Below are 72,089 nucleotides of genomic sequence, written 5' to 3'. Positions count from 1 at the left end.
TTTGCAGCAATTATTACAGGACGGTGCCTGTAAAGAATCACAATTTTTGCGGTCCAGCAAAGGACACCTATATCCATGTTAAAAGAGCAGAACTTGCAGATCTGGCACACTGGTACTTTCCGGGCAATGGTTTGGAAAGCAGCAGTGTATTTACCTTTATTGCATGTCTGTATGTCTATCCATAATAGCTATGACATAACCTATTCATGTACATGTGCTATATCTACAAGGACATATGTTTATATGTTTGTTATGTATATATCAATTAATGTTATATATGTGTGTGTGTGTGTGTGTGTGTGTATGTGTGTGTGTGTGTGTGTGTGTGTGTGTGTGTGTGTGTATATATATATGTCTGTACATTCTTTATTTCATATATTTATTTAGTTTAAGTCTGTGGATATATATCTATACATGAATATATATCCATATATAGATATATAACTAACGTGTAGAAAACAGCACTCATTTGCTATGCTGTGAGTGGATTACGCACGCGCAGGCACACTTGCATATCCTTATTGTGGGTTACATATGTTTACTAAGTCTTTGTGCTTAAGTGGGCTTTATTGATTGTGACAGTACCAGTAAAATATCTGTAATCCGGTTAACGGACATATGCGAAACACACATTCACCTTTACATATTTAAATGTCTTTACAGCACAGACGCATTCATTACACTTTAAAATTATATGTGCTGTAGTCGTAGTTGAACCAGGACAGCATTCACATTGGCCGGATGCTGTAACCACTATACTATTGGTGTTCTGACTCATTTATATGCATACCCATAGCACATAGCTACATTAACATATGCCTCACCGCTTCACTTACAACACAGGTATCCATTCTCCTGCTGGGAAAAAACGCGGTACTACATATTACACATTCCCTATTCCCTACTGCTCTGGACCCAAGCTGCATATTTAATCAATCCAAGGATATTCAGAACTCCAAGGCTTATAGTCCTGGCACATACAAGTCTTTGATTGTCAGGGTGTTCATGTGTTGATCTGGGTTTAGGCTTGTCCGCCTGGTGAACGGAACTGCCCTGACTGTGTTCAAATGTCAGACAAAGCACATGGACAGAGTTTGTCCATTTTATACATTTTTACCTGTGTTTACAGACACAGGTGTTTGGGCACCTGTCAGCAGCTTATTATGTTGGCAATACATAATATGGGTGGGGGTGGTTACAATACATAATCCACGGTGAGTGGTGTTCCCATTCACATTTCACTACTTCCTGTATTCATTCATACAAGGATTATTATTTTGGACATGAATTAACTACAGGTATGCAGTAGTACAGTAAACAAATGTGAAGGTTTGTTACTGTAAATATGTACGGACCTCTAATACTTAGGGACTACCCCACATCCTTCACAAAATTCATGCTAATGTACGTACTATTATTCTGTCAACTTTTGAAGTTTGTGAGAGCAATATTTACATCTGTCCCTATTTGTCCACCCATCATTTTAGGCTTTGTCCAGATTTTGTTGCTGTAATAGGTTGAGAGGTGTGGTGTCAGTATGTGATTGAGTAGAATATATTCTGTCGATAATTCATGTGGGGAGACCTGCATGATGGACAGGTGTTCCATCCTGCGTAGTATGTTATTCATGTCCGTCTAGAAACTGAACAGTACTGTGATTACACATACAACTTTTGTCCAGATGTGTACAGTACTAGACATTGTGGCATGTAAACAACTCTGATGTTTAAACAGGTTACTTATCCCACGCGGGATGTACACAAATTTTGCCAAAACATGAACGCGTGGGCTTTTGGATTTACGAAAATGTGATGGGATGTTTACAAACGTGGGATACATAGTTTGCTATCCTGACACTGCCTAGGGTGATACTTCCTACTACATATGGGTAATACTCGCTATGTGTAGGTGTATGGCTGCGCAAGGCTGGTAGCCTAAGTATGGCTGGATTAGGTGGATATTCGGACATGGGTGCATGTTGTGTGCTATACAGGGGATGTTGGGTATTGCATTATACATGCATGGGTTCTGCATTTGGATGTCCCAGTTCTGCATATACCATCCTATGTGTATGTGCCGGTTACGTTCCTGTTCATGTGTATAGCACATTTTAATATTCATATGTTTGTGTGATTTTGGTATACAATATGGACTGTCAGGTTACTTTACGATTGTTATATGTTTGTTCTTTGTGTTTCTTTCTGATTCACATTGGATTGGAACATTTTCCATTGGGCAATGTTGGGTAGTTGTAGTATTACTATGTGACTTTGCAGTATAGCATATACCATGGACAGTGCATGGGACAGAACTTTACTTCTTTGACAATAGTACAGGTTATTTGTTTAGTATTTAAGCTGCTTACACCATTTCATTTAGGATGTAGGTGTTTAAAATATGACATCACTGACTTATGCATGTATCACTAATAAGTAAGGCAATATATTTTGTCATGATATCTCAGGCCAATTATCATTTGTTTTGTTATTGTCAGCAGGACAACACTGGCCACAGATGGACTGTCTGTCGCACAGAGGTGTGGGTGGTAACCCTCAATTCGCACACTGCTCCGTCATACACCTCCAGTTTGGTCTATTGTGCATCCGACACAGTCTCGCCTTTAGGGATTATTACAGTTTGCATGCACCCACACACATATTACAGACACTTCCATCCATCCCTTGTTTGGTTGCTGTCTCATGGCACGGTCAAGGGAACACATTGCATAAAGTACATATGTCAGGTAACTGTATGGTTGTGGGGACTACTGTGGCATTTTCAAATTTAAACATGGCTGCACAACATGCACATAGGTGCACACACAAGACTTATCTTTCATGACATGTAATGTCCACCCGGGTAATTCCCGTTATACCTTCACACATGTAGACAAGAACGGCTTGGACCGCATATGTCCGGAGTTTGCTGACATGCTATGGACATTGTTAGTGTTGCCACCTTTTCATGCGGCCGGGATGGCATATCTTCCAGACAGTACTCAGATTGTATGACAGAACACATATCCACAGACTGTACTATGGATGCTGCTGTCATATTATGCATACATGTTGGCTTACATTTGCACAGTTTATATGCTCTGTCTATTTCATTTCCTTGTTTATATTTGTTGTTATATGTCATGTCCAGTACGGACATTTGTTGTATGTGATTATTATGCGATGTAGGACAAATTATATTATACGGTCGCAGGGCACTTTACACTTGTGATGTTTTGCTATGGTCACAATTGCCCAGCTGTGTACTATCACCACCAATGTGGGACTGCTGGTGACCCTGCCCACGGGGCTGGTAGTGTGTATTGGCGGCACGCTGACATGATGCGCTTCACTTCCACTGGGTATAACTACTTACAGTGCAGTACATTACGGACACACGATTTTAAATATCATTTGTTCCAAGGATGGAAACTCCATATTGTGTTGCGCGCATTTCTGTTTGATTCTCAATTTTGTGTGGCCAGGAACTGTCTTGCATGCTTTGCATATGTTTCATTATCCACGGACACTGATAGGTGCGATTACTATTGCAGGCAGACTATAATATTCAGCAGTTTAGGTTGCTCATCGACAGCCGACATTGACACGCCTCCGGGCGCAACTTAGAAATGCCCCATGCACTCGCGCATGTTTCCTATGCACGTGTATGCGGCGGCAGCGCACCTTCATTAATATGCATATGGCGCTACTACACCATATATACGCCGCACGGCCGGCACAAGCCTTACGCCGTCCTTGCGCCGAGCTTCATGAATCCCGGGGTATGTTTTTTTGTGAAACAGAGCTTAAATAAAGTACTAAGACCATTCTTTTTTATTATTTTCCTTACAATCAGTGTCATAAAATGTGTTGTATTTATTAAAATCAATGTAAATGAACCATTGCAATGTGTTATACTTCTATGTGCGTGTGCGTGTGCGCGTGTGTGTGTGTGTGTGTGTGTGTGTGTGTGTGTGTGTGTGTGTGTGTGTGTGTGTGTGTACATAAGAAAGATTTAATTTAACCTATTCAGAGGCAGTTGCATTACAGATCGCATACTGCTTTCTACTTTAGACAAGGAGAACAATTTAATTCTCAGTACACTTTTTCACTAGCAGCACCAGTGTAGCTTGTACCTGTCATGGAAAATTTCACTAAAAATTATTTAACTGTATTGTGTTAAGTTGTTAAAATATCTGGACTTGTTGCATTCCTGAAAATGTGCATGATACATGATGAAACATACAAAAGATCTACATTGCTAGTACTTTTTCTTTACTGTTACTCTAAGTATTTTATATACTTCTTAAGTTGTTGGTCTGACACCAGATTTTGCTACTTGGTGCAATTGCCTCTTTCCATGGAGAAGTGAAAATGGAAAGTTGCATGTTTGTCATGATTATACGTGGTGCATTTATTTCTCCACAAACTAACAATTTAGTTTTCTTTGCGTGAGGATCATTTATTCTTCCTTGTTGTTGTTATTCTTCACGACTGTCATTATTACTTAGTATTATGTATTATTTTTTTTTTCTCAAGTGCCAATCTAATGCCATTCTGTAGATGAAGTGAAGTAAAGAGACTGGTGCCGCTTTTAGAAAAAAGAGAAAAGCAAGGGAAGAAGTATTTTAAAAAGAATGAATGTGCACTATTGAAAAACCTCAATCATGAATAAACTGCTATTACTGCTGCACCTGAAGCTGTTTCTGAATTAAAACTAACTTTAAGTTCAAGTAATTCATCAACTTCAAGAGATGAAGCATGTAGCAAACAAAAAATTCCAGCCGTTAACTTAAAAGATATTGGTCTTTGGTCAAGCAAGACTAATGATGACACACAGATCTTATCTTACTGGTACATCAAGGTGCGCCTGTGGTTCAACTCCTAGATTCTTATTTCATTGAAGTGATTCATCAAGATGTGTCAATCAAAGGATGAAACAGAAAACTTACACTCCACTGTTTTTTTCGAACCCTACCAAATGGTGAAAAAAAATGTTGATCTTGGTTGATTTACTCTCCTTCCAAAGAAACTTTTTACTGCTTTGTTGCAGATTGTTTTCGGACTGAAGTTATTCAAATTTTGATTATGTGAATGGATTCAATATGTGGTGGAAACTGCATCCTAAAATATTCAAGCATGAATCCAGTGTGGCCCACGTTTGGAAATTTACACAGTGGAAGGAGTTGGAAATTAGGATTAATTGTGGAGCAACTCTTGATAAAAAAAAAAAAATCACAATGTCATTGAAAACAAAATGAAGAAGTGGAGGCAAATCCTTTCAAGATTGTTGGACATAATTAGATTCCTAGTGAAACAGAATTTGGCGTTACAGGGTCACCAAGAAGGAATTAGCATTGAAACTGATGTTGATTCTGAAAGGATTTGAAATAGAGGAAATTTTTTAGAATTAGTACATTTGATGTCAAAATATCATCCAGTGCTTCAAGAGCATATTCTCAGGATCAATCTAGGAAATACATTTGCTAAATCTTATATGTCACCTATGATTCAAAATGAATTTATAGATATTTTGTGAAATAAAGTAAGAAGCAAAATCATAGAACAAGTTAAACAAGCCAAGTACTATTATAAAATATTTGACAGCACTCCTGACATTTCTCATAAGGATCAAACCAGCCAACTTTTGCTCTACATTATAATTGATGGAGATAAAGTAAAGGGAGTAGAGTCATTTGTTAATTTTATTGAGACAAAAGGTAAAACCGCAGAGAATATTTCAAGTATGATACTGGATAAACTAGAAAATGACGGAATTGATATTACAAATTGTAGAGGACAAGCTTATGAGAATGCTGCGGTGATGGCTAGACAATATACTGATATTCAGAGATGCATAAAAGAAATTAATAGAAAAGCAGAGTTTGTTGCATGTACTAATCATATGCCGAATTTGGCCAGTCTACATGCAGCTTCTGTTGCTATAAATTATGTCACTTTTTTCAAACTTTAGAGCGTTTATTCACATTTTTTCATCCTCAACTCATCGTTGGGATATTCTGACTTTGGTCACTTGTCAAAGTCTCAAGCACATAATAGAAGTGTCAGAAAAAAAATTCTCAGACATTTTAAAAGATTTAGAAGACTTAACTAGTGAAGCAGAAAATACAGTTACCATGTTAGATGCTGGTGTACTACTTGCTGCATTGCAATCATTGTCCTTTCTGTGCTTCCTTGGCTTGTGGGAATCTGTTCTAGAAAATAATGACAAACAGGCTTACCTACAAACTAAAGGATTAAATATACAGCATTGTGATATAAAACTTGAAGCTTTAAAACTGTTTTAATTCAAAATAGGTATGAGCTAATGAACAGAGCAATAAAATATGCCAAAGACGTTTGTAATGATCTAGGAATAGTCATGGAGGAATGTCAAGGTTGATTTAGAAAGAACAAATGGTTGGTGATGATGCTGAATTACCATATGAAATTGAATTACAAAGGGAAATGTTTTCTTCGCGGGATAGAGGGATTCAAGAAATGACTATATGATTTCAATAGCTGCACATTCTTGCTGAGAAATATGCATTCCTTTCTCCATTGAATCTTCTGAATAATGACTATGAGTGTCAGCTACATCATAATCATCACAGAAAGATTATTAAGGAAGAGTTCCTCATTGAGAGAAAAAGACTTCAAAGTTTCATTGCTGTTGCTGCTAAACAAGACAAAATAGAGACGTGAAGTAAAGACCCCCTTGAACTTTTACAGTTTATACAGAAATACAATCTTGGGAATTCCGTTCCAAATATTGCAATACTGCTGTGAATTTTCCTCACAATTGCTTTTAGTGTTACTAGCTGTGAGAGAAGTTTCTGTAAACTAAAACTGATAAAAAATTACTAGAGATCTACTAGGAATACCTTGCATTTAAGAAACCTTTCCATTCTCTCTACAGAACACAAACTGACAGATGAAACAGACTTTGATAATGTCATTGATGATTTGCTAACAGAAAAGCATGAAAAAATATCATTGTAGATTGTTGTAATTAATAATTATTTAAAAGTATAGTTAAACAATTTCAATTTTATTTGTTTGTCTAGACATCCTTTTTGTTTTCATTTTTGTATGACTATAATGTATATTATGTTTAATTTTGTGAGGGGGGTGGCAAACTAAAAGTCCACCCTGGGCGGCACAAACTCTAGCTATGCCACTGGTTTATATTCACTTCAGCTATATGGGTAGTTTACCATAGATTAGACTGACCTGGAGGAAGAAGGATCAGGGCTGAGGAGTCCCTGCAGAATGGTTCTAGCAAATCTTGTCCTAAACCTGGAGAAATAATTTAGTTTATAGTGACTTGTAAATGTGTACACAAAGGACCAAGTTGCTGCTTCTAGAATACTTCTAGAATCCAACTCCTTTCAAAACGACAAAGATGAAGCCAAATCCCTGGAACTATTTTTTTGATGTTGTGGTGGGTGTAACAAAACATAATAGCATGAAACAACCATTTGAAAACAGTCTGCTTTGACACAAGTTGTTTTTTTTTTCTTACCTGCACAGGAAATGAACTACTTGTCAGAGTTCCTGAGAGATTTTGTTCTGTCAAGATAGTACAAGTTGTCTGTGGACATCCAAGTTATGGAGTATCCTCACTTCCTCATGTTTAGATATTAGAAAGAAGACAGGGGATAGATAGCTTGGCTCAAGGTAAACTCAGATACCACTTTAGGCATAAGTAAGAGATTAGTTCTTAAAGAAATATATTTGTTGGAAATGAGATAAGCATGACCAACCATAAGAGCTTGCAACTCAGCTACTCTTCTTGAGGAGGTCATAGCAATTAGTAGCACTGTTTTCCATGTCAAGAACCTCAAAAAAGCCTGATAAGCTGGTTCAAATGAAGCTAGTGTTACATTCTCTGACAAAAAATAAGATCCCAAAAAGAAGCCACATGTTTTTAGGAGGCATCATACACAACACCTCTTTCAAAAACATTTTCAAATAAGACTGCATTAAAAGAGGGGGTTCCACTGGCATATTGAAATGGACAACAAATGAACCTTGACTGAGAAATAAGACAGGCCAGAGATAGCAACTCACACAAATAATTTAGGACTAGAGAAACACTAGTCCAGAACTGATGCTGTTTTTTCTTTTTCTTTTTTTTTTTTTTTGACATCAGCAAGAAAACCTTTTTTATTTACTAATATATAATATTATTGTAGCAGGTTTTCTTGCCTCCTTTAATAGTTGCTGCACGTCTGCATAAGAAAATGTGTCTAAAAGGTATTAGGATTCTATCATCCAGACAGTCAGTTGTAGCTGTTTGGAGTTAGGATGTATCAAACACACTTGGTCTTGTGTCACTAGATTCACTCTGTAAGGAAACGTGTGGTAATTGCCCCTGGCCATTTCCAGAAGTAGGGAGAACCACTTTTGCCTAGGTCAAAAGGAAGTCTCCACACTGAGGTTTGTACAGTCCTTCTGAATCTTCAGAATGATCCTGGATTTTGGTGGAAAGGATAAAAAAGCATGCAGGAATATTCTTGCATGGGGTCGTGGAGCAGAATTTTGTCAACTGACTGTTGTAAGCAAAGGAAAAATAATCTAGCTAAGGTGTTCCCTACAGATGGATCAATTATTGGAAGACCCCATTTAATCAACTTCCATTTGGGGAGGCCTATCCTTGTCATGCTCATCTTGTCTGCCATGCAGTTTTGCTCTGACTTTATGTAAGATGCCTGTAGAGTGAGACTGGACTGGAAAGCTATATCCCAGGCTACCATGGCTAGTCTGCACAGTGGGTAAGATCTGGCTCCCCCATGCTTGCTTAAGTACCACATCACTGGGGTGTTGTGTGTAAACACTTATAGATATCTGAGGAATCACAGGTGATTGAGGGAGTTAAGAGCATTTATAAGTGCCAACATATTTTTTTTATGATCATGTGTTTTTTTTAAGAGCATTTATAAGTGCCAACATATTTTTTTATTATCATGTGTTTTTTTACGAGCATTTATAAGTGCTTACATATTTTTTATGTTCATGTGTTTTTTTTAAAACTGGTAACTTTACTGTAACTAATAAAAATAAACGTTTCCATTCACAGTCAGACTCCAGGATCACAGTTTCCATTCACGGTCAGACTCCAGGATCACAGTTTACATTCACAGTCAGACTCCAGGATCACAATTTGCATACATTCTTATTCATTAGTGGCTGCCCAGTTTCTTTCCATTTCCATTTACAATCTAGTTTCCTCTATTTACAGCAAGATCAGCCCATCACTCCTGAATAAGTGTCAACCTTGCAAAATTATCTTCCCCTTCAACAGTTTGATCTCATAATGCACAATAATGATACCACTTTTGCTATATTCAAGAGGATTTTAATAGACAATCTTTTACATTCATGTACCATCATAAGTCCCTCCCTCCACTGAGAAAATTATTATTGCATTATTTCTGTCACTAACCCTTGCTTCCCCTTATCAGTATGGAGTATTACAGCTCCTCAAAGACAATACTTCTGTCACTCAATTTATTCTTCGTGCAAAGTTTTTTTTTCCTATGTGATTAATATACTTCTTCTAATTATGTTTTGGTCTATATTTCCAGTTCCAAAGACCCTGCACTTTTAACCCATAGACATTGTTCTTCAAGCAAAGTCTGGGGTATCTTTTTGATCAACTCTGCTGAAGCTGGAAGGGAGAATGGGAAATCTGGATCCTGAGACATTTGGCATGTCCACCAAAAAAAAAAAATATCCCTTCTCACAAACCACTACGGCAACTTGGAGAAAACCAGCTAGAAATTCAAACAATACCAATGAAATACTAGCTGCAGAATGGATCTAAAAATAGGCAATGCTGGAAAAGGTAGATATCACAAATTTATTTAAGCTTGTGTAATGCACAATATAGCTTTTTGTCTGTGTGCAACAGACTTAATCAAAATCTAGAATACACTCATCATATGCTGCTTTTAAATGATTCTCCCCTACCATAAAATGCCTGCAATCAGGTCTTAAAGGTATAACACTTAAATAAAGCATTGTGTATACTGAAAATCAACCATACTAAATAGAAACATAAAATTCAGCTTAGTTTAAATAACCAACATATCATGTTTATTTTATAATACAGCATAAAAAATATTTTATTCCTAAAAAGTACCAAAAAAACACAAAAAAAAAACAAGAAAGAATGCTAATATTTATTAGCCCTTGTTTTTAGCACTGGAACTAAAGACAAGTTGTCATTAATGCCCGAAAAGTGTATGGCATCCAACTTGACTTGCCACACAACCTTACCTGTAGATGGTTTTTCCATGCCCCCATTCTTGGGTTGGGTGACACATGGTCTAATATACAAAATAAGAACACTTCATAGTTAGAACAGTTAATGGAGTGTCTATATAAAGCACTGTTAATGTTTTTTGCTCCTATTTCATACCCATGTTCATAAATTGACTTTTTAAGACACCTCTCGATCTTCCAGACATAAAAAGCTGGGCATGTACTATGGGTAGCTAAATAGACCACTCCTGTACTAGTGCAGTTTCCATATCTAGGGTAAATAGTAGTCTTAGCTGCAGCTTTCAAGTAAACAATTGGTTGTTCTAAAATATGTTTACACTGTACACAGCTACCACATTTTTTCATATCCTTGTTGTGTCCCTTACTACCTGTGTTGTTTTCCAAAATATTTTTTTTTTAAATTGGAGGCCCTTTTATAAGTGAATAAAGGTCTATTCCCCACAACGTCTTTCACTTTTTCATCAGATGTCAAGACTCCCCAACATTTTTCAATAGTATTTTTAATAATAGTGGATTCTGCACTGTATTTTATAACAAAGGCAGCCCTTGTAAATTCTCTCTTATCCGTGAATTCACCTACAATATTCTCTATATCTTCCCCAGTATTTCTTGGGGGTGTATGTATATTATTGGGCCTCACATCTGTTAAACCTTTTCCCAATAAAGGTTCATACTTATTTCCCCAGTTATTATAAACATAATTACTAATATTCTTTATCAGTGAATAAGGGTAGTCCCTTTCTAAAAACATTTTCTCAATTTTTTTCCTTTTCTGCATCAAATATATCTTTACTGGATATATTATCCTAGCCAACCTAATGAACTGGCCTTTCACCAAACTCTTCTTTTGGAAGAGAGGGTGAGCACTGCAAAAATAAAGATATTTGTTAGAAAAGGTGGGTTTGTGGTATAACCCTGTTCTTACTAAGAGTAACATCCAAATAATTGTGTCTTTTCCTATCTGGTATGTAAATCTTAGGAAATGGGAAGAGTTGATTATGTATTCCATAAAAACTTCAAGTTGTGGAATACTTCCACCCCATAAAATAAAACTATCATCCAGGAACCTCAGATACAATTGTATATGCTCTTGGAATGGGGAGTACAACACAAACTCCTTTTCCCATGTCAGTATAATGAGGTTTGCAAAAATGGAGGCACAAGCTTCCCCATAACCACCCCTTTTCTCTGTCTAAAGATATTTTCAAACCACATGTAATTAACAAGGACAGTTTCCATACACTCCATAATGAGCCTATTTTTTTTAAATACAAAAATTCCAAATTTAAAAGTGCCTCATTAAACATGTCTAGGCCCTCTTTTTGGGGCATACTGGAAAAAAGGTCCACCACATCAATAGTTAGAAATATGAGGTCCTTATCTCAGTACTCAGTTTTAATTCTCCCAAAACAATCCCAAGAGACCCTGATGATGTGACTTAATTTTGAAATGGTTTTAATGCTTTATCTACATATAACACAAAGGGATTAATTTTGGCACCTGCTGCCGCCACAATTGGCCTAAAAGGCCATTCATTTAGATTTTTGTGCAAATTTGGAATTCCAAAATAAGAAAGTATTTTTGGATGCAAATTCCTTAAAAAGTTATATGTGTTAAGGTCCATCCCACACTGCAATAATTAATCTTTGAGAAAATAGTCTACATTTCTATATGAGATGTTTATTTCATTAATGGATGCTCTTTCATAAACTTCTTCATCATTCAACAGTTTTAACATCTCCTCCTTTGATTTGTGATTATTCAATATCACCACCCTCCACCCTTGTCAGGTTTCATAAATCTAACTTGATGATTTATCTTATGATTTTCTAACATATTGTGTTCATCCTTTGCAAGGTTAAATTTCTTGTTCTTCACTTTACTCTCTCTCTATAAAACTTGTAAATGTCTTGCTCACATACATTTGCAAAAACCTGAACAACAGGATGGGGTGTAGGCATAGCTGTACTTCTTTTCTTTATATTAAAATAATTAGAATAACCACAAAGTTTTAAGTTATTTCTCACAAACCCCAGAACTGGGAATTGAAATGTCAAGGGATGTTGGGACTATTTGGATTTCATGTACCACTGGATTTTTTTCATGTGGAGTTTTGCAAGAAGTATCAAAAGAATCATAGATGCCATGAGACCCAGAATCCTGAGTATTTCCCTCTCTGAGACAGTAGTATGAGTTGAAAAGCTCAGGAAGAGATCTAAATACAGAGCTATTTTTTTCCTATGGAAGAAAAAACCATTGAACTAAGGTGTGCAGAAGACACCTCAGGAAGGCAATTCTGTGAGGAGTCAAGCAAGACTGTATTGTTTCCTTAGAATCCCAGTTTGTAGAGGAGATCCCTTACCCAACTGACAGATTCCTGACATTTTGAAAAAGAATGCAAAGATAAGCAAGTCGTTAAATAAGGAAAATGTGAATAGTTTACAGTCTGCAGTAGGCTATCACTTTTTGAATACCTCTAGAGCAGTAGACAAACCAAAGAGCAATACAGAGAACTGATACTGTGATCCAGACACAGAAAACCTTAAGAAACATCTGACATCTGGATCTCTAGAAATGTAATAAGCATCTTGTAAATTTACAGTTACCACAAAACTCAAATGGGGAAGGGGGGTTGTGAAATCATAACATTTTGGGCTTGTGATCTATCACAAGCAGCACTATCACAAATAGGTTCAGAGAAGAAAGTTCCAAAACTTGTCTCCAAGAGCCTTCTTCTTTGGCACCAGAAAGATTCTTAAATAAAACCCTTCTCGTAATTGAAGGGGAGGGATAGCTACTATCACCTCCTAAAAAGAGTGTATGTTGACAGGGAGGAGGGTAAAGAGGACAGTGGTCTTGTGAGAGGGTGGAGGGATCCCTCCAAAAGGAGGGAGAAATTCCCACTTGATGAATTACTTTCAGAACCCATCTGTTTCAAACTAATGTTTCTCAAAGAGGAAAACAAAGAGAGAAATGTAAATTCACACTTTTTGGAATTATTAAGGGTTTGCCAGGTTGGAGGGGTGGAGTTTGGAATCTTGTAGATTCATTCAAATGTATTAGATTGTCTTTTGTTCTGGGGAGTGGGAGGTCTTGCTTCCTTTTTGGAACTTTCATGTCATTGTTTTTTAAATATTTGCTTACCAGCAGCTTGCTGAGTTTGTTTATTTTGCTTTTCAAAGAAGGTTGTGGATAAGATCATAGGAGGTTACTAGGCTATCGACCCAGAGGTCATTTCAAGCATAGCCATTTCATCCCAATGTAATACCACAGAAATGTTAGTTAATACCCAATAATGAATTTAGTAATGGCTGCCCATGTCCAAGAGGATTGTGATGCTATTCCCAGTAAGAATTTAAGGTGTGCCATCCATTCATCCAGGTTTTTTTTTTGAACAGTGTCATAGAGGTGCTCTGTTCCACATGAATAGGTAGCCTATTCCAAAGATGCAGAAGTCACTGGGAGATAAATCTGTCCCTCCAGAATGTACTATTTAAGTCACAGGCCATATTTAGGTCTCTGAAAAGGGTGACCCTAGTCCTGTTTGATTTATGGATATGCAGCAATTCATTAGGTTTGGGTAGGAGATTGCTATATAAGTCAGCATAAGTCTCACCTAAGAAGTCTGTATGATACTCGCTATAGTGACAGGGACTTTATTCAGTCTGTGTAAGGCATGTGCTGGAGTCCCCTGATCGTCTTAGTTAGTAACATCTGAGGTCTCTCCAATTGCTGCAGGTGCTTTGCATAATACATGCAGAAAGGGGAGTTATACTCAATTATGGGTCTGATTAGTGATGAGTATAGAAGGTTTATAACCTCCTTTGCTCTAGAGGTAATACCTTTGCTAATCAAGTGTGCTACACAGAAAACCTTCCTTACTACTGTAGACACATGGTGGTCAAAGTTAAGGTCACAGTCTACTTGTGATCCCAGATCTCTTACCACTATCCCTAGGTACATAGGGAATTGTTGTTAATTAGATAGTGTGAGTGGAACATTTTTTTCACCAACGGGAATGATGATGCATTTCTTTGAATTCAGTTTGAGACCGTGACTAACACACCAGTTGTTGGTCTGCATAAGACCCTCCTGAAGTATACTAATATCTGTGTCATATGTCAGTATGCTTCATCTCCCATCTCCCATGTCATCTACCATCTAGTTAGACTGGACAACTCCATGGAGTTACTCCAAGTTCAGGTTAAGGTGGGTAAGATCCCCATTCAAGTGACAGCCAGTTATAGATTCTCTCCATGGGTCATGATGTGTACAAAGCCAACTTGACCAAACTGGAGGCCATCCAAGTCGTTTGCAAACTAGGTCAGTCACAGCCCCTTAGTTTTGGCCTGAACCTCTGAGAAGTATATACCAAACAGTAGGGGACTCATCACTGACCCTTGTGGCACCCCGCTTGTGACAGGTCTGCTGGTTGATGTTTAGTCACCCACTTTGATAGTGTGTGACTGGTTTGTGAGGCAGTTGGTAACCCATCCTACAACAAAGGGGTTTACATTCAGTTTGCTAAGTTTATCAGTAATGCCTGAGTGTGGGATGGTGTCAAAGGCTTTTGCCAAGTTGAGGTATGTGTGTACACAGAGACACATACTCAGAGAGCTCAGTCCCGTCTCTCTTCATATTTTCCAGTGAGGTATGTCTCAGGTTGTTCACTCCAGCATGAGCTATGACATAGTCATAATGGTATTTGTTGCTGAGAGACCTGAATGCTTGCATAATGTGATGAATCCTGGCACTGGACAGGCAACTGAGCCATGGCTACTTCATCAGTCTTCCAGTCTAGAGCTTCCATGCATGACATTTGTGCAGCAGCAATTTGGGCTACTCCCCATACATTTGTTACTCATTACAAATTGGATATGGTTGCCAGGGGTAGACCATCATTTCGTTCAATGGTGCTCAGGAATCTCTCTTCTTGAGTCCTCCCATGGATTTAGGTAGCTAGGGACTCTCTCTCATAAGTTGATGACAGAATGAAGATTGATAACATGAAATAAATAAGTTATGTTCTCACCATAGCATTCCATCTGTGTTGTCCAGTTTCATTTTTCCTCAAATCTCCTCCCACCAACCCCTTGCGCTGTATTCTCCTGGAAGAGAGAGTGTTTTTGATGATGTCACTCCCTTGGTACATAGCTCCAAATGTAGTCTCCAACCTCTGTAATTTAATACTTCTTTCTGCTGATATTAGAAAACAAGATCTGAGGTACTTGGGGTTGGTGCATTGTAGGTATGGGAGTAACTCAAAAGTCTTCCAGTTGCCACAAGCTTTTGCAATGGCCAAGTCAGATCCTAGGGATTGGATCTGGACCTATAAGCTGAGGAAGAATGAAAATAGACAGCACAGATGGAACATTATGGTGAGTGCGTAACTTCTTTATTTAAAGCATGGTCTGCATAGCAAAAGGGTATTGTCCTGACTGTCCCTAAGACAGTACCTTTGATTACTGGATTAAAGTTTAGATTCAAGCGGGGTACACTGGCCCTGTGTTATGATTTTTACAAGGATAGTCCTGAAGAGCAGAGTGAGTCTGCAGTTTGTGGATAGCCAGTTAAGACCTTTAAGAAGTTCACAGTGCTGGGTCCTGGGAATGGCAAGCAGAATAAATCTGCACTTTTTTATTGTGGTCCAAATAACTTGTGTGTTTTTAATGGAGTGAAAGGTAAGAAGGGGCAGACCTTACTCTTGTTTAGGAATAAGGACATTATAGGCGAGCGGACATAAGGCTGTCTGAAAGCAGCATACAGGCAGTAAGTCCCTCACTTGGATGATCATCTGAAGGAAGACACTGAAAGCATGGAATACATGGGTATAGCCAGGCATACTCTTTGTACAATAAAAGAGTACAATTTTTTCTTAGCGTGCTAGAAATATTGAGGATTCATCAAACCATATTATGTCTATAACCATCTAGATTAATGCCTCTAACAACATGTACATAGCTTGCTTACAGAGAGGATTGCAAATCTATAAACAATACCTCTAACAGTTTTTAACTGAGCAGCTGAAAATGTTGTATACATTAAGTTGGGGAGAGCAACAGCTTGAGTGAAATGACCATTTTATAAATGTCAGACAGGTTGGAGGGCAGCAGTAAGCATCTGTGGGCACAAAATGGAATTTACTGACTCTAGCCTGATGGAATGTGAACCCATTTGGGGCTAATCTGAGGATCACCTTGTGGAAGTACTTGTTGGTGGAGCTAGAAACTGGGCCTGGGAATGGCCTACAGCCTTGGACTTTCTTTTTCCAAAAGATAGACTGCATCTTGGAGGGGCTGTGTAGAATGAACACAGTTAATAAGAAGTAACTAAAGGCACTGCATTTATTTTGTTTCGGTATGCAGATCCAGTGGTCTGTTTTCTACTTGGCTGTTATTTTGTTTTATTGAACTAACCTGACTATGTATATTTAAAAAAAAAAATGTGTTTTTACACAAGTCCTACCGCAAGTCTCTTCTTAGGTCGAATAATGTAAATGTATGCACACACACACACACACACACACACACACACACACACACACACACACACACACACACACACACACACACACACACACACACACACACACACAGTATGGTGCTACTGTGCTACAGTAACAGTGGTAATACTGGTGAAATGCCTGGGGTCCATACAAGCACAGGGGAATTCCTTCTCATAATACATCTCTGTAATGCAATATCTGCAGATAGGTTTCATCCCTGATAAACAGCACAGCTCTCTAAATTTTTTTCTTTCTTATCCGTGCTGTGTACCTCAATTTTACAAGTACTGCACGCAAGCTGTCTGCTTGGCATGCACTAAAATTTTGTTTCTGCAGTCAGGTCCTATGTACTTTTGAATCTTGCCCTATGTTCATACCCCTTCCTTTTATTGCCAAGTTTAACTATTGGATTTGTTTTGCATAGTCATTTTTGTTTATCTACATCAATAATTTTCTGTTGTTAGACATATGTTTTTCTTTTCTTCATGTTACACTAACCACTGGTCTTATGGTACTAAAATATAATTTTCTCAAACATGACACAATAGTTATGTCTACCACCTGTGGGTAAGTTAACCATCATAACTATTGCTTCTGTTTTCCTATGAATTTGTAAATGGGAATCACAGTGCAGTACTCTAGAATGCAAGATGCTTAACTGTCTTCCATGTACATATGAAGTGCAATCAGCAGTGTATCCTTTTCACTCAGTAATGATTTCAGAAATCTAGTGAGACCTACATACAACCAACAGCCAGCAAAGTATCCCGAACCACCAGAGAACTGAAGACACTAATTTATTGAGTGCTTTTGTTGTTAGGAGTATGAACTTCAGAATAAAATAATATGCCAAACATCAATTATATGCAATAAATAAATGACAACAAAAGTACTGCAGTTAAAGTTGCTAGAACAGGGTAAAATCCTGTGATACTCTTAGATGACCAGATATGGACCCTCATTTATAAACTAACAAATGTTTCAAGCACCACATTTGGACTTGTGACCATAGCTGCCATTACCACCCAACTTATGTTTCAGCTGTGTACCTATGCTAGAAGAGGACTTAAAAACAAACAAACTGGGGCTGAATATCTGACAGCCAGTTCAAGCATTTGTTGTCCATGACTGACCATACTTTACAGGCTTGACTGGAATGGCATAGAATCATTGATTTAACAAAATCATTCACCTCTGAACCTAAGGTTTTATTCATAGATTCACATAAAATAAGGTCAAATCTGGTTATTCTGTTGACACAGACATACCCCATCATGTCATCCAGCAATTCCAAGGATTGCCCTGGTAGGAATCATCTCCTTTAAAATGTGTCACTTCTTAGGACATTATCATCATCCATGGAAAGTCTAGAAAATGCTTTACAATCCCCCTTTTTTGGTTGGAAAAATCTAGCTGGGCCATTTAATCATGCAGTCCTGGTCCTGTGTTTTACTGCTTTTAAAATACTTAGACATAAGTGTAAAAAAATCTACTAATTAATCAGGGAAGTTGTAGGAAACCATTATTAATGGAATTAATCTCATTATGAACATTTACATTGTCCATGTCAACAAACAAATCATGTGAATCATGTGATGACATACCACAACCACAAGCCAAATCCAACAAATAACTCCAAAGAGTGCTCTGTGGAAGTAGAAAGTGTACCAAAATGGTGAGTAATAACCAATAAAGAACAATGCACCACCACAGGTTCAAGAATGCCAATTTACTGAGCACTTTCACTCACGGGAATATGAACATCTTCAGAGTAAAAACATCCCCTCCTAGACCAAACTTACAAAGTGGGTGGGGGAAAAGCTATCAATCTTTAGGTCAGCATGTTACATTATTCCCTGAGAAATGATGCAATAGAAATGCAATCATCCAACTCAGGTGCAGGATCAATATTCAACATAATCTGCCAATGCAGTTCTTTGCATAGTAGGTCTGTTTTCCAGATCACCTCCCTCCCATCAAGGGGAACTTTATTTAAAATAAAAAAAGAAAACTTCTTAAAATCATAACAAACAATGGAATGTTTAAAAAGGGAATTTGTCCTGTCCTTTGACTTGATGCAATAATAATGTTCTTGCATTGTCTTGACTGCGGTGGTGGTGCTGCAGTAGCGTTGTCGCCTCACAGTTAGACGGTGGTGATGCTGCGGTAGCGTTGTCGCCTCACAGTTAGACATTGCCCATTCGATTCTCAGTTAGAGCATCTTCTGTGTGGCGACATGCATGAATGGGCGTTCCTTCATTGAAGGTTGTGCGTTAGGCCTGGCAAGCCAGCACGTTAAAATCTACTGCCAATCCACTGTGGCGACCCCTAACCAGGAAAAGCCGAAAGACACAAACAAATTGTCCTCCTAAGTTTATGTTGGGTCTTCCTAATATAATATGCTGAACAGGAATTACATGTAGTGACATAAATGACACCAATAATGTTGCAATTAAAGTTGTCAGGTGGGGTAAAACCCTGTAATACTGCTGGATAAGCAGATTTGGACCCTCATGTATGAATCAACAAAAAGTACAAGCACCACATTTGGATGTGTACATCATTTTAGCCAAAAAAGAGGGAACATGAAGGGGCAATATATCTGGCTTTGTAGGCTTTCCTCAGATGATGATAATTTCCTGAATGAGTGTCACATATTAAAGATGATGTTCCCTGCCAGAGGCTAACCCTTGGAATTATTGGATGACATAATCAGGCACATCCGCAGCAATAGATCAGTCAGATTTGCCCCTGTTTTACGCAAACCTGGGACTAAAACTTCAGGTTCAGAGGTGAATGGTTTTGTTAAATTGATGACTCTACACCATTCCAATTGAACTTGAAAGGTACTGTGAATCATGGACACAGAATGGAGCTTGCCAATAGATATTTGGCCTGAAATGGCCAAGTCAGATATTTAACCCTTGTTTGTTAAGTCCACTTCTAGCAGAGGTGCAGAGTTGTAACATTATTTGGCTGGTAAAGATAGATGTAGATGCATGTCTTATGGCAACCACCTCCCCCTCCTTTATGCAATATTTATGTGCTGTATCTGATGCCTAGACAGCCTAACCACCATTTCTGTACTGTACCTATGGCCACAGGCTCATACACCCATATATGCTCCAGTTTATCAGACGCGGGTTGTGCTATATATAGGCTTCCTCCCTCTTTACAAATTGCTACCATGCCACCACATAGGCTCATAGGTTCATAGGAGGTTACTAGGCTAGCGGACCTAGAGCCTTTACAAGCCTAGCCATGATAATCCCAAGTATTCCCATTTGTTCTTTTTGGATAGTTCGCAGAAAGAATTTATGAACAGACCAGGTCTGCGATCAACACCAGCCACCCCTGTCCATGAGGGACATGGGTACCACCCAGGGTTGAATTTACAGTCTCCCATCCAATTATCTAGGCTGCATTTGAGTATGGTCAGTGAGGAGCTCTGTTTTATGTGAATAGAAAGCCTATTCCAGAGAAGTGGCAGTCTCTGAGAAACATATCTGTCCCACCAGCATGTTCTGTTAATGTCAGAAGCTAGGTTGAGATCCCTAGAGTGAGTGATTCTTGTGCCATTTGACGTGCGGATGTGCAGCATTTCTATTAGGGCAGGGTTGGAGATTGCCCTAAAAGCCAGGCACAAGCCACCTCTCAGCAGCCTGTAAGATACAGAGTAAAGTGATAGGGCTTTCAGCCTGTCCACATAGGTCATGGTTTAGAGTCCCTGTATTTTCTTAGTAAGAAACCTCTAAGGTCTCTTCAGCTGCTGCAGGTGTCTGGTGAGGTACATGCAAAAGGGTACATTATACTCTATTAGTGGTATGATGAGGGTTGAGTACAGTGGAGTTATAAAATCCCTTGACCTGGATGCTATGCCCTTGCTTATGAGGTACGCTACATAGAAGGCTTTACTTACCACTATTGAAAAGTGGTGGTCAAAGTTCAGACTGCTATCAACCTGTGTTCCCAAATTTCATTCTACTGGGTTGGAACTCAGGGGGTTGCTGTCAATATTGTTGTGACGCCCGTACACTGGCCCAGCAAACAAGGAGGCTCAATCCTCACCACTAACACCAGTGAGGAGCGTCCATATAGGGAAAGGATAATAAATACACACACAGTAAAGTACAATTTCCCTTAAGAGCTCACAGAGATCACAGTCAGTCTGGAGCTGGTTTCTCCCTTTCTCTCCAGGTCCTCAATAAGACTCCCCACTGGCACAGCTATAGGGTCCAGATCTCAGCCTAGTGGGCAAGCTAAAACCTCCAGCACCCTCTCTGTCCAACCAGTACTTTATGTCCCTGCCCAAGTAGCTGACACACACACACTTTGAGATGAGTTTATACAACCACACAGATACTCCTGGGGAAGGCCGGCACAGGTTCTCCATCTGTGCCCCTTTTACGCAGACTATATGGTAGAAATCACTGGCACCACCCAGCTAATATTTATCAGCTACTCAAAGGCCCTTAAAAGGGTGTCCAATTATTACTGTGCAATATTATTATCCAAATGGTAAGTGCAACCTAACAGTCAATACTATTTGGAATGACTTGGTACAGTATCACTATAGACATGCAATGTACTCTTAGAGCTTAAATTATCTCTACACAAAACAGCCGCAGTTGAAAGGTTTAAAAATATTTAATAATAAATAATAAAAACACAAGACAATACTTCTTACTACACAGTGCTGGTCAAGAGTTCACACAGAGAAATACTTAAAATAATACCGTAGAAAAGTTCTAACATCAACACACAAAAACACTTAGTCTAATATTCCTAATTCCTAGCTATTTCTAAGAGAAACACTAAAGTCTAAGATCCTACTTACATATAAAAACAGGCAGTGCTGGTGATGTTGGATGTTCTCAAGACAAATGCTCTCATGCTGTCATTCTTTCTTCCCTTAAATTGATAACACAGTACCACTGATTCATTTCAGATTTCATCATTTCTTTCTGGTTTCCATGCTAACAGATTCTCAGATGTTAATAGCCCTTGATCTTGCAGCTGGTCAGGAAGCCAGAACAATAAAATAATTTATACAAGCAAATTATAGCAATTAACTTTGGTCTCAAGACAATAGCCAGAATTCCTTCTTCCAGACATATCAGCTCCAAGTCCTGACATCAAAGAATTGACATTAGCTTTGTTACAGCAGAGTACACTGTTGTTACTTTTTGCAGTTCCACACTTAACACGATTTTTTTCCCATTTAAGAGAACAAGCCTGTGGCTTATATTAATATTTATAAATGACAGAATTATCTACAACATTCTATCTGATTAGGCTAGCAGCCTTCACCTATCTTCACACACCCCCCCCCCCACTGGCAAACTCAAGCTAGTTTTTCAAGTGACCCTTGAGAAACATTGCTTGAAAGGGTTAGGTCTATCTGTGTATACCTTACCCCATTCCCTTTCTTGAGAGCCCATCTGCATTGGCATTGCTAATACCATTGCGGTGCTGCACTGACATATCATATGCTTGCAACCCTAGGCTCCATCTTAGCAACTTGGCATTTTGCTGGCTGGCTCTGTTCTTCCTTGTCAAGGTCTGTGAGGGGAGCACCTATGGTACTATAACTTGGGACACACTTTCTGTAGTACCCTGCTGTCCCTAAGAATGCCCCCTCCTGCTTTTTGGTAACAGGTGCAGGCCATGCATGAATGGCTTATACTTTAGCAGGTTCTGGCCTGATCTTACCACTCCCCACTCTATGTCCCAGGTAAGAGACCTCTGCCATACCCACCTGACATTTGCTCGGCATAATGGTCTGCCCTCTGTAGTCTTCCCAGCACTTCCCTGACATGTTGAAGGTGCTCTTGCCAGGAATGGCTGTAGATGACAATATCATCTAGGTAAGCAAGGGCAAACCCTTCTGCTTCTGCTAGAATATGATCTACCAGCCTCTGGAAAGTTGCCCAAATGGCATCTTTGTGAACTCATACAAGCCAAAAGTAGTCACAAAGGCTGACCTCTCTCTAACACTGGGAGTCAAGGGCACCTGCCAGTAACCCTTGGCAAGATCAATGGTTGTAAGTTACTTAGCCCCAGCCAGCTGCTCTAGGGCCTCATCTGTGCTAGGCATGGAGTAAGCATCTGACTCTGTATGACTACTTAATTTCCTGTAGTTCACACAGAACCTGGTGCTGCCATCCTTCTTTGGCACCAGCACTACTGGGGAGGCCCAGGGACTGTTGGACTCTTGAATTACCCCTAGTTCCAACATTTCCTGTATCTCCTCCACCAGAGTCTGTTTGACTCTCTCCAGCACCCTATAAGGGGCCTGCCTAAAAGGCCTTTGGGGTCCTGTATCCACCTGGTGCTGCACCAGGTGGGTACACCCTGGTTTCATAGTGAACATGTCCCCAAACTCCTGTAACACTGCTCGGATTTCTCAAACCTGGGTAGGAGATAGCTGCTGGGACATTGCTACCCCTTCCACTGAGGTGTCAGTCCAAGCCTCTCTGAGGAGATCAGTCACCAGATCTCCCTCAGGTTCCTCCTGCAATCCACTGCAAATACTAAGCACAAGGGCCTCCCTATCATGGTAAGGTTTCATCATGTTAACATGGTACAATTTGTGCTCCTGTCTAGCAGTTTCACCATGTAATTAACTTAACTTACCTTTCATACCACCTTGTAGGGTCCCTCCCAAGCTGCTTGCAGCTTGTTGTGTCTGACAGGAATTTGAGCCATTACCTGCTGCCCTACAGCATACTCTCTAGCTCAAGCATTACTTTCATACCACACCTTTTTCTATTGTTGGGCTTTTGCCAGGTTCTCCAGGGCCAAGCCCATGGGTTTCCTGAGACTTGTCCTGAGGTTTAGGACATATGCCACAACAGACTCCTTGTGAGATTCGCACTCACTTTCCTACTCATCTCAAATTAAATCTAGAGGTCTCCTCACCCTATGCCCATACAGCAACTCAAAGGGTGAAAAACCTGTGGATTCCTGGGGAATGCCTCTGTAAGCAAACAACAGATGGGGCAAATATTTGTCCCACTCCCTCTTAAACTGGTCTGCAAAATGCCCATAGTGTGGACTTATGTATTTATTTTATTTATTTATTTTACATTTGTTGACCGGGATAGTCTGACTGGATATATGTCCATTTTTAGCGGAGGCACGGGGAAAAAAGCTCCCAAGGGTTTAACCTGTAAACAAGACCATTAGTCTGGGGATGGTAGAGGGTGGTCTACAGGTGCTTCACCCCACAGTACTTCCACAGACAAGCCAGCAGGTCTAATATGAAACTGGCACCTCTGGCAGTCAGTATTTCTTTTGGAAAACCTACCCTGCTGAAAATCTCTAACAAAGCATTTGCCACCTTTTCCGCCTCAATGGAGGACAGAGGCACTGCCTCAGGGTATTGTGTAGCATAATCTACTACCACTAGGATATACTTTTTCCCTGTGGAACTTGGGGTACCCAGAGACCAAACAATATCCATAGCTACCCTCTGAAATAGCTCCTCAATCACAGGCAAAGGCATCAAAGGAGCTCTCACCTTGTCTCCTGCCTTGCCTACCTTTTGGCACTGCTCACAGGTCCTGCAGTACCCTGTTACATCTCTGGAAATTTCAGGCCAAGAGACGTTCTGCATAATACGTCTCTTTTTACATTTTATGCCTATATGACCTGCAAAGGGAAAATCATGGGCTATGGCTAGAAGCACCAGATGGTAGGCTCTAGGCACTACAAACTGCTGTACCCTCTCATCTTCTAGCTCTCTCAGGGGTACACTCACTACAGTAACCCTTTGTCCCAATATACAGATTCCCCCTTCCCTTGAGAATCAGGCGCCTTGCTAGCTACCTGCCTCAGGCCTTGCAATGTAGGGTCTGAGAGCTGAGCCTGTCTCAACTCTCTTTTTGTAACCCTTCCCAGCTCCCCTTCCACAGGAATTCTGGCATCCTCTGACAGTGGTGCCTCACTGTCAGCCTGGGTACTACTACTACTCACCTCTACCTTTGCAGTCACTCTGTCCAAGGGAACACCAGTATCCACAAGCAGCTGTGGCTCACCTTCAGTCTCACTGCTACAGTGTAGCTTCCTCCCTGAAGTAACCACTTCACCAGTCTTGGCTGCAAGTATGCAGTCTGTCTGGGTCTCCCCCAGGCTACCAGCCCCACATGCATGTCTCCTAGCCTGACTGCATGCAACTGCATAAACACATGGTACTGCCTCATCCAAATCCTTACCTATCAGGACATCTGCAGGATGGTAGTTCAGTACCCCTGTTGTCTCAAGACAATCTACTATTGGCGTTTTGTCTTTCCCACTTACTAGCTCTCTCACCTTTTGTTCCCTACCTTGCCTCCATGGACATCTGTATGCCACATGGCCCCACTGGTTGCATTCAAAACATTTAACCCTAGGTCCTGGAGGTGTTCCTGGACTAGTGGCTTCCCCCTGCTACTGGCAGATTCTGTTGGGGCAGTCTGTGCTGCCCACCATGGGTATCTTTAGACCCATGAGCAGTACCAGGGGTCACTTTCCTGTGCAGGGATGCCCTGCTTACTAGTTATAGGTCTCCCTTCTTCCCCAACTCATCTAAAGTAGCACATTGTCTATCAGCTAACCAGATCCTCATGTCCTCAGGCAAAGTGCTAAGGGCTTGTTCCCTGAACAAAAGGTCTGCCAGCCCTTCAAAAGTGGTGACCTGACATCCACTCACCCACCTATGAAAATAAGTGCTCAGTTCAGCAACACATTCACACACACTTTCATGTGTCTTGCATCTATGCTCACAAAACTTTTTCCTATACATTTCGGGTGTTAGCTTAAACAATTCTAACAGGTGATTCTTAACAGCAGTATAACCAAAACATGCAATGTCAGACATTTTGGACAGCACAGTTACAGCTTTACCATGGAGTAAGGGGGTCAGGAACCATACCCAGGGCCTTTGGTCAACATCATACTGTTTACATACCCTCTCAAACATATCAATGAAACTATCAAATTATCCCCCTCTTTAAACTGCAGAAGAAATTTACTGACCTTTTGTGCTTCTGGGGTCCAGTTACTCCCTTCCCCATTACCTCCATGACATTGGTGAAGAGTCAGCAGCTCCTTCTCATGCTGCCTCTGCCTCTCCTTTTCCTCAGCTTCCAGGGTAGCAGTTTCTCATTCTCCTCAGCCTGCAAACGTCACAGTTTCTCATTGTCCTCACTCTGTAGATGCCTCAGTCTCTCAAATACTTCTGTTTCCACACACCTGGCCTCCAGCTCAAGTCTCTTTAGCTCCAGATGGATTTTTAAGTCCTCTGCAGAAAGTTGAGCTGTCCATTCTTGGAGTGTGATACATCTCCACTGCCAGTCTGATTGTCCTCCTGGTTGCTGTTTTCTGATGCAGATGTGAACAAAGCTGCAATCATGTCTACCTTAGTCAGGTTTCCATACACCAATCCCCTAGCCTGGCACATCTCAGCCAGCTGGCTCCTTGTCAGCTTTCTGTACTCCTCTGCTGACATGCTGCCTGCTTTCCATGACTAACTAAGGTAACAAAAGAAATAAAACAATTGTTATTTGAACTCTGAGTATTCACTGTGTGGCTGATTTAGAGTACAAAGCACCTTCAGTGATCACTGTACACAAGTTACAGGAATTCACACCACCCACACCACTACAAGCCAATTAGTATTTGCCAACCAATTAATATGTGGTGTGGATATCCCACCACTGCCAAACAATTAATATGTGATGTCTGTGCACTGGCCCAGCAATCAAGGAGCCTCAATCCTCACCACTAACACCAGTGAGGACCATCCATATAGGAAAAGGATAATAAATACATACACAGTAAAGTACAATTTCCCTTAAGAGCACACAGAGATCACAATCAGTCTGGGGCTGGTTTATCCCTTTCTCTTCAAGTCCCCAATAAGACTCCCCATTGGCACAGCTATAAGGTCCAGATCTCAGCCTAGTGGGCAAGCTAAAACCTCCAGCACCCTCTCTGAAAAACCAGTGCTTCGTGTCCCTGCCCAAGTAGCTGACACACACACACATTTTGAGATAAGAGTTTATACAACCACACAGACACTCCTGGGGAAGGTTGGCACAGGTTCTCCAGCTGTGCTCCTTTTACCCAGACTATACAGTAGAAATCACTGCCAACACTCAGCTAATATTTATCAGCAACTCAAAGGTCCTTAAAAGGGTGTCCAATTATTATTACTGTGCAATATTATTATCCAAATGGTAAGTGCAACTTAACAATCAAGACTTATTTGGAGTGACTTGGTACAGTATCACTATACACATGCCATGTACTCTTACAACTTAAATTATCTCTACACAAAACAACCACAGTTGAAAGGTTTAAAAATATTCAGTAATAAATAATAAAAACACAACACAATATTTCTTACAACACAGTGCTATTCAAGATTTTAGAGATCACAGAGAAATACTTAAAATAATACCGTAGAAAAGCCCTAACATCAACAAATAAAAATACTTAGTCTAATCTTCCTAATTCCTAGCTGTTTCTAAGAGAAACACTAAAGTCTAAGATCCTACTTACATATAAAAACAGGCAGTGCTGGTGATGTTGGATGTTCTCAAGACAAATGCTCTCGTGTTCTCATTCTTTCTGTCCTTAAATTGATAACACAGTCCCACTGATTCATTTCAGATTACATCATTTCTTTCTTGTTCCCATGCTAACAGATTCTCAGAGGTTAATAGCTCTTGACCTTGCAGATGGTCAGGAAGCCATTACAATAAAATAATTTATACATGCAAATTTTAGAAATTAACTGGTCTCAAGACAATAGCCAGAATTCCTTCAGCCAGACATATCGGCTCCAAGCCCTGACATCAAAGCATTGACTTATTAGCTGTGGTACAGCAGAGTGCACTGTTGTTACATTTTTGCAGTTCCACACTTAATGCCATATTCCCATTTAAGAGAACAAGCCTGTGGCTTATATTAATATTTACAAGTGACAGAATTATCTACAAAATTCTATCTGGCTAGGATGGCAGCCTTCACCTATCATCACAATTGTAATTTGTAGGGAATTCCATTTTGCCAAAGGGAATAATAATGCATTCTTTTGCATTTAGTTTTAGACCATATTTTTGGCACCAATCATTTGTTTGTTTTAGCCCTTCTTGCAATATGCTGATGTCGTTGGGGGACTCAATGATTGCTCCCAGTTTGCAATCATCAGTGAACCTGGTGAGCCAAAGGCCATCTACTTTGGCTTGGACTTCTCAGAAATAGAGGCCAAACAATAAGGGCCCCAGCACAGACCCCTATGGTACTCCACTGGTGATGAGTCTACTGGTGGAGGTGGAGTCACCTGTTTTGACAGAATGTGTCCTTTCAGTGAGCCAGTTGCCTACCCATCTAGTAACATAAGGTTAATCCCTATCTGGTAGAGTTTCGCAATGATGTCAGAGTGGGGAACTGTGTTGAAAGATAAATCCAAGGTGGAAAGCCAAACCAAGACAGTCTACTGCTCAGAAAGTCTAATTCTTTAATACGAAGCCATAAAAAACAATGAAAACACAGGCATTTTCGCTCGGTCTGTGCCGAGCTTTATCAAGTGAACATCCAAAGTGCTGCAAGGCTTTATATACACTGAAGTTAATTGTTAATTAATCAATTAAAAAATTAAAGCTTAAAAATGCTGAAGTTGATAAATTGTTAAAAATGCTTCTTTGTTAAAAGTTAAACCTGGTGCATTATAATAAATATATACAGTAAATATTAAAACTGAAATGTAAAATAATCGAAGGAAACTGTAGGCAGTGCATTTAGCAATAAGTTAAAATAAATCATTTATCATATTTCACTTGAAGATTTTTTATCAGCAATGAATGAGTTTCTCATAATCGAGCCTTTCTTAGCTTGAGGACACTGTTTATGTTGATGTTGTCATTTAATCCAGGGTGTGTGCCTGCATCTAGTTTAAGTTGCCATATAAGTTCCTTGTATTCAAGGGTCGTCTCCCAGTCACCTCCCCTAGCATCCGGGGTAACTTGCTCTAACACTATGAATTTAAGATCTATCTCAGGGCAAGTGAGTGAATGCTTATAGAATGCGTTAGACTCCCTTTGTTTGCTTAGATCGTAAAATTGTTCGTAGAGTCTTTTCCTAAATGGCCTCTCGGTTTTGCCAACATAGAAGCTTGAACAGGTGGTGCAAAAACCTAGGTAGACAACCCCTTTACTCCCACAGGTGTAGTGATGATATGATTTAATGTTAAAATTCCTAGAGGGAATGTAAAGTGTTGGAGCATTAATAATGGCATGGCATTGATTACAGGACCCACATTTGAAAGTGCCTAGTCGTGTGTTGGAGTTATAAGCCTGGAAATTAGGTTTTCTTTCAAATAGTTCCTTGAAGTTAATGTCCCTCTTTCTTACAAATTTAGGGTGTGGTGGGAGGGTGTCTTTGAATTCTTCATGAAAGGTCAGTACAGGCCAGTGCCTCCTGATGTTCTCCTCAATATCAGCAGAGTTGCCGGAATAGGTGTAGATAAAACTATTCCGGAAGGTGTCAGATGTCGCTGTTGTGTTAGTTGTGACAGAAGGTTGCCCTGTACCAAGAAGTGGTGGAAATGCTGTTTCTCTGTTATCAATCACTTCCTTAGCTAAGGAGGTGATAAGGGAGAGAGGGTATCCCCTGTCTGCAAACATGGACTGCAAAAAATGTATTTCATCCAAAAAATCAACAGTGGAGCTGCACATCCTAGAGGCTCTAATGAACTGGCCCTTAACAATGCTTTTTTTCTGATAAAATGGGTGTGCACTTTGAAAATGCAGAAAATAATTAGAAAAAGTAGGTTTCCTGTAACTTCAGTGTATATAAAGCCTTGCAGCACTTTGGATGTTCACTTGATAAAGCTTGGCACAGACCGAGCGAAAGTGCTTGTGTTTTCATTGTTTTTATGGTTTCGTATTAAAGAATTAGACTTTCTGAGCAGTAGACTGCCTTGGTTTGGTTTTCCACCTTGGATTTATTTTTTATTGGTCCTGTTCATGCTTTTCTGGATTCCTAACTGTGTTGAAAGCCTTGGCAAGGTCAAGATAGGCTGTGTGCACTGTCTTACCTTCATCCATGGCTTTGGTAATATTCTCAAGGATGTTTACCAAGTTTAATAAGCATGATCTACCCTTAATGAAGCTAAACTGGGTTGGGTCCAGCATTTGAAGGTCACCTATGTCCTTGTTTATAGGGTCTGTAATAATTTTTTCCATGGCCTTGCAGATGAGGCTGGTTAGACTTACGGGCCTGTAATTCCCAGGGTCAGTTGATGGCTCCCTTTGTGCAGGGGGATTACTGTTGCTGTTCTCTATTCTGTTGGAACATAGTTAGTTCTCAGGCAATGATTAAAGAAGATGCGAAGTGGGTCCACTAGGTCTTGTTTTAGAATGTTTAGTAAACAACTTGGGATATTATCTGGTCCCACTGAGGGCATGTTTTTGGCCTTGGTGAGCACAGAGATGACCTGTTCTCTAGAAATACTAGGCAGAGAGCTGGTGTCAGGTATGCTTTGGGATACGTTAAGTGTGGATGGGCGGGTGAAGTTTGAGCTGAATCTGTCAGCTAGCACGCTGGCAATATCCGGTGTAGTATGAGTGATCCCATCTACAACCAGTTAGGCACATAGTTGGCATTCCCTTTTAGACTTCAAACATAGTTAAAGAATGCCTTACAACTATCCTTGGCTAGGGATGTGATTTTAGTTTTATAATTTGGTTTAGAAGTCTTTACAAGATTGCTGATTTTCTTGTTTAGGCTTAGGAGAGAACTCTTCCTTGCAGAGTGCTCCATTTTGCTTTTGGACAACAGTTTCTTCCTCTTGTTATATAATCTGTTTATATTTGTAAGTTGTAGTCCACCACAGTGGCTTGTTTTTACTGGAAGACCTGGTTTTGATCCAGTCAGGTACAACAGACTTTATGCAGTCGCTTAAGTGTTTGTACAGGCATTTGTGTACACTTCTGCATAGTGACCATCGATGTCTGCGATTGCAGGTGGTATGAAGCTTTTCATACCATCGCTTAGTAGGCCGTAGTTAGTTTTGGCAAAGATTTTATAATTTTTGCTTCTGTGAAGGTATCAATTCCAGTGGTTACTTCAAATGAGACTGATCTGTGGTCTGACCTAACCAGGCATCACTCATGGGGAAGTACAGTGACCCCCGCCCCCATGTTGGTGAGTACCATCTCCAGAACATTAGAGCCAGGAACCCCAAGCCCATTACTCATGTTCTCCCCAATGTTTTCATTGTGCATGGTTGTCTTCTCAAAAACACAGGCAGACAGTGCAGTGCCATGCCAGTGTCCTAACTTCCCAGTTACATGTGTATCACATGATCTACCTCAGTATGATTGACATCCATCTCCAGAACTGATGTCCTTTACTGTACTTTACTGGGGGACTTTCTAAAGTCTGTAACTCCTTACTCTCTCTCAAAATGAATTCCACAGTTGTATAGCACTGAGTGAGGTTGCACTAGATGGTGCTGGCATTTTATATCATGCTACTTTGTGTGACAGTTGTACTAATAAGTTCTCTTAGTGCCACTCTTCCTAAATTAATACTAAACAGGACACTGCCTGCTGGAGGTAGCCATATGTGTCACAGTAAGCATGAGGTACGTGACCAATATGTTTTGGCATACGACATGTATGCCCCTACATGTATCAGCCATATGTGTCACAGTAAGTATGAGGTATGTGACCAATATATTCTTGTGTATGGTATGTGTACACCTACCTGTATCAGCATGTTGCTACAATATGGAGATATAACAACATCACATTGTAACACTGTATTGCATGACACATGATCTAAAATGATCATCTGCAAGCACAGGGGTACAATCTTGCTCTTTGAGCTGATTTTTTGAGTGGTCATGACTACTTCAAGTGCTGTGGAATGCAGAACTCTTGCATAGTGTGTCAGGAAGAGCAAGATTTTCTTATTTTTCAGCACAGTGCCTTCCAGGAGTGCCTTCTAGGACAGTATAATAAGCTATTGTGGAAGGTGGATGCTTGGCATGAACTTGCTGGAAGGTGAGTGTTGCCATGGCATCACCTATTCTGGTGAGCAGTGCCAGCATCAGTGCAGTGACCTGAAGTGATGCCACCCTTACCTGCTTCAGCAGCATGAATCAGAGTTTAGGAGGACACAGCCAAATATGTATTGTAAGCATTTTTTATTTTTTTAAAGTAGTAGTTGGTTCTGATATCTTACCTATTTTAAATGTACACTTAAAGAGTGCATTTTGTTGGGCAGTCATGGAGCAGCAAGAATTGTGGATGGCAGAAGCAAAGTGTCCTGACAGCAGGGTGTCTATGTCATTTGTTGCAGTCCACTGTCCAACAGCAGCTATGTTGCTTCTAAGCGTGAGTATTAATTTCCCACTGTGTCATCCTCCTACAGATCCAGTTGTAGTGGAGGATGTGGTGAGACCAGCCTCACCTTGTTTGACCTAGGCAAAGCATCTGGTACTGGGAGATCAGTGACTGCAAGGGCTTTCTTTCAGCAGGAGGATGAATGTTCATTTGTTTGAGGTGAAGAGGAGGGTTCACCAGCCATCTTTGACCACTTCATGAGAGGAGAGGACAAAGACTTTTTATCTAAGAATGGTATGGCAGGCATGTGCTGGTGTCCAAGCATCGGGTGTGGTGGCTGGTAAGAGCTGAAATACATTGGTATTGGATGCCTACCTCAGTAATATGGAGCACTTTCTGATGTGGCTTATGCAGTTGCCTGATCAGCAGGCCCCAACCATCATGCCACCAGAGGAGCAAGCAGCTCCTAACTTTAGCCACTCTGGTGGATGATACCTAAGATTATTTTCCTCTGGGACATCCTCGCATACAACCATACCAGGACCCTACCCTATCACCATTTTTTTGATTTTCCTCCCTTATGTATCAGTCCCCATTCTTTGTTCATTGCCAAAGCTTCAATCCTCTCTATGTCTGTGACTACCACTGTCCTACCAACCTTTTGTGTCTACCATGCCTACCTGTCTCAGTTTAATGTTTGCCTGTCTGCCCCTGTTACTTGCCCTTCTCCCAAAATCCCATCTATGATCTTCCCTCACTACTTTTCCTACCTCTCCTTCTTTTTTTATATGAAAAAGGTTATCACCCCCCCAAAAATAGTCCCACCCCCCAAATTCTGTACCTTATGGTTACCCTTGTGTGTTTCCCTCTACTTGCTGTTCTCCACTTCCCTTGCAGCCCCACAGCTGTGTATCTGATGGGTGCTATGCTATTCTTTTAGCATGAGTACGTGATGTAGCAATGCATCACTGCACAGTGTGAGTAAGCATGTAACTGATGTGGCCATGCTAGCATCCCTTCATTGTGACATGCTCTACATCAGTCACACATCAGCCATGAAGCAGCCTGGCACTGATAGTCTAGTTAGCATTATGTTTCCATTTATTACATAGTCCTTTGTTTGAACTGCCAGTCCTATTCAGTGCCAAATATATATCTGACAAGGAAAAAGTTAAACATATTTGTATTTCAGATAACTGATATAAAATTAAATAGAAAAGCACTGCTATAGGAAACAACAGAACTGATGTCACGGTATCAGTTAGTGGAAGCTATTTATTGAAAAGAAGTAAATGATTAATTCCAAATAATTTACAGAGACAGTTAACTGAAATAATACATAATCTTAGTTAAATATTACAATGACTAAGGGAATAAACATAGAAAAGATGCAGTTTCCAGGAATGAATCAGCCACTTGTTTCTGTATAAACTGATTCTGTATTGCACTAGGCAGATATGATTGTTACTGTAAGATGTCAAATCTATCAACAGCAGTGTGGTCAGAAGTCATTATACATTTCTGTGATCCAGTAAAGTGAATGGAATATCTACTTAATCCTAACTGATGAATATTCCAGATTTCCAGTTGTGCAGCATATGTTTCCAAAATTGGATGACATGTTTGTCATATCAGGAATCTCAGGGAGTCTTAAAAGTGAGAACAACCAGCTACTTGGATATGTTTGATAATAGTGGCATTGGAATAAATGAAATTTATAGCGTCAGTTATGAAATAGCAAATTCATAAATTATCAAATATTGGAAATGGTGATTTTGGAAACTGAACATCTTTGTAAGATACTAGTAAAATATTTTAAAATACTACAACTGTATGAGACAAACACTACATTAAAATGAATAGAGTTAGCTGAAAAAATAAAAAAAATGTGTGGGTGTATGTTCAATATGTATATATTAAATAAATATGTATAACAGTTTGGTAAAATGCAAATGATGAATGAAAACTGTTTTTAAAATGTCTGTGAGTTAACCTGCATATGGTGTCTTGATGTAACATTACAGATAAATAGAGTTTTAGAAACACTTCTAACCCCAAATTATACGTTTTTGAAAAACTCCTATTGTCTTAGACAGTTGTCAGTTCATAATGTCAACAGACAGAAATGAGCATGAGCTAACCTATGCTTCGATGTTGAAATATAAAAACAGTATTATTCCTTTAGCAAAGCAACTGTCATTATATTAATACTATATTGCAATAAAAAGTTACTTAATAATTTAAAAATACTTTCATTTTAGTCATGCAAACATTATAATTTCAAAAGTAAGACAACAGCCTAGTAATTAACAACTTCCAGGCATAGTGAACATAATTACTGCATGTGCTTGGAAGAGATTCAGGTCCTTTATCTATTTTAATGAAAACATTTTCTGGCATATTACATCTCATAATATGGGGGTCACACTTTCCCAAACTAGTTGGAAATCTTAGCTACGAAAGAAAATAAAGTTTTCCTTTTTCTTTAAAGATGCATTAACTTGGAATCTATAATAGCTCCTAATTTACAGTCATCTGTGAACTTGGTGAGCCAGAGGCTTTTAACATTATCCTTGACTTCCAAAAAGTAGATGGCAAACAGGACTGGGCCCAGCACGGAGCCCTGGGGTACTCCACGAGTGACTGGTCTCTTGGTTGAGGTAGTCTCAAAGATCCTGACTTCTTGGGTCCTGTCTGTGAGCCAGCTAGCAATCCAGTGAGTTATGCAAGTGTTTACACCTAGCTCAGAAAGCTTGTCAACAATGCCTGAATGGGGTATTGCATGAAATCCCTTAGCCAGTTCAATATATGCTGTATGCACTGTTTTAGCTTTGTCTATTGCCTTGGTGACCCACTTAAAGAAGTCTACCAGGTTAAGTAGACATGTCCTTCCCTTAACAAAGACAAGTTGGGATGGTTCCAGTGTCTGTACACTGCCAATGTCCTTATTTATTATTTCATGATAATTTGTTCTGTGGCATTGCATATTAGGCTTGTTAGACATGGTGGGTCTATAGTTCTCTGGGTCAGTTGATGGTCCACTCTTGTGGAGCAGAATGACTGTTGCAGTCATCCATTCACTTGGAATGTAGCTTGTTTCAAGGCTGTAGTTGAAGAGTACCTCAAATGGTCTTAATAGGTCATGTTTTAGACTGCTCAGGAGGCAACCAAGGATATTGTTGGGAACCATGGAGGCTGTGTTCTTGACTTTAGTGAGTGCTGCCAGCATCTGGTCCCTGCTGATAGCAGGGGACTTATGTTGAATGGGATTTCACCTGGTGGAGATGGGGGGAGTGAGGGGAAGTTTAAGTTAAATTTCTCAGTAGATTTGCTAAGTCAGCCTTATTGGTGTAGGTGGTAAAGTTCAGCATACTGTTGTCTGTTACCTCTAAGGTTCCAGACATAGCCAAAGAAGGCCTTCTGATTGTTCGTATCCAGCAAGTCTATCCTGATCTCATAGTCAGGCTTGTTTAACTTAATTAGATCTCTTAGTTTATTGTATAGTTGTATAACAGAACACTTGTGTTTAAGGGATTTGCTTTTCCTGACTTTGGCCATGAGTTTTTTATTTTATTTTATACCATGTTTAGGTGAGGATTCCACCAGTGAGGTTTGTTTTGGATGTTTGTTTTGAGTTTCTTTCTAGTACATAGTAGCCTCTATGCAGCCACTCACATGTTTATATATTGACTCTGTGAGTAATTTTGCATAGGTAGCTGTGGTCACAGAGTTGGGAGGGGGCCTTTAATTTTGACAAACTGTCACTTAATAGGATGTAGTTTCTCTTTGATTAGTTCATAAATGTTACTGGTTTAGCTTGATTTTTTGGTTGAATTTTACTTCAGATCAAACAGCTTTATGATCCAACCTCATTAGTGAAGACATGACACGGGGAGGGGTGCAGTACTGCTCATATCAGTGAGTACCAGATCCAGTGTGTTTGATCCTTTGGTTGGAGCATGCATTATCTGTTCCAGAGTGTTTGTTTTAATAAGGTCCAAGAAGCATTGTGCCTATGAGTTGGAGGTAGGCAGTGTACATTTCCCAAAGGGGTCGTTAAAGTCATCCATGAATACGGTGTTTGGTTGGATGGTGCATGCCTCTAGTAGGTTTAGGTAAGAGTCACCAGACTCTTGGGATATATATGGTGACCTCTAGCTAGCCATGATATGGTGAGAGATCTTACCTATGGTGATTTGCACGTGGATGAGCTTTAGTGTCATCCTTTTTAACCAACCTCGAGGTATGTTTGTTACTTGCACATATGAAAACACCTCTACTTTTGTCCCCAGTCTGTACTGTTGTTGGTCTAAATGTGAGAAGGCACTGTAGTCTTGAACATCCAGAGTATTTTCTGCAGCTTTAAACCAAGTTTTGGCCACGGCACAGATGTCAACATTCTTCAGAGTGATGAGAGCATAAATGGTGTGGAGTTTTTTGTTTGGCACTGAGCACTGAGCAGTAGCACCTTATGGTTGCTTGTAAACGTTTTCATTATACTGATAGTTTTGTCTTTTTGACATAGCCTAAAAAAGGCTCTAATGGGGTGGATAAACTATATCCAAAAGCCTAGGGAGGGCAGGTGCAACCCATCCTTGGCAAAGCAACATGGCCTTTTGTCCACATTCTGATGAAATTTCCAGTATTGGAAATGAAAGCGCTTAATCTGTCATTGTGTTGTTTTTAAGAATAAACTTTTATTGTTATATGGTCGTGAACTGCACAGTTTCTTTACGGAGACTACTGCTATATACCAGGGTTGTGGGACTGCCTTCATTGGAATCCTGTTACAGTGGAGAATTTTTGGTATTATTAGTTTTGCTTTGTCATCTCTGTTCCTTCCATTTTGTGGTGTTACTGGTTTTTGGTGCAATAGAATTACAGGATTGCCGAGGGGCCTCACAATCTCCTAGGATTGCTGAGGGGCCTCACAATCTCCTAGGAATGAACAATCTTTGATTGGTGAGCTTACCAGGCTCATACAAGCCTTTTCACAGTCGGACACCAGTTCACAGGAAACAGACGTTGTTATTCTTTGTGCACAATCATCCGGTGGTAAGCACGCCAACAACTGCAGTGTTATTAGAAAACCGACTGATAGTAGGCTATTGCAGAGTCACAATAGTAACTGTGAAAGAATTTTGAGTGAGCGAGCTGCTTTCAGACAGACTGTTGAAAATAATTCACTTATGGATAAATACGCTGAAATTAACCTCAGCGACTGGCTAAATAGAAGTTTTGATGCTACAGAGCCACAAGAATATGGACATAAAAAGCGGGACAGTTCTTATTTTGACAAATGTAAGCTTTTAAAGAAGTATATGTTAAAATTTAAAAACTTAAACCTTGACAATTGGTTTCTTACTGAATGCATAAAAAGGAAACATGTGCCTAAGGGTCTTAGGCTAAACAAGTTTCCAAATTATACTGTTATGGGTTCTAATGAAATTGTGGATATTTTAAATAACTGTGGTTTAGCTCTAATGAGAGCTATGATTAACAACAATAACAAACTTATTGATGATTTGAAGGGCAAGATAGATAATATCAACAAAGAAATATGTGATGATTAGTTGTTTACTGTGCGTGAATACAAACATGATTATTTTAGGGTTTTTAATGATGTTGATAACATTATGGTCAAAAACCATAAAAGGAAGGTGGATAAATTAGTTAGGGACGATAGGGCCTATGAACACCAGCAGGCCTATCTTCTGGGGCGTAAAAATGAACATTTCAACGGTTATTTTCAAAGGAGAGGTAATATACAAACAGACCATCAGATAGTTAGGTCTTATTCGAGGAGACAGCATAATAACGATGTACAGGTGGGATGTGATGGTGGTTTACATGATTATAATTACAATGGGGAAAGTAGTGATTGTGATATCCCTTTAGAATAGGAGGGACCCAGAAGTTCCGAACGAATATGCAATTTACCCCACCACCCAACATATGCACAAGTTACAAACAAACATCCTCAGAGATATCAGGGGAACCAACAATATTGATAGGAAATGACATAATATTACCACCTGGAAATACTATCATAGAAACAGATTTGGGTACAGAACAATGTGGGGCATACAATAATTTTGACTTAAACATGTCTAATAGTGTCATTAATCAACAAGATGGTGATATTTTTATTTGCAACTACACTGACATTAAGATAGAGGACAGACATTTTTCTTTATTTAAAAAGGGTTTCACCTTTGTTCCAACTAGAAGACTGGATTTGGCTAAAATTACGTTAGACATAAAATTATTTGCTGCTGTGTCTTTCGGCTTTTCCCGGTTAGGGGTCGCCACAGTGGAACTCCGGTCTGCTAATGATTGGCAGTTGATTTTTACGTGCTGAGTTACCAGCCCTGATGCACTACCTTCAATGAAGGGACGCCCATTCACGCATGTCTCCACGCAGAAGACACTCTAGCTGAGAATCAAACCGAACAGCGTCTTACTGTGAGGCGACAATGTTACCACAGCACCACCACCGTGGGTCAGACAAAATTATTTGCTAGAAAGTTAAATTTGGAAGCATTGTCTTCCATTAAGGAGCCCCAAAATAACACTAATAATAGACCTTGTGATACATTGGTAAGGAAAAGTATGTACAACCCCCCTTTATTGAATGACATCAGTAACTTTGAGAAAATTGCAATTAAGGAAGTAAAAGAAATTTATTATAAAAACAGGCACAGTTACTTTAACTCTAATTCAAACTTAGAAGAAAAAATGACTTTGAATGAAATTAAATACCAATATTCAGATGTTAGAATCATGAAGCATGATAAGGGGGGAGGGGTTGTACTAATGAACAAATGGTCTTATTTAACTAAAATGATGGATATTTTAAACAAGCAGGGGCAATATACCATCATTTCTAGAAATTAGTTAAATATAGCGTACAAGAAAACAGATTTGATTATAGAGGACAATTTGCTGCAAGGGTTAATTGATGAAAAACTATACAGATTTTTTAAGGTGGAAAAACCTTTTCTGTCCACCATGTTTGGTATCCCCAAGATACATAAAGGTATAGAAGATCCACCGTTAAGACCTATTATGACATCAGATGGTTCAAAAAATCAACCTTTAGCCATTTATGTTGATACAAAATTAAAGCCCTTTCAGAAACTATACCCACATATTTTGATTGATTCATGGGATTTGTTAAACAAAATTAATCAACTACAATACCAATCTGATTATTCATTTTTAACCGTGGATGTAAAAGATTTATTTTCTGTGATTCCGCACGACAAAGGTTTAGAGTGGTTTGAATGTATGTTAACTGAATTTAAATTTTTGAATGACAGTGAGTTTAGATTAGTGTTGGAAAATATTGAGTTGGTTTTGAAAAATAATTTTATTTATTTTCAAGGAGATATCTTCCAACAATTGGATGGTGTTGCGATGGGGGCAGCTTGTGCCCCCATTTTTTGCAAATATAGTTATGTTATATTGGGAGCTACATTTTGTTTTCAATTCCCCATTTATGGACAATATAGTACAATACTTTCATTTTTTGGACAACATATTGATAGTGTGGAAGGGTTCACAGGATGATGTTCTCAAGGTTATGGAACATTTTAACAATTCTACCCAGTTTCTCAAATTTACACATGAATTCAATACAGAAGAGATGCATTATTTAGATGTAACTATTTTAAAAGACAACTTAAGTAGGAAATATGTATCTAGAATTTTTAGAAAGGCTTGCTTCTCTAATTCCTATTTACATTATTATAGTAATCATCCCCCACTACACAAGAAAAACATTATAAAAGGACAAATGGTCAGCGTGGCCAGAATGACATCAAAATATGTTGACTTTATTAATGAAATGGATTATGTGCACAAATTATTTTTGGAGAGAGGCTATCCAGAATCAGTTATTAGTCCTCTTAAGGCAGAGGTGACTAAGGGGTGGGGGACTAGATACACACCCCTATTAAATGCAGAGTGTAATATAGTGGATATTATTACAAGTGACAACACTGTTGATTATCCAAGTAATGAAATTTATAATACAAACAAAAATAAAAACAAAGATCACAATACCCCCTTTTTTGTTATGACATACAACTCCAATACAAACTTAATAAGAAAAACTATTAACAAAACATGGGACATCTTTAAGAGTATGTCTAATAGGTTAGAAGTATTTAACAGACATTTGTGTTACAGTTTTAGAAGGGGTTCCAACCTTAAAAATATTTTTGAGAAAAAACACGCAGGGGAATGATGAAAAGAAAAAAGGAACCTTTAGGAATGGAAGATGTTCCCAATGTACATTTGTAGCGAATATGGGGGAATTGTCAATACCTACTATTCCAATTATTTTCAAGAGTAAACAATATTACACTTGTTATACAAAGGGGATTGTATATCTAGTTTATTGTACTTTCTGTTGGGCCTACTACGTAGGGAAGACAGAAAGACATTTACGTCAAAGGATATATGAACATATGTATGATGTTAATAGAAAAAGGGAAACAAATGCACTTTACAGGCATACATTGTTATGTACTGAAGCTAATTATAAATTTTGGGTTTTGGAAATGTTAAAAAAGGACAGTAGAGGGGGAGAGTGGGAAAACCAGTTATGTTACAGAGATTTAATCTGGCAACTGCGACTGGATTCTAATATACCCCCTGGGATGAATGATTATGTGTCACTTCTTCCAGCCCTAAAACTAAGGGCTAACAAGGTAAAAGTTAACAACAAAAGAAAATCAATAAAGAAATAGTAAAATGTACAACTATGTATACATCATACATATTTCCTTTTTTTCATATTATTTATATACATACATATATTTTTTTACATATTTTAAGTTATGTCAATACTACACTACAAGTGTGGTTTGTATCTTGCCCTGTAGCTTTTATTGTCCTTTTATTTATCCATAGTGATTGCTGAATGTTTTTTCAATTGATTTCAATTGAACTGTAATTAATTGGTATCAAATTGTATAAAAGACGTCAGCAGATAAGTACCATTTATTCTGATGAAGTTTCTGGTATTGGAAATGAAAGCGCTTAATCTGTCATTATGTTGTTTTTAAGAATAAACTTTTATTGTTATATGGTCGTGAACTGCACAGTTTCTTCATGGAGACTACTGCTATATACCAGGTTTGTGGGACTGCCTTCATTGGAATCCTGTTACAGCGGAGAATTTTTGATATTATTAGTTTTGCTTTGTCATCTCCGTTCTTTCCATTTTGTGGTGTTACTTTTGTCCACATTCTCCCATGCTTTACTTATAAAAACACACACATTTCAATAGGTAACCTACTCATTCAAAAGATTATTTTTCACCATTTTTTACAGGTCTGGGAATACATCACATAAAGAGAACTCACATGTCATTGAAAAGTGAATGGAATGACAGGGAGGTTTATGTATAACATTAACAATGCTGTAACAAGGTTTTGTAATACTGATAGCGTAGCATAATGCAGTACACCCAAAGAAATGTTACCTACAAGAGTGATGTTCAATTATACTTCTAAATATAATATCCTTCTTTAGTTTAAACCAGACCTGCAACCACCCCAGGGAGGGAGCAATATCAGAGTCAGACCTATTTGTCTTTAGGCTAGAAAGCTATTGAGCAAGCAGTTTCAGTGGGCATCCTCAATGGCACTTCGATTAAGATTGTATGTTATAATTTAAATCCCTTCTGTTTTTGGTGGCAGAAATGAAAGGTAGATCACCGCATGGTTTAAATAACAAATTAATTTTACAACAGGCTCATTTGCATGCAGGAAGCATTGTCCTGTACCCCACTATGTTAGGATCTTTAACACCGCACCCCATAAACCAAATATACAACCTCACTTCAGAAGCAGAACAATATTTGTTTTCCAGTTAAACCAATTGTTTATTCTAGCTCTTAAGGTAATGCAACCTTTAATTTATTATATTACATATGTGGGGAGACAGCACCACACATCACAAAATGATGGGAGTACAGCCACCTATTAAAACATTAAAATCAGTTTAAATTTTTTAATTGCAGGCATCTGAACTCCTTTTTAACTTTTTACTTTCAATCCTAGAAGCTGTTTAAAGATTGTACTTATGCTACATTTGACTGTCACATAAATGATGAAATAGACTGTATTAATATTCTTCATATGAGAGGGCATTCAAAGTGTTGTTGCACTGTCTGGAAACAGGAAGAATCTCATCTTCAGAGCATCATATGAAAGAAGGCAGATATTTGTACTTCCTATAGCACAATTACATAGTCTGAGTCTTCATACTTCCTCATACTGTAAACTTTTGTCCTAAACAGAAACTTAAATATTTCAGGTGATACATCAATGCAGTAGAGGTGAAATAGATTGCCATTCTGAGACATCATGTATTTGTTAACTGAAATAGAGCACTGATCCAAATAAACTTTTTTTCAGACTCCGACAAGGAGCCCAGAGTCACATAATGTGCAAACAGAGGCTGAGGGATTCAAAACAGATATTTTCAGTAAGCATAGCATTGTGGCATTGCTAGACAAAGGGGACGCTTCCATTACCAAATTACAACTTCCGTTCCATAAGTCCAACAGCTGTTTAAGTTAAGTTTCTTGTCTCCAAGATCTGTATTACACTGATATACAAGGGATCTGAGCTGAAGAGAAGGAGCTGGATTTGTAGAGTTACTATATATTAATTATACTACTGCATTAACAGGGTAGGGCATTGCTGAAGAACTTGTATTTCATTATCGCTGTTTCTAAAATAGATAAAAAGGAACATACACACACACGTGCGCACACACACACGCGCACACACACAAACTCACATGCACACACTCACATCACATACACACGCGCGCGCGCGCGCACTCACATACACACACACACACACACACACACACACACAAAACAACATCACTGCTTTACTTGAGGACGAGTCCATAACTGGATGAAATGATTTCTCATTATTTCCTTCCTAGTTAAACTGGTATGTTGATTATTCTCATGGTTGTGCTACAGGTCTTTGGCCATTTTGTAGATGCAGTGAGCGTCTGGGGCATACACTCCAAGTTGAATGAAACATGATTGTTTGAAATGTATAAAGAGAAGGGTGTATCTCATGAAGTTCAAGTCCCAAGGTGAAGAGAGATGTTCTTCAAAGGAGGCAGAAGATGGAGCACCACCACCAGGAACTGGTTGACAAACCCATATAGATCCAAACTCCCTTGATCCAAAATCTACTTACATAATAGAAGGGCAGATAGTTCCAAGTTTTCTATAATTTAAACATGCAGTTGTCATCCCTCTGTTCATGACCATGCAGATATTAATGTGTTTGCTGAAATCTTCAGGTCTTCAAAAAACATGTATATGGACAGGTCCTTGCTATGTCAAAAAGTAAAGTTCAATTGCAGATGCTCAGCACAGATTTCATAAAGGACTTAATACTCAAACCACTGTTTATTGTGTTATAGACCAAGACTTCTCAAACACAAAAATCAGAAAAGTAAAAGGTGTTATCTTTATTGATTTGAAGACAAACTCTGAATTACTAGCTCAAGCCAGGAATAACCTCATCTGCTGCTTCCAGAACTGCTTGGCGGACAGAAGTTTTATAGTGATTATGTGTACCTCACCATCCAATCCCCAAGAGCTCAGTTTTGGAGTCAACTTTATTCTCCCTGTCAGTGAGGTGCCCTGTGACCTCCTGAATTCCCACTTAATACTGCATGTTGATAATACGGTCTTACTGAAATTCAGTCCTTCCCTAGAGAGAATTCAAAATGAGCTGCAAATGGAATTTAATAACCTCTGGGGTGCACCCATGCAACGAGCTAGCAGTTAATAGAAAACTAAAACAATGTTTGTTTGTTTTTTTCCATCAGTAGATTGATGGAAGTTTGTTTATTCCACATCTGTGACCCCTCCTTACACTGCATTAACACAGATGGATTAGTTTAAATAACTGGGGACTTGCCAAACCCTACTTTGTCTTTCAAGCCCCATGTTGAATTATATGTGATAATGTTCTACAGCAGATCTGTCTCAGTTACAATAATCACTGAACACATTAATCAGGAAGCATATAGAATGATTAGCTTTAATTTAATTTATTTTTCCTTTCATAACATTAATCTTTTGCAAATGATCTTCAAAAAAGATCTGCAGGCTTATCACCTTTTCAGATCTCTGTAAGAACTAAGGTATTTCTCTAATGAAGGTTAACTGACTGCCTGTAACACCTAGAGCCACCTTGCTACTTACCTGCCTAAGCTTCATGTTCCATCTCCTTGAATGCTGCTCCTCTCACCACAAAGCTTAGCAGCTGCCAGCTATTTATACCAATGCAGGTCACAAGGTCAGGGTGTCTTAATTGTCATAAGACTGGTATTTAGGTCTATGACTATGGATAGAACCTTCTGCTAAGAAAGATTGAGCCAAATACCTGGACCCAGCTTCCTTCTAATATTACAAATGTGATGAACTAAGGGGAATTCCAGAAAAAGGAAATAAATGGAGGTCGACTCAACCAGATCATGTGTAAGAAATGACTATACAGGCAATGGATAAGTGTGTCCAGACATTCAGTATCAGTGATTCTGGATAATAGGTCCATAGGTAAGTACTAGGCTAGCTGCTCTTGGGGGCCATTTTAAGTCTAGCGAATTTCCCTTTTTGTGCTCAAAATAACCTATCCCATTTGGTTATAGATTGGTCTTACCCATGGTAGATAATTATATACTACCCCTAATAAGAATTACTGGGTTCATACCGCAGATAATTTGAGGGGACCCGTGCATAGGGTAGAACATTTAGGTGCTGCCTCTGTCCATTAGTAGTACAGGGGTGAGTCCTGCGGTACATTTTCTGTTTCCCATTCATAGATCTAAGTTGCAATTGAAAATGGACAGGAATGAATTTTGTTTTATGTGGATGGGTAGTCTATTCCAAAGCAGCAGAATTTTCTATGAAATATGCCTGTCCCTCCAAACAATTCTGTTGATCTTGCAGTAGAGGTTTAGAACCCTGCCTGTGACTTGGTAATGTACAGTAAATCCATCAGCAATGGGTCTGTGGATGCCTTGTATGCCAGACACGGGTAACCCCTTAGTAGTCTGTAGGATGTTGAGTATAGTGACAGGGTTTGAGTCAGTCCATATAGGACATGTTGTTTAGGCCTTATCCCCTTTCAGTAATGTATTTTTGTAGGCATTCCAGTTATTTCATGTGTCTGGACAGATACATGCCAAAGGGGGCATTATATTCAATGACTGGCCAAATAAGGGCTGTGTAAAGGGGGACAATGACATCCCTAGATATAGACAAAATCATTTTGTTTATAATCTGTGCTGTATAGAAGGGCTTTCTTACACCAATAGAAACATGTTTGTCAAATGTTAGGTCAAAGATAGGTCACCGTCCACAAAAGTTTTCAAATCCCAAATAACTGGGTCAACTCTTAGGGTAGTATTGTCAATGTGGTAGTTCCCAGTAGGTAAATGACTTTCCAAAGGACAGAATAATGCTTTTTGTTGTCATTTAGTTTCAGGCCATGATTTTGACACCCATTATTTATTTGAGACAAACCTTCCAGCAGGATGGCTAAGTCATTTGGGGATTAAATTACTGTTCCTATCTTACACATAATATATTATAATATTCTAGAAAACTCTATGCCATTCATCAACTGCTGTTCATTGAATGTACCAAAGCTTCTGTAGCTATTGTTTGTACCTGTGAATATTTCAATTCAATCCTTATACTCTGTTATTGCCTTTTACTGTTCTCCCACTTGTAAAAGTTGTCATTCCTCTCTGCTCAGCTAAAAGTACACTGTATAATGTACTGTTTGCATTGTGCTTCAGATTGCTTGCACCTTTAGGAATAGGTAGGGGTGAAAAAGGTCCTTAAGCAGTCCAACTGATAGGTTCATTAATAAATACACGCATACATACATAAAGAAAGAAATAAATAACATACATGAATACTGACCACAGAACAACTTATTCCCAAATCAAACAGATATCTTAGGTAAGTCATGAAGACCTATACATTCAAATATTGTGGTGGAAGAGGGTATTTATGTGCCCATATATAAAATTACTTCTAAAAGAATGTGTGTTTAATACATATCTTCTTGGTCATCTTAGTAATACATAAAGCTTCACCCAGAAGGCCTAGTAGAACCGGTAAGCCTACTGGACATACCAGTTAATGAGATGCAGCTAGCTCTTTTCTCAATTGACTGGATAGTCACTCACCAGGGCAGGGTAAGTTTTTTGCATGGCAAAGGACAGGAGCTACAGAAACCACACAAATCCTTGCCACCAAATGGTAACAACAATGGTCATTTGACATTTTTTCTATGAGCTTGGCTAAAAGATGCAAAATCAAGGCAACATTGGAAATATGTAAACAAGCTTACCCTCCATAGTCTAGAAACTACACTGATGATCCACCACTCCTCACTTTACTAAGGAAGCAGAAACATGGAAGACTGCCCTCTCCACCCTAGCAAAAATAATGATTTTTTTCAGGTAGCTCACATCCATAAGACACATGTAACATACATCTGAATTCCAGCTCTAGTTACAACTCAAGAAATGTGCTACTATATTTCCTGTACCTGTGATGTGATCCCTTATGAGGAAGGTGCCCTGCTCAATTACCAAATGACAGAGTCTCATTTCTTCCCAGCATGGGGATGGGGAGGGGTAACAAAGGTCTTCCCTCTTGCTTACTTATATACAAAACCACATGCTGTTTAATTGATTTTGCCAGCAGGAAGGATCATTTTCCAGTCAAGAAGGTTTACATGAAGGTCTACCTCTGGGGTACCCCACATTTCCTACACTAGTAAAAACACGAAAATGAACTTTCTAGTCCGACATTAAGCCATGTAGAAAGAAAACCTCACTAACTGAAGAGCATTGTAATGTGAATCTGAGACCATAAATTAATATCTGTGAGAAAGCTAGTTCTATGAGGAATGACTCCACTGGAGCTCCCTCATATGTGGCTGTACTAGTTATAATATAAGGTCACTGCTACCATCACCTTAATATAAACAGAAGAATGTGGGCCTGCACCCACTTTGCAGCCTCACTTCAGTACTATGATTTCCTTCTCAGACAGCACTGACCTGTGCAGGAGTGTTAAGCTCCATCCAGATGAAGTCAGTACTTTGCACCACAACCACAGTAGACTTCTGTAATTTATAGTGATATACAGGTGATAAAGTCATGGTACAACCCAATACACAACTTCTGCCAGGGAATCCCTCAAATAGGCCATCACAGCCACCTGCCTTTTGGAAAGTCGGTATATTTCTCTAGCCTAAAATATATATTTAACTTTTATCAGTTCAAAATATAAAATTAGAGTGTCTGATCTTTCAAAAATGACATTATTCAAGAAAATCCCAGAGGAAAGCCCAAGGGCAAATCTGAATAAACTGTATGCATGTGTTTGTATGTGTGTGTGCGTGTGTGTGTGTGTGTGTGTGTGTGTGTGTGTGTGTGTGTGTGTGTGTGTGTGTGTGTGTGTGTGTGTGTTTGTGTGTGTGTGTGGAGGGGGGGTTCTGATTCACATGGTCTGATACAGTAAAGAAGAGATTATTATATTTCAATATACTTCTAACCTTAAACAGAAAGTTTTAAAAGTTGATCAGACACCAACACTTAATGTGTATTTGCAGTCCATTTTATAAAACCACACCTGAAGGTGGGTACAGGTATTGAAATATAAGTTTTGTCTCTCACTATGCTCTCATACCTTCTCTGCCTTGCTTCGTACTAATCACCTTCAGCTGATATAAAAAGCTACCTGCAGAACAATAACAAAATTAATAAAATAGATATAATGACCCAACAGAATGACTTAAGTCCAAAATTCTGCAAGCTACAAGCTCTCTCATACATAAACTGGTACAGTGTACATTTTGCAGTTCACATTATAATCTAAGTTCACTTTTCAGGCTAGATTCAGTTATGTTCATCACACGTCTGCCAGGTATTATTGTATAAAAAGGAAATGCTACACGTTCCTTCAAGAAGCAGTGCATTTTTCAACATAAAATGAGATGTACACTTTGTTGCTAGCCTTGCGTGAGTTCAAGTGCAACCAGTTTAATGTTGACTGCTAACAGATCCTAGTCTTAATTTCTTCTACGTATCACTTATTTTTTTTAAATGAAGTAGCTGTTTATCATAACCTCGCCTGTTTCTTTTAGCTGTCTGCCTGATATATTGTAAGTTGAGCCCTAGACCTATTAGACTGATTATGTCATGCCTGGAGTCCTTCAGCTTAGTTTAGCTAATTTCAAGAGCTTGCAGTCATCCTTGAAGATGGGGGAATTTAATAAAGGCACTGGTTACCTTGTCAACAAGATTCCCCATCTTGATCTGTAAACTGTGGAAAACTATCATTCTGTTTTGAACTTTCCATTTTATTTGTAAAGTTATTTATTTATGTATTTTTAAACAAAAAGAATGTATTGAGTTATTACTTATGACACAGACAATCATACATTTATATAAATGAAAACAAACCATATTGACATATTTTCAGGTACAAACTTTATACATCACATATAATCTTCTATACTGTCATTGTCAGTCAAGCATTACATAGCTCATTCAGTTCCTGCCTTCCCTTTAACCTCATTCCTTCTCCAAAACATTATTCTGCATGTATCATTCCCATAATCCCCATTTTTCTATGTAATTTACTCAAACCATTTTCTAAAGATCCCACTTACAGTGCTTTTACCTCTGTTATTATATTCACTGCTTCTAATACAGTTGGTTTAGACTTTGATTTCCATTTTTTACTAATTGCTTTTTTGGCAGCCACCAGAATTAAACTCACAAGGCCTTACTATGCCTAGGCAATTCAGATCCTGTATTAAATCATTTCCATGGTTATGCCAATTTGCTCACCCATTATTTCTGACAGAGAAGTCCGTAAGACATTTTTACAGTCTGCCAACTCATTACACTCCCAAAAAATATGTTCCCAATTGTCTTTTTCTTCCTCATCACACCTCTAACATTTGCAATCTTCCCGAGGCAAAAATGGGGTACAAAAATACCTATGCAAACACTTCCAAGCAAAAATTCTAAATTTTCTAGACTTTGTTGCATATTTTGGAGCCATATGTCTATCCTCCCATTGTTCCTTTGTAAATTTATTATCCAGTATCCCTTCCCAATCCTTTCTAACCTAGTCTGATTGATTCCTATAATTATCATATAATATTTTTATGCCATATTAATTGTCCCTTTTTAACTGCAGCTTCTGTTATTAATTCTACTAAAAACACTTAACAGTGCTAGTATTTCACTTAGGATCCCCCTATTCCTTTATCTTTGTCTATACTCTGATATCAGTCCTTGACAGGGAAGGCAGTCTCTAGCCTGCAGTCCAAATATATTCTTGACCTCTTCCCATTCTATTACGTTTCCCTCTCCCTATACCTTGATTCCTTTGCCAGTTTTCTCTAGTAAATCCCAGCCCCTTCTTGTCTATTCTTGGTACCCCTAATTGCTGTCACCTCTATCAGCAAAATCTCCTTTCTCCAATCCCATGTAGGCTTAGTTCTTAGAATATATTCTGCAACTTTATGAATATAGTATTCTGCATGACTATTGTTATTCTCCTTAAGGATCTGCACCACAATCCCACTCTCTCCTTATTTCTTGAGCTGCCCCCTGTTTCATCATCATCCTTTTCTACTTAGAGTCACAGCTTTCTGTTTGTGCTATGTATAGGAGCCTTAAGTGTGTAGCTCTGAAATACCCAAGCAAATCAGGTAAGCCCAAACCACCTTGTTCTATTGGAAGGATCAGCTTCTCCCACTTGACTCTTGCCTTCATTCCCTCCCAGATAAAATCATTCAACTCTTTATTAGTTTCTTTCCACAACTTCTCCTCCAGTTGATAAAACTATGCCTTACCTGTGTATAAAACTAAAGGGACAAAAACATTTTCATCACTTGTACCTTGCTATCCATATCCATAAAACAGAGTTTCCAGTTTCTTAGTTTTTGTATTATCTTTTATTCAGCCTCTTCCCACATATCCTTAGCTGCCATAGCATAATCCTTTTTAACCCATACTCCTAATTTCTTCATTTTATCATGTCCCCATAAATATGGGTATTGCTGAACCAATTTGTGTGTGTGTGTCCCCATAAATATGGGTATTGTTGAACCAGTGTGTGTGTGTGTGTGTGTGTGTGTGTGTGTGTGTGTGTGTGTGTGTGTACATATTTTTCAGCTATTAGCTTTGTTTCATCTTCATTAATTTTGTATCTTGAAAAGAATTTAAACTGTCTCAGAATGTTCCAAAACACCAAAATGTAATTTTCTGGGTTTATTAGGTACAAAATAATATCATCTGCAAGTAAAGCCAATTTTGCTCATTTACCATATCAATTATATCCTTGAATTTCTGTTTCCATTATTTTCTTTGCCAGTGGTTCTAAATGTAACACAAATAACAAAGGGGAAAGAAGGCACCCCTGCCTGGTCTCTCTGTTCAAACAGAACTTACAAAGAGGAACCTCCCACTTTAATTTTCACCTCTGATCCCTCTTATATCCCCCTAATTAACCTTATCATTGTGTCAGGGAATGCAAATGCTTCCATTTCCCTACTCATGATATCCCATCTTACTCTGTTGAATGCTAAGCTATTGAGAAGATAGTTAATGAACTTTTATAATCCTACCTTAAATCTCATGCCCTCCTAGATCCTTATCAGTTTGTTTCAATACTGACACAGCTCTAGCATGCCCTAACTTTGTAATAGTGAAATAATAGTAGGCAATCAAATATTGCATTCTATCTTGGGCCACCATCATTTCTCACTGCACTGGATAACATAAATATTGGAATCCTGACTGCCATTGCATTCTCTGTGGTTTTACTTCCGCAGTTCAAACTTATTACAATGTTTATTATCTAAGCAGTTTACAGAACAATAATAAAAGTAACTTAAAAAACAATAAAAGAAATATAAAATCCAGACAAAATGAAGACTAATTCAAATATAATAGCAGTTAAAAACAAGATAAATGGTGTCAAAAAAGGAAGAAATAAAATGAAAGTAAATAATTAACATAAGTAAAATATATATGCACAATGAAGTTAAAAGCTCTGATGCATATTATTAAGGCATCTAAAAATGGCATTATCCACTATGGCAAATCAGGTCAACAAAGTGAAATAACTAAATAAACTGTAAGTGGCTAATATAATAACACAGAAAACTAAAAACTAAGATTACGCAAACAAAACTGGGTTAAAATTCAAACAATCTCCAAAATTCATAATTAGTAATTGAAAGCAGAGTTTGTAGATCAGAAATGTCAGGTTCACTAAAATGAAAATGAAAAAAATATCTGGTTAAGTAATTATAAACCTCAACAACTAAAACACAACAATTTAGCCAAGCCTGAAATTTCATAAAAAGTGTTCAGTAATGAGATCAGCGTGCTTATATCATATAAACATATCTACCTTATAAATATATCACCAAAGACAGCTTGATTAATCCATTCATCAAGAAATGAGAATGAAGCTATTTATTGGAAAAGGTATAATTGCAATGGGTGCCCAGTGGCAGTGATTACAATCCCATCTACTAATTCCACAACTGCTATGTTTTAGAGTACTCTCACTACTCCAAGGTACTCTGATCTTGGTGCAATGTAGGATGCATAAGTGGCAGAGGTATGAGGAATGCAGCCCCCCCTCCCCAACTTATGGCATGTGAAACTGTAAAGGCTAGCTTCAGATGCCTCTGTTTATTCATTCTTGCACTTCTAATAGGGATCTCTATATAAGAGCAGCTTGACAAATGCACAACAAATGCATAGTCCACAACTTTACTGTGTAGAGGGCAGTAATAGCTGATAATAACAAGAACAGAAGACAAAATTGCCAAAAAGATGTGATTTCAACTGGACCCCAATGTCTAAATCCATCTGAACAAGACAGAAAATACAGATCATCACAGGCAGTAGCAGGATGATATGGTGGTTTGCATCATTGCTAGGATTAGTCTCAGTATCTGAAGTGAGAGGCAATTAATTAGACAACCAACCCTGTTCAAATAAAATAGAATGAAATAAAAGGAATTCATGACTGGTTTGCCTTATACCTCTCAAAATGCTTTTTATGTGTTTTTTCTGATCCACCCAGTAATGTATGGGATGTAAAAGAGTCACTTTCTTGTTCCCTTTATTATTCATGCTATATATTGTACCTCTAAGGATGGTCTTGTAAAACAGAAGTATTTAATTATTTCCCTTATGATACACTGTTGCAGTTCTCCTTCTACCAGGAGGTGACTTCTGGTTTTGTAGCTAGAGGAAAAAGCCTTGATTCTGTCCAACACTGGATGAAGCATAGTCGGGTTAAACTCAGTCACATGATGAACAAGGACATGTTGATGTGTGCTGTGGTGCAACAACTGCATGATCTAATATGTCCTAACCTTTTTATTGGGAAAATGTATTGGAGTTTATTTTAATGGTAAGAAATTTCAGGTGATTCTGGGCAAAATGGTGTCACAAGGTAATTGCAGTTGCCAGGTCCTCTTATTTCCATCGAATAGACATTGTCAAAATAAAATGCCTAATTCTGACTTTGAAATAGGTTACTGTACTATGTGCACTATGGTACCTGTGCTACAGTTATGCAGTTATGACTACTGCAGTGACATTTGCCTAGAACTTCTAGATGTAGATCTTGCCTGTCTACCAACAACATGTACAAAAATTTTGCACCCAGGACTGTGAATGTTATATCATTTAGGCATATTACTCCTGAGCTGCAGAATTTGCACAGTATAAGATCAGGTTTTACTTCCAGGTAGTTTGTCAGCATTCTCTTTGCAAAGGCATAGAAATGCAGCTATATTAAAGCAGATGTATATTTTCATTTTATATTATACATTTTACATGCAATTTCAAAAGAAAGAAATGTTTCAGTGAAGGATACAAATGAGCTTAGATAAATAACCTTCAGTGTAAAATACTGATAAAGACAAAATGTATGAACAGAAAGTGCAGCACACTGAGTACAAACAGATCTTGTTTAGATGGTATAAGGCTTGGAAACTAAGGTTAAAGAGGCATGTAGAACTGTAGAAAATGTACAGGGTTTATGCATTATCAGGAGAGATACTTTGGACACAGACATCAGTAAGTAAGTTCAGACTGATACACAGAAAGTCGTTGCAGTGTAGTGCGCAGACGTTCAGTACAGACACTGGAGACTGAGTGCAGAAGTCAAGTCAAACTACAGAAAGCATGGCAGTTAGAATTAATTCTGACATTCTGGAGGGAAGGAACAATTTTGAGCACAGCAGCTACGGCTTGTATAATAAGTAGAAAAGCTACCAGACAGTATAATTTAGTCTATTTCAGTTTATCAGCACTGTTATTTGAGACAGTAAGATTTGATTTGGCTAATGTTGACATCGACCTCCACTGTATGCTGCTACTACATAATAAACCACTTTTAACAGATCTGATGTGCATATGTTTATTCTGAAAGGCACAAGAAAATTTGGCACATAAAGAAGAGACTGATACTATATAAAAAAGCACTTATTCAGCACAGATCTTAGTAATAAAAAAAATACAAATGTATTCCAGTCATATCAGCTTCATTGCATTATCTTAAGTTTCATACAGTCCTTTCAATATTTACACACAAGTTACCAGTGACAGCAAGGTCGTTTTTTTTTTTTTTAATTCTGGTATTTACCCTTCAAGCTCTACATAGCTTTGGTCTCACCTGTTTAAAGGAGCTATGTATGGCCTATACTTTGACTTGTAAACTCAGTTCATCAACTGAGAGACCGTTTGTGGTAACTGGAGACATTAGGCAGATGTTTATTTACTTGCTGAGAGATATGTATTATGAAATACACTACTTTCCCTGATTTGGGGTATGTGATATTAAGACTTAATTTCAGAAGTCCAGTAAGTGCCACTTTTTTAGGAGAACCTATTTAAATCCTCACAGGTATTTTAATGTTCTTTCTCTTTCTCACCGTCTCTCTCTCTCTCTCTATATATATATATATATATATATATATATATATATATATATATGTGTGTGTGGGTCTATATTAGAAGACCGAAATTTTAAAACCGCGAACGCTCTGAAGAGCAAAAATGCCAGACCTTGAAGCACTTTTTTTGAGATTGCTGAATAGTGAAGATCGGAATATTTGCCGTTTCCTCACTATAGTGCAATCTAAGACTTGGAATATATATTTAGTGGGGGGGGCACAGTCCCCCACAATAATGATTTTGAGGTCCGTCATTTTCGCTCTTTAGAGCGTTTGCAACTTTAAACTTTCAGTCTTCTAATATATACTCATATAGGGTTTACCTTTAAATAAGCGGAAATCACAATTACAATCGTGCTTTTGTGCGAATCTAAAGCGCGAAATTTAAACTTTGAAAGTTGCCATAGTTCAAAAATCAGCATATCAAAAAGCAGATTTGCTGACTTTCGAACTAAAACTTCAAATACACATCATAATGCAGGGGGGGCAAGCCACCCTGCACCCCCCATGTGGGGAAAGGGTTCATTTCCCGATCCCACTATAGTGCAATCTGCACCCAAAATGCTGAATCTGAATCTGCAATGAGCGAATGCCACTGTGCATTTGCTCATTACACATCGGGCAATTTTTTTCTGATATTGTGCAGCTTTGGAAACCTCCTTTCGACCTTAGTAGGATCGCCCAAGTGCATCATGCACATATGAAGGTAAACCTATATATATATATATATATATATATATATATATATATATATATATATATATATGGTTCCCATTCAGAAGCCTGAAACATCATAAGCCTGAAAATCAAAATCCTGAAACCAAAAGCCTGAAAATTCAGAATCCTGAAAACTCAAAATCCTGAAAACACAAAATAGACATACTGATGTCATTGTGGCTTTGCTATTGTTAGCCCTGTGGTGTTAGGTCATGCGTTGGGGTCAGGTAAGTGTGCGGTTGGTTTTATTTTAGGGTTAGGCGGTTTAAGTGAGTTAGGGTTAGGCAGGTTAGGCATGTATGCAATAGTGACAAATATTGGGGTTAGGGGCGGTTTAAGTGAGTTAGGTTTAGGGCGCGGGTCAGGTGAGTGTGCGATAGTGACGGACCTTAGGGTTAGGGTTAGGGTCAGGGTCAGTTGGTAGATATTAGTGTCTTTATAGTGACATATTAGCATTATTTGTGTTTTCAGGATTTTGAGTTTCAGGATTTTGGTCTTTCAGGATTTTGGGCTATCAGGATTTTGAATTTTCAGGATTCTGAATTTTCAGGCTTTTGGTTTCAGGATTTTGATTTTCAGGCTTATGATGTTTCAGGCTTCTGAATGGGAACCATATATATATATATATATGTGTGTGTGTGTGTGTGTGTGTGTGTGTGTGTGTAGTTTATTCTACCTAGGCAATTTTAATGTATTAGGTTACATTTTATATTTATTGCCATTTTGCTATTATTGTGCATTTCTATTGTTTATGGAAAACACATATCATATTAAGTATTACAATTAATACAATGAAATGAAATTAAATAACATACTCCTTGTGCATCCATGTGTGTGACAAGACACAAGATGAAAATACACAGAAAAAGAAATATATCCTTCTCTGAGTTTGTGAAGTAAAGGTGATACCAGACTCACAACTGATGGAATGAATGGATTTTTTTATTTTCATTCAAAAAGACATTATTACCTTTGTTTGAACATCTCATGTTCAATACTGTCCTGCAAAAATATAATCAAAGAAAAATACATGATTTTTTTCTTAGTTTGCATTATAATTGTTCTCGCAATTCTTCAGCTGAACAAAGAGCTACAAAGACAGATAAGATGTAAGCTACAACATATTCTATTATCTGGGGTCAAAGGTCCTACTATGGAATGTCAATTTCCACAGTCCTGAGCAATGGAATATGGGAGCATGAAAAATAATGCCTGAAACACAGGGTGAAAAATTAACTTTAAGCATTTTTTGTAGGGGGACAACCCTCTTGCAGCTCCCAAATTTGCAAGTACCAACTCCTCAGTCACGCCAACTCAAAGAAAGGAGAAATCTTCCAAAAGATGGGAATTATTGCCATCCCACACTTAGAAATCTCATTGGCAATTATTTCCAATGGAAAACAGTGACTGAGGCTGTGTTCCTCTGTGTTTTTTTCCTTGGGGCTACTGACATTTGAGGAATTTCACCTCAACCATCTGTACAGGAACAAGGTTCAAGCCATGGCTGAAGTGGGTTTTAGTGCAGTAATGAGGTTCCATAGAGCTAAGCTGTGATTGTCTTTTAAATGAAAAGTGATTCCAGAATACAATTTTAAATTGCTATTCTAGTATTGTTTTTAATACAGGAATGAACTCTTCTGTTTTTATCATATAGATTGCTGAAGAACAAATTCTTGATACTCCTGATTCAGCATAAATGCACATGAGTGAATGCTAGTGTAAAAAAATAAATACATTTGTGTTTCATGGTAATGACACATCTGTGCCTAAGCAGAAAGCTTTGGTCTTCAGCAGTCAAAATATACACATTCCTTATCTGACTCATCGGATTTCTTTTTGTTCTGAGTATTGTAAATGAAAAATAGCAATTGCTTGAAAAAAAAAACAACTCAGAATTAATGACTAACTGGGACATACCCTTCAAACAGCAACTCATGATTTGCCCACTACAACATTAAACATCAGTTAGTGATTAGCACTGGTGTTGCAAATTAAATAATATCAAGTCTTTTATGCATTTGTTCATGCTGCACATCCCTTCATTTTCAGGCTTCCCAATTCTTCTTGTATTAGGCACTTTAAGCTGGGTCATCCCATTTTCTGCGTCTGTCTGCTTATCTCCTAACTTGGAGTACTTCTGTCATCCTGCTTGTTAGACTGATTCACAGTCATTTGTGGCAAAGGACAAGTGAAAATGACAATACTTACTTCATTTTAGAATCTTCTTAATATATGATTACCACATTTTCTCAGTTTGTGTCCACAGTGAACAGAGTTTCAAAGGAATCAGTCAAATAACCCTTTAAAGGTGCCCCAGTTCATTGGGGCACTGCAATGTGTACATGTTAATTGATGCTTCTTTAAAAATTGGGTTCACTGTTGGTACTAGATGGAGCTGCTACAACTAAAAGAAAAAGTAGAGGATTTAGCCTTTTGTTGGCCTGCTTTGTTGTAAACATTTGAGAAATTCCAAGCTAGCAACAATGGTCATGACACCCTTTGGGTTAGTAAGACTATAAATACTAGAAGTACATTTCAGTTTACACAAATAAAACCTGATTTTCCCTTTTACAAACATAGCATTTAGAACATTTACAAAGAGGACTTGAAGTACATGAGTACATGACAAGTAGATCAAAGTGCAATGCATCTCTCTGACACCTTACATATATGTAGAGACAGAAATATGAATTACTTTTGATTATGGTTTGCATTATAAACACATACTAAAACTCATTCTATCATATATTGTATATAATGGATTTTAATGGTATGTTTAAAAAAGAATGATGATTTATAAGGGACGTAGTATCCCAATGCAGTTGAATTGTCAGGCACTATGTACAAGGAAAGGTTATTGTCAGCCCCCAGACTCTATAGGCAATGACAGGTAATATTATAAATATGATATATACATGACATTCTACATATAAATTGACAAAATTTTACTGTAACTGTTCAGTTTTATCTCATCATTTAAAGCAAAACTAAACCAAATTTATGAGCAGAGCATTTTTAAGTATCATTTCAAGCACAGACCAGAGCAGTTGCCTGAAGTAAATATTCATTTTAGTGTGGTGATCGATGTAGGGCTCTATAGTAATGATGCAGCAGACATTTTTTAAAGTCTACTGTTTTGCAAATGAAGTAGAATTCAAGCTTTATTTTATGGTTCCACTATGAGTGGATGAGGTTCAACTTGCTTATGATCAGAGTCCCTAAACTCTGCTCCCCCAACAAAGGCCAAAAAATGCATTATTAAGTGTTTTTTGCATGTAGGAAAGCCTCCTTGCACCCCTCCCCCAAACCTATATACCAACTCCATAGTTGCATCAAATTGAAGAAGGGGGGAATTTTCTCCAAAAAGGCATCACTGCTTGCTCAGATCACCAACAGTGATTTCCTATGGATTTGAGGATTTGCTCTGATCCTTTGTGTGTCAAACCTCAGGCAAATGACATTCAAGAATACAATCTTCATCCACACATTGGTTACCTGCACTTTTCTTTAGGAGCAATGCCCTTACTCTGCCTCTCAGACATTTTTTCCTTCTGAACTCCCTTTGCTGATATAATCAATTGTAGGGTTGTAGCACCATAAGGAAAGCAGAATATATGTTTCCACAACAATGCCCATTTCTTCACAGTCTTTTTATTACATGGATGTTATTTATATTCCCTTTGAATCAGACAGGTTTTCATTTTTTTGCTGTGATTTTAATATAACATGTTTTATAAATTATGTTATTATTCTAAAACTAAGATTTTATGTGGTATGGTCTACATTTTTATACAGTGGGTGAAACAGCTGCCAGTTCTGTTTGATAGTAAGGACTAGATTCTATGCAGAAATATTGCAATGAAGCAAACATAACATTGGTCCATTGTCATAAATGTCAGATTCTATTATCTTAATTCTAGTGGAGAAAAGTGACTAGCTTTGTTTCCTGCATCTATGTTTTAACTATTTGTTTTAATAAATTTCACACTCGTTTGTTGTGGATATAGTGAAGAAGTGTTTGTCCGTGGTGGTACGTCTGAAATTTTTCCTTTATTATTTCCAAAAATAAGTTCAATAAGGCTTCTGACTTAAGCACACAGACCGGCCTTCTTTTTATGAAGGTAAACTGATTTTAGTCAAGCAAGTCAAATAATCCTGCTTCAGGGACATTTAGAGATCTTGCCATACCTGTGTAATCCCTTCCAAGATACCCTTTTCACCAGTGGAATGAGTAAATGATTCAATGGCCTACTTGAGTAAGTAAACTTCATGAAGTTCCATCTTCTTCCAGTTGAAATTCTTGTGTTTGTAGGGTGTTTTCTGTACTCCTCAGTACATAATGCTTTTCTGTCACTGGATAGGGTACTGTCCCTTTAACAGTAAGTGCTCCTTTGTACTCAGTCCCCATGAGTCTCTGCTATGACTGGTAACAAGGCCCTGAGCATGATGGCATTGTTAGTGCTAATGGTTCATTATGACATACTTCCTATGACAGTGTAACTGTTATTATATTATATTATATTATATTATATTATATTATATTATATTATATTATAACCAGGAATTTGTTACTGGGCAGACCCAGTTTATATATTTTACATACTGTGTTATGATCAGTATTCAAAGTGAAAAAAATCAGTACAGAGGATTACAGCTGTCCTGTACAGAATATTAATAGACTGCATACCTAAAGAACATGTCTCTTGGTCATATTTATATAATAACTTTCCTGAAGATAGCTTTAGTGCATCAGCAAGGTCTGAAAGTATTGTTTCATTTTGTAAATGTTGAAATAACAGCGATTAAGAGATGCTAATTCATGTGCATCTGTTCACATTCTGATACTTTCCTTGTGATTCAGGATGTTAAGCACAAACATAATGCAGTACAGGTATAAATGTGAGTCATTGAAGATAGCAGAAAAAAAAATCACAGTGGATAGCAAAGAAGCATATAGCAGGCTTAGTAATGGTGAGTAAAAATTTACAAGAAAGAAACAAAAATCAGCTAGGCTTGTAAATACTGTAAACACTTAAAAAAGATTGTTAGTTACATGTTTGAACTCTGTTATATTTTCTATAACTGCCTATAGGAAGAACACACTTGGTATTTTTCACACATTTTAGTGTGCCCTTTAGGAGTATACAGTACATGTAGATCTCAGCTGTCTACTTGTCCTATTTGAGAAACAGTTAAGACAGACCAGGACATTGGTTTCCACAGAAAGGCCTGCAAGTGAATAAGAACTGGTCTTTATAAGTCATCCAGTTTATTTTTGCTAGTAGCTTACAATGGTTTCTAGGTAAAGAAAGGTTAATTGCAAACTTAGCAACCTGTTGTATGTTTAAGTGAGTTTATCATTCAGAAAGTTAAGCAAGCCATAATTATGCTACAACATAGTGCTTAAGTGAGCAGAAGGGCATGTGTTATGGCTAGTCTTGTTTAGCCCATCAGAAAAGTTAAATTTGTTCTATAAAGACTACCCAATTTATATTTTTTATTATGCATCATACATATTTTTTGACTGAGAAAATATTGTCTATGAAGTTCCATAAGGATTTCCAGCTCTCCTCTTGTACAGGACAACTGTTCTCATGACTTTTTTTCCAGCCTGTGCTTAAAGCAGAGTAGAACAGGATTAATGCTAGCTGAAGTGTATTATCTTTCTTTTTTGTTTTTTATATGAGTCTATTGTTGCTTATCCATATGTTAATGGAACTTAAACCTAATTGCATATCAGTTCTTGATTTGCTCTGCTTATTTGCACTATGCATGAGTGCTGAATCATCAGGTTGTTGTAAAAACTGAAATCCCCGGTGTGCCTCTTATTGATATAAATTGAGAAAAGCAGTGGACCAAAGATAAATACAGGAAAACTATTATGTGTGTGGCTACCACCTGTCTTTATTTTATCAAAACTTTCAAATTTAGCAAGCTATAAAAAAAGTATCCTGATATTTCAAAGAAAGAAATATATTTTTTCTTCTGTAATGTACAGAAAAATTTTCTGCACGATATAAATGAAAAATGGAGAGCAGAAAAATATTATGCACCAGTATATGAAGCGATATGAAGAGCTGAATTTTCTCCAACAATAATAAGCCTATGAAATAAACCAATAACAAGTATTTCATAGTGACATGAAAACACGGGACTGTTCAGCACAATGTTACATTTCACTAAGGAACATCCCACTTGACTTCTGACTTCTAAAATAATAATGATCTTGAAATGATGGTACCTCAAAGTTTACTACATGCGACTAACCGTATTAGGAACTGTCCATGCAAATTATTGGGTCTATATTATATCATCAAATGCTTAAAAAAGCGAACGCTGATTGATCAACCTAATTTAAGAGAAAGCTTATAATCTCGAGCTGTCAGATCAGCGATTTTATTCCCAGGGAAAAAAATTGCTGATCCAAAACACATACACACAACACAAGCACACCAAACAAACAGAAATCCACACACATACACCTAAAATCTGATACCTAACCCTACACTAAACTATGCACACACCACTAACTACCCACTTACCTTAACCCAAACCCTAATCCTAAGGTCCATCACTATCGCACACTCACCTCATTCGCTCCCTAACCCTAACTCACTTAAATCCACCCTAACCCTCATGTCCACTCAATCGTACACACACCTAACTCGGGCCCTAACCCTAACTCACCTAAATCATCCTAACACTCACATCCACACAATTGCACACTTACCTGAATCCAACCGGTAACTTTCCACCATAACACTGAAAATACCAAAGCAACAGAAATGGACAACCAAATTCTTTCCCTAGGAAAAAAATCGAGTTTCTGCTGCTTCGATATTTTTCAGTTTCGCGAAAATAAGTTTGATCAATCAGCGTTCGCTTTTTTAAGCGTTCGAGGATATAATATAGACCCAGATTATTTGTCATCTTCTTTCCCTTAACAAATTATTACATGCTTATTCCCTCAGTCCATAAACTTGAATATCTGAAAAAGGACAATGAATGAAACTATTCCAGGTGGTGTGGCATGCGGCCTCTAATTTTCATTGTTTTCATACACCGTGATTTTTGCAAGAATTTGACATGAACTTTTACAAATGACATGTTCTTGTGTTCATTGTGTAAGTAGTAAGTAAATAAGTAAATAAATAAATAAAATAAAATATTCCAGTAAAGTATTGAGCATGATAAATTAGTAGTTATCCTCTGAACTGTGCATTATGTTGTGGGGCTACTGCATTTGAATACATGGAAAAACACACCCACAGTTTACTGTAAAAAATAAAAAAACAATTTCCCTATTAAAAAAAAGGAGTGTGATAACATAATGCACAGTACAGAGAATAACTAATAATTTGTCCTGCTCAGTACGATTTGGATGACGTGCGTGCGACAGTGCAACAAATTAAAGAGTTAGCAATAAAACAGAGTCAGAAAATGTGATGCACAAAGACATTTATGCTGCTGTAAGAAGGCAAATCATGTTCAAGAACAAATTCAAGAACTACTAGTTTCTTCTGTGCAGCATTGTAAGGACAGAGATGACAAAACAGAAGTTATAAATACCTTTAAACAACTACAATACATCTGCCAATATTCAATTAATATTCAGTTCAAAACTATATAGAGATAAAGATACAGATATAGATAAATAGCTACATCTAGCTATCTACATCTATCCATACCTATATAAATGTATATATATATATATATATATATATATATATATATTTGGGTGGTGCAGTGGCGCAGCAGTTAACATTGTCACCTCACAGCAAGTTCTCTGGTTCAATTCTTGGCTAGGGTGCTTTCTGTGTGGAGTCTACATGTCCTCCCTGCATTCACATGGGTTTCCTCCGGGTACTCCAGTTTCCTCCCACATTCCAAAGACATGCATCTGGAGCATTTCTGTCCTAATCGTTGGACTTTCCTGGTCAACAAATGTTAAATATATATATATATATATATATATATATATATATATATATATATATATAGGGACAGATCGATCTCCATTGCAGGCAGTGGTGAATAGCATAAATAGTTTACATGTCTGTTACAGGTTTTTTGAAGCTGAAGCAAGAATGGTCAGTAACAGGTCCTGGATTACAGGGATAGCTTTGACATCTCAGGAATAATGTGGGGAAGGGTTTGCTGGCGCTTGAAGTACTAAAAATTGTAAGCCCTAGGAAAAATTAACATTTTGGCTACTTTTTTTTTGTTGAGAATTTACAACTATTTTGAGATATTAGAGCAGCTCTGAGAACAGTACAAATCAGAGTAATCCAGACAGAAAGTAAAAAGTACACTGATTTTTATAAACCATTTGATAAGAATGAAGCATTTTTCCAGTACCTTTTGGGACCAGTCAGTCACCCCAAAATTGTAAGTTAGAACAGGAAAAGCAAATTGGCTTACAGCTTGGACTTTGTTCCTAAATGTCAGGGCTGTTTTCAGAATTAATTTTATTCTTCTAAAATATTCCCTACTGAGTGTTGCTCACATTTGTTCATGTTTTATTGTTGATCCTTCATCATTTCCCAAATATTTATACTCCCCTCCTGCTCAGGTTCCTTTATGTCACATTCCTGGCATTTTTTTTTCTTCTTCTGCATCTTTCCTGCTTTAAATGTTACTTTTGTACATTTATCAAGACCAAATAACATCCTTATATCATCTGAAACATTTTTACCACTTCTAGTTGTGCTTTCAGCTCCTCATCTGATGAACTATATAGTTTTAAATCATCTACAAAAAAAAAATGAGAAGTCCTTACACTTTGTTGTTTTCTGGGAGCCAAACTGTAGCCATGTCCTAATTTGTTAAATAGACAGCTTAATGGTTTAAGGCAAAACACAGAGACACCCTGGAATATCCTCCTTTGAATTTTTATCACTGAGATAATAATCTGTCCTTCATCATGTCTTAGCTGCAAAGTAGTTTGTCACTGTTTCATGGTCACTGTAATATAATCAGTCAGTGTAGGGTGTATCTTATACATCTCTAAGCACTCCTTTATCCATGAATGTGGGATGCTGTCAAATGCTTTTTGTAATCTATCCATGTCGTATTTAGATTCTTCCCTTTTTACAATTCTCCATTTTGACCTAGCTTATTAACAAATGATCCTTTGTTTCATATGACTTTCTTTTTTTACCCTTTTGTTATATTGCCATGATTGAGTTATCTTCTAAATGACTATAAACACTGTTGCCATCAATTCCATTGTGTATGTTATACATAGTCAGAAGGCAAGTCATTGGTCTGTAGCTTGCAGGTTCCTGTGTTTTTTTTTTATTTCTCCAAGTCTTTTGGGTTTCTAATACCAGGACAGGAATGTACCCCATTCCTAAGTCAAGGTATAATTAAAGTTCATGAAATTAGTATTGTTTCAATCTGATGTTAGCAAGAAGTGCTCTTTGCAGCACCCACAGTGTGACCAGTACTGAGTCCTTCTGCAATTTGTGCAGAGTTACATGTATTGGTAACATATCTAAGTACAATTGTAAATTATTTTTATAAGACCCTGTTACTCCTGCTACTACTGGAACTGTCTGGGTATCTTTTTTCCACACTGCCCTCATTTCTGCCTGCCAATCCTGGTAGTTTATGACTTTGTGTCTGTATTCACTGAGTGTACAGATTTCAGTAATCAATGCTACTTTTGTTTTCTTTTTGTGGACTACTTTATCTGGTTTTCTTGCATCTATTTGTTGGTAATGTATTATCCCATGTAATATAAACCATCATTTTCTATGATGCTTTGTGGCTCATGTTTCCAGTGTTTTTTCTGCTAGTTCAATATTATACTGTTTGCACAATCCCCAGTGCAACAGTCTTACTACATTATTATGCCAATCAGTATACAGTCCTTCTGCTATTAGTATATCACAGCTAGCAACAAGATTTGCAACTGTTTCTGATTCTGTTTAACAAAACCTACATTTGTCTGTTTCTCCCACATGTTCAATGGACCTTGTAAACTAATGTGTATGCAGTCCATGATCTTGAGTCGCCATTATTAACCTTTCATCTTTTGGTTTAAATTTACCTCTCCTTAACCATTTCTGCATTCGATCCTGATTAACATGAGGTTGTTCCAAGAGTTTTCTATACTTGCAACTATATTTATGTATTTTCCTCATCTCTTGCCTTCTTATCTGATTCTTTACCTTATAGTATTTCTTTTGTTTTTTGGCACACTCAATTGCCGCCTGATTTTTATCGACTTCTTGTTTGATTACCATTCCCAGTTGACGCTGACATGCTTCTGCTAAACTAAGCAGGGAAGACATCTTAGACTTGTTCTCCTCATGTTTCAAAACTTTCACTACATTTAGGTCTTGTGAGGTCAACAGATATGTATGCAGTTCCACTATCCCAGATCTATACATGTAATCAATTTCGAGGAGGCCCATACCTCCTTCAGAATAGGGAATATGTAGTCTTGGTATGTATTGACTTTTTATACATCATTTGATGAGCACGAAGCATCCTTCTTGTTTTCCTGTCCAAACTATCCAATACATTTTGGGGCCAGTCAATCACTCCAAAACTGCAAGTTAGGACAGGAAGAGTAAATTGGTTTATAGCATGGACTTTGTTCCTAGATGTCAATGCTGTTTTTAGTATTAATTTAAACCTTCTAAAATATTCCTTACTGAGTTTTATTTGCATTTGTTCATGTTTTATTGTTGAGCCTTCCTCAGTTTCCAAATATCTATGTGCTCCCTCTTGCTCAAGCTCTTTTATATCACACTCCTGCCCCAAACTGATGTTTTCTTGGTGCTGCAGCTTTCCTGCTCTAAAGGTTGCTTTTTGCACATTTACCAAGACCAAATGATATTCTTATATCATCTGAAAAAGTTTTGACCACTTGCAGTTGTGCTTTCACTTCCTCATCTGATCAACTATACAGTTTTAAATCATCAAAAGAAGATGAGAAGTCTTTACACTTTGTTGTTTTCTGGGACCCAAATTATAGCAATGACCTAATATGACAAGTAGACAGCTTAATGGATTAAAGGCAAGACAAAAGAGCAGTGGTAAAAGAGTCACCCTTGAATACCCCACTTTGAATTTTTAATAATTTGTCCTTTATCATGGCTTAACTGTAGAGTGGTTTGCAACTGTTTCTTGGTCGCTGTAATGTAATTGATCAGTGTAGGTGTATACATTTTTAAGCACTCTTTTATCCATGAATGTATGATACTGTCATATGCTTTTTTATAGCGTATCCATGCCATACTTAGATTCTTCCCCTTTTACACTTCTCCATTATGACTTTATTTAACTTCAAATGATCCTTTGTTCCATATGACTTTCTTTCATTACCCTTTTGTTCTATTGCCATGATTGAGTTTTTTTCTAAATGACTATAAATTCTGTTGCCAACAATTCCATTGTATAGTTTATACATTGTCAGAAGGTAAGTTATTGGTCTATAGTTTTTAGGGTAGCTTGCAGGTTCACTCTTAAGTAGAAGTATTGCTCTTCCTGTTGTTAGCCAGGCTTGGGGTCTGTTCAGGGTGTGCATATAAATAGGTCTTACTCAAGGCTAAATCTTCATGTAAAGATGTTAATACTTTTAACTAGAAGTTAGGTACTGCATCTGGGCCTGAGGTTTTCCAGTTAGGAGCTTTTCTTAACTTTGTTTCAATCTCTCTGGCCATTACTTTATCCCATTGCATATCCTGTGCATTTGCACTCCTTATTCTTTCTTTTACTTCTTCTGTCCATTTAGCATCTTTGTTATGTTGCACAGGATCTTCATAAATATTTCTCCATAATGTATCTATTTTTTTTTTTTTGGTGGTGGTGTTTCGATTCCTTTTGCCTTGTTTCCCAATTCTCTATAAAATTTTTTTGAGTAATTAATAAATTGCTTATTTTGTACTTTTCCTTTATATTTATTTTCTATTTTTTTCTGCCTGTGCTGATATTTTTAGTTTATTATTTGCGACAGTGAATGATAGTTCCTGATCTGTTCTGATACTGTACATTGCTTTTATCACATCTATCTTTCTGAGTATTTTTGTTGATCTGTTCCCTCTTCTATACTCTTCTAACAGTGACACTTCTTGTTTTCTAGTTTTGTCTATGTGATACTTCCATGATGACATTTGATTTCTCCCCTTCTTTTCCCTTACTACCCTGTATTTTTGTGGTACAACTTTATATGTTATTAATTTAGCTGCACGGTAATATATCCTATTTACTTCTGTTATATCACATGAATTTCTGTGGATAGTCCTAATTACTGTGTTCATTTGTTTTATCAAACTTCTAACTTTTTGGGTTTTATTAATTTTCTGCAATCTGTTTCTTTCACTGGCCTTAATACGTCTGTCCATGTCTATTAAATCAAGCAACTCTTCGCTTAGGTCACTTTCCTCTAAACTGAAGGCATATTCTTTGTTCTCCACTTCATGTGGGAATTCTGTAGGTAGTTCCACACCATCTTACTGTGCCACATTATCTTCAATTTCATCCTGTGTCATCCATTGCTCTTTCATATGGGAACTCATTGGCCTATAACCCCACAACACTGGCTGTGTCAGAATTGCCAGAGTTTCCTGTTCATCCCCTTGCTGTGCAACTCCAACTGGATGTTTGCACTGGTTTCCTATGGAAGGTACCAAAGTATCTTCATCTGACAGCTGATCAAATGTTTCCCACTGTACTGGTTTTGCCTTAATTTGGGGATCCATTGCTGTATCCTGGTGTGATGTTTTCTGAATTAGATGTTCTAGTCTAAATCCTTTACCTTGCAGGAAATTCATAACCTCATTTTCTATATCTTTAATTTCTCCATTACTAATTCTATTTTCTACTTTTCCTCTTCATTTTCTTATTTTTTTGGATTGTAAAATTTTCCATGTCTGGACGCCTTTGCCTGTATTTCTTTTTAAATATCTTTGGTGCTGTTCTTTTTGTTTTGATTATTTTTGCTTTCTCTTTTTCATAAATATTACACCATATTAAATCTCTTTTTCTTTGCCATGTCCATATTTCTTCTTCAGATGTCTCCTGATCCCCTTGTTTCTCCTTACTTTGGGGACTCATTGTTCCATCATGCTGTGATGTAACCTGTATTAAACTTTCTACACTAAATCCTTCACTTTGCAAGTGTTCCATAACTTCAACTTCTATTTTTTTTAACTTTTACTTTACTAATCTTCTGTTTTACATTCCCTCCTTATGATCTTATTTTTTTGTGAAATTTTCATTGCTGGATGCCTTTGCCTGTATTTCTCTTTGAATATCTTTGGGGCTGCCTTTTTTGTGTTGATTAGTTTGGCTTTCTGCTTTGCATAAATATTACACCAGATCAGATCTTTCTTTCCCATGCCCATATTTCTTTTTTATACCTTTCAAAAGTCTCTATATTTTGTTCTTTATATTTTCGTACTTCCTCAGTTGCTTCTTTTTACAAAAGGACCAAGATTTCTTGGTCTATATAATGTTTTCATAAATCTGTTGTATTAATGAACACATTTTTTTATTTGAAACAACTTTTTTTTTTTTTACTCAGAAATGTTTTTATTTTAATTATTAGCTAACAATAATAAATACTTTTACAATGTAGAATCATAAAAACTATGGAGTTAAACTATGTACATATTTACATACAGCCTGACATGAATAAATGAATAATAGCAAATAAAACAAAATAAAGATATTTAACTTAAGAATGATTTCTTTAAGATGAGATTAGATCCATTTGTAGAGTATTAATCAATGTCAAAACTTTTCTCCAAGGATTATTAGTTAATGGCATTGGAAACAATCTTAATTCTTTGATTTTAACTTCCATCAACACCATCTTCTTTAATAAGCATAGAAATTCTTCTCTTCCAGGTACTATGGTAGACTTCCACCTTTTTGTTATGCATTTCCTAGCTATAGCTAATATTGTCCATAAAACATAAAGATTTTTTGATAAACCTCTTCAGATATATTCAATAAAATTAAAGCTTTGGTCAAGACAAAATTATCTGTATAAATAGCCTGTAAGAAGTTATTAATATTTTCCCAAAAGAGTTTCTTTTTTACATTCATAAAATATATGAGACTAGTCAGCTTTAACAATCTGTTGATATCTCCAGCATGCTCCATTTCAAGAAGAATTGAATTTTGAAATTTTATCAGGAGTTAAGAAGGATCTATGTAGGAATTTCCAGGTAAATATTCTCCAGTACTGAGAATTGGAGGTTAATTTTACTGAAAGTAGTATATTTGACTTATTTTCTGAGGTTAATTGGATTGAATATACTCTAGTAATAAATTGCCAAAATGTTGTTTTAGGTGCTGTTTTGTAGTTTGTTATTAAGTTGTATAAGTAAGAAGTTCCATTCTTCATATTTTCATTATTATAAATAATTTCAAACAATCTACTTATAAACTTAGGTGTAGATGAGTATGACGAATTATTTAATACTCTACATAGATCCTTGGAGAATGTCAGTATATTCTGAAGCATTAACCATTCATTAGAGTTTAATTCATAAGTTGACATCATATATTTTATATCCAGAACTTTTTGATTTTTTATACAGTGGAGCCAACAAATTTGTTTTTTCTGTTCCTCGTGCATAAATACTTCTTTATAAATTCTATCTGGAAAACTTTTTGGAATACTGAAGGGGATTGATGTTGGAAACCAGATTGTTAATTCCATGTTCATATTTATAAACTTTCTAAAATGATCATATAAATGATTTATTACAAATGTCTTTGTTGGTTTAGATATATTATATTGTAGATTTATACACAATGAATACCATAGTATATTATTTGTATCTATAATAGTAATATTTTAGTAAGTTTATTTTCATTTAATAGAATTGTTGTATGTAATTTTTTCCAGTTGGATGTGTAATTAGGGTTACTCCATTCAATCACAGTTTTGAGTAATGTAGCATTTATATAAGATTCAATGTCTGGGAAATTTATTCCTCCCTGATCCCATTGTCTTATATGATGCGCAAAAGCAATTCTGTTTCTTTTAGGGTACCATAAGAATCTTAGTAGTGCTGATGTTATTTTCTTAAGATAAGATCTCTCTGGAATTAACAAAATAGCTTGGACTATATATAAAATTTTAGGGACAAGAACCATTTTAATCAATTGAAGTCTATCTTCAAAGACTAGAAAAAGATTATTATATTTATTCACTAGAGAATCTATAATGTCAATAATCCTTTTATAATTATTTTGTAGTATATCTTGTATATTATCATATAGATCTATCCCTGGGTATTTTATTTTTGTAGCTTGCATTCCTGTGACACTATTCTTATCTACTTGTATGTCCTTTTTTTATTTAATAATAGATATTTAGACTTTTGATTATTACAGCAAAGACCTGAAATCTTATAAAATTTCTCTAAGAGAATATCTAGTTCATCTAAGGCCTCTTTTGAGTTTAATAGAGTGTAAAGTACATAATCAGCAAAGAGCATGACCTTAGAGTTATATTGGTTGAATATATTTAGTCCTTTTATCTTTGGATTGTTTCGTATTAGTATAGCCAATAGTTCGATAGCCAGTGCAAATGAAATGGGTGACATTGGGCATCCCTGTTTAGTACCTTTCATAATTTGTATAGGTTCTGAAGTAAAGGGTCCTAATTTGACATAAGATAAATTATTTTCATATACTTTTTTAATAAATGTAATAAAGGAAGGCGGGAATTCATAAGCTTCAAGAATTTTAATTAGATATTCCCAATTTAAGGAATCAAATGCTTTTTTAATATCCAGTCCTATTATCAAGGCTTCTATATTTTCTTTATTTAGATAATCTATTAAAGTCAATATTATTTTAATGTTATCATGTGTATGTCTATTCTGAATAAATCCAGTCTGGTCATCGTTAATGATTTCATTTAATTGATTTTTTATTCTGTTTGCCAGGATGGACATAAACATTTTATAATCATTATTTAGTAGTGAAATTGGCCTATATGAACTGCAAAGGCTAGCATTCTTGTTTTCCTTTAAAATGGGTATAATTAAAGTTTAATTAAAGTTTAATTAAAGTATAATTAAAGAGTATTTCCATGAAGGGGGAATAATTGCATGGGTTTGAATCTCAATTAATGTCTTATGTAGCAAGGTGATTATATTTTTGGGAAATAATTTGTAAATTTCTGAATTAAACCATCCATTCCAGGAGATTTACCAGATTTACTGTCTTTAATTTTATCTGTGACCTCTTTGAGTATAATAGTTTTTTGTAAATTTCTTTGTAAACTATCAGGTATTGATTTAATATTAGAGATCATATTTCCTAACAATGAATGGTCAATTGTATTATATGTATCTTTATAATGATTACTGTAATAAGATTTGAAAGTGTCTAATATAGCTCCTATTTCCGAGACCTTCTTATGTTTTTCTTCATGTAGAATATTAACAATAGAATTAGATTTGGATTGCATTTTGACTTTAACAGATAAGTTATGTAGGTGTTTTGGAAAAGTAGCATAAGAGTTTATTTTTAACCTTTCTATGGCTAAATTAGTTTTATGACTTAAAATATCAATATATCTTTTATTTAGTTCTTCTATTTCCTTCTTGTTCTCAGTTGTATTAGAGTGATTTTTTGATTTATATAATGTGAGTTTCCTTTGTAATTCTTGTAGTTCAGATTCAATAAATTGAGTTTATTTTTATGCCAGCCAATCGCTTTTCCATAAATATAAGCTTTTACTGAATCCCATACCATTACTATGTTTACTTACGAATTATAGTTTATGTCTAGATAAAAATGTAGTTCTTTCACTAACCATTGTTTAAATTCTTTAATTTTTGTAATGCATGAAGGTATTCTAGAAAGGAATGCTAGTGGTTTAAAATCTACTTGTACTTTATGAACTAGTGAATTGTGATCTGATAGAGGGCATGGGATTATTGAAAAAGAATAATTATGGATTGAAGATCTTGTGATATAAAAAGTTTGTCTATTCTGGTTTGAGTACCAAACCTATAATCTTAATGAGAGAATGACAAGGAGTTATTATCAATAACATTAAAGGTATCTATCATTTTTAATGACTCAGTCCATTTTTTAGTATTTTTGCAGTAGCTGTTAAACGTGGAGATTTTTTTGTTGGTAGTTTGAGAAGTGTCAGTTAGACAATTAAAATCCCCTCCTA

This window comes from Protopterus annectens, chromosome 17.part0, assembly GCF_019279795.1.
Source record: "Protopterus annectens isolate FY-2018-M chromosome 17.part0, PAN1.0, whole genome shotgun sequence".
Taxonomy (NCBI): domain Eukaryota; kingdom Metazoa; phylum Chordata; order Ceratodontiformes; family Protopteridae; genus Protopterus; species Protopterus annectens.
The sequence above is the reverse complement of the archived record's forward strand: the minus strand, read 5'-3'. Positions refer to the sequence as shown.